General features: G+C 50.3%; 2 protein-coding genes across 4 annotated transcripts; both read right to left on the reverse strand.

Moving 5' to 3' along the window:
* Nucleotides 1-443: 443 nt before the first annotated feature.
* On the reverse strand, nt 444-4,941 carry LOC117051717 (zinc finger and BTB domain-containing protein 26-like). The gene is made up of 2 exons (XM_033158344.1): nt 4,892-4,941; nt 444-2,415 (listed from the first exon to the last, which is right to left on the reverse strand). Exon 2 carries the CDS (start codon nt 2,402-2,404, stop codon nt 1,223-1,225), a length of 1,182 nt encoding a protein of 393 aa, XP_033014235.1. The 5' UTR covers nt 2,405-2,415; nt 4,892-4,941; the 3' UTR covers nt 444-1,222.
* A 4,547-nt stretch (nt 4,942-9,488) lies between these two features.
* Nucleotides 9,489-36,369, reverse strand: LIPE (lipase E, hormone sensitive type). 3 transcript variants are annotated; one of them, XM_033158347.1, is made up of 11 exons: nt 36,243-36,325; nt 26,794-26,876; nt 26,107-26,639; nt 22,979-23,069; nt 21,974-22,119; nt 21,022-21,207; nt 18,605-18,899; nt 16,618-16,845; nt 15,368-15,538; nt 11,620-11,993; nt 9,489-10,460 (listed from the first exon to the last, which is right to left on the reverse strand). In XM_033158347.1, exons 2-11 carry the CDS (start codon nt 26,849-26,851, stop codon nt 9,933-9,935), a joined length of 2,610 nt encoding a protein of 869 aa, XP_033014238.1. In that variant the 5' UTR covers nt 26,852-26,876; nt 36,243-36,325; the 3' UTR covers nt 9,489-9,932. The 3 variants fall into 3 exon arrangements, with proteins under 3 accessions (XP_033014238.1, XP_033014237.1, XP_033014236.1); XM_033158346.1 differs by lacking the exon at nt 36,243-36,325 and adding an exon at nt 27,912-28,100; XM_033158345.1 differs by lacking the exon at nt 26,794-26,876 and having other exon boundaries at nt 36,243-36,369.
* Nucleotides 36,370-53,216: the final 16,847 nt, after the last annotated feature.

The following is a 53,216-nucleotide window of genomic DNA, read 5'->3' on the forward strand; positions in this document are numbered from 1 at the left end:
TAGTCCTGTATCTATTTTCCATCAGCGACCAGCAAGATGCCTCCAAAAAGTCCACCAACACTGCCTTAAGCAAACAAAAAATTCCAATAGACTCCCTTGCTGTTACACCCCAGCAACTCGTACCCAGTGGCATACATCCTCTGAACAAGAAGAAATCTTCATATAGGCGTCAAGGCTGATAGCTTACATGGAGTTGCAGTCACTCTCAAAAGATCTAAAGAAGGCAGGTCAGGCAGGACTTCCCTTTGAAGAAGCCATGTTGATAGTAAGCAAGACTTACTTCTTCAGTGTGCTCCATACATCTATCATTAACAATGTATTACCTCAATTTACCAGAGGCAGATTTTAGGCTAAGTGGCTTGTTAATTTCTTGCTTGCCCCCTTTCGAAAAAAACAGCAGCAAAATGTTGACCACTTTCCAATCGTCTTGGTAAGGAGACCTATTTTAGTGACATGTGGTATATTTTATTATGAGATTAGCAATCATTTCAAGAATTCTTGGGTGTCTGCCACCCAAACCCAATGACGTTAATTTTAATTCATCAATCAACTGTAAACTTCCATCTCCTGCCATCCCTATTTGATTAAGTTCTTCTGGTGTTGAGTCAGATGGCTGATTCTGCAGCGGCCCCAACAGGGCCAGAGCAAACACTGACACACGTGAGGTAGGAAATCTAAATCGCAATCCCATTACACACTAATTCGCCATGATGGTCTTCTGCGCGCGCGCGCACACACACACACACACACTGAAAGGGAGCTATACCAAAGCACCATCACATTCTTGCAGGGCTCCCCTTCATTTCACTGGGGCTTGCCCAGTGGATTGTGCCCCATGAGCCAGCTCTCTCATTTCCCCACTGCTGCCGTTAAGGGCACCAAAAACCCACTGTCTGAGGCAGTGGCTTCACCTCACATGAACCCATTTACAAAATGGGCCTAGACATCCTCAGGCAGCATCCTCACTCAACAGCCTCTCCTTGCTGTGGGGCGATTTTGTCTCCTATCCAGATGACGGTTGAGTCCTTGTCCTCTGTGCTCTTCTACAGTAAACACTCTATAGCCACAGCACTTCCCTTACTACTTGAAAAGCAATGAGTGTGGCCTGTGGCACAGCCCATCTTTCGCTGAAAGGAATTTTGGACTGACTGAAGACTCTGCCTGGCCTCACGGAAGACTCTACCGCTCAGTTTGCAGCTGCCCCTCCCGCCCTCCTCTTGCATCAATCAAAGTCAATGGTGACCTCTTCGATCTCTTCGTGGCTGTTCTGGACGGTGCTCTTGCCGTGCATCTCCTTGAGGTGGCGCCGCAGGCCCGGTTTGTGGGTGAAGTGCATTTCGCAGTAGTTGCACTTGTGAGGCTTGATGCCGCTGTGGAGGTTGAGGTGGTCCTGCAGGGTGGCGTTCTGGGTGAAGCACTTGCGGCAGATGGGGCACTGGAAGGGCTTGAAGCCGGTGTGCACGCGGATGTGGCGCGTCAGGTTGCTCTTCTGCGAGAAGACTTTGCCGCAGCGGAGGCACAGGAAGAGCTTGTGCTCCTGCACGTGGCTCACAAAGTTCCCCAGCTGCTGAAACACACTGTTGCAACGGGGGCAACGGTATGGGCGCTCCAGCCCCGGCACCTTCCACGATGCCACCCCGCCACCCGCCCGCCAGTCCCTGCATGCCATGGCCGTGCCGTGCCGGTGACGATGCAGCGGGTAGTTCCTCCACTGAGGGGCAGGGGCAGGAGCTGCTGGAGGGAAAGTAAGTCCTTCGCTGCTTGCTTCGTCGTCATAGCAACCCTGCAAGTAGCTGCGCGTGATCTCCACAGCGGAGTTGATGAGGGAGAGGGAGATCGCAGGAGAAGAGGGGCCATGGGAGTCGCGGGGGGTGAACTCGGGCACCTCCACTTTGACATCCTCGGAATCTGTCTCCCCCGTGGGTGAAGGAGGTTGCTTCTCCTCCCCTTCTTCTTCCCCATCCTGCTGGGAATAGCTCCCCTCTGCCTGCTCCTCCCGCAGCAGGGTGTCTGCCTTGGGGACTAAGTAGTGGGAGACCGCCTGAGCACAACGCTCCACCACGTGACCCATCTGCAAGAAGGAAGCAGCTGTCAGGTAGTTGACCAGTTCCTTGATGGGCACCTCGAGGCACCCTGTGTAGCAAGAGAGAAGAAGCTGGCGCCCAATCTCCGGACTCTGGAAGAGCGAGACGGACACCTCCTGTGAATCATTGAGCAGGAACTGGTCGCGCAAGAAAGGGGAGCAAGCAGCAAAGACCACACGGTGCCCAGGAACCCGCAGATCGTTCACCTGCACTGTCACATCACAGAAGCGCCTTTGCTGCCGCAGCTGGTCCATGCGGTGCAGGACCCCATCACCGTAGCCAGGAAATCGAAACTGCAGCCGTTCGCAGGCTGGGGCCATTTTTGATGTGCCTGGGAAGGGGGAACAAGACATGGGAGGAGGGGACAAATGAATTATATGCAACACACTAAAGGGGAATCCAGACACCTGGATATCCATGTATGTGAACTTGCGAGGCACCTGATCCTTGTTTCAGACTAGGAGCGACTAGGGTGAAGAGAAGTTTCAGTTTGATTGGGTGGAGCGGAATAAAAACTTACCCATAAGAAAACTCACAAAGGCGCTATTTCCATGTTGAAAATAATGTCACTACAACTGCATCAAGCAGCTGTGCAATCACATCAAGTATTGAAGTAGTTATAAGATACTGTAACACCAAGGGTGAAATTTCATGTCTTCATTCACGTGCCCAAAGAGATTTTACATATTTAACAAATACCTTACTGCCTTGTAAAAAAGTTTAGCAAGTTTACAACTCTCTTTCTTTTGTTTTAAAATGGTCCAGAACACAACAGCAAGGCAGTTAACTAGGGTTCACAATGGGATCATATTTCTTTGCCGCTTTAAATGTTTCCAGGCGCAATTCAGAGTTAGTTCTAACTTAGAGCTCTAATCAACCTTCTCCTATATAAGGCTGTTCACCAGCTACAATCTTCATTGTAGTTCCTTCTCCGGAACTGCCCCTACCCCTGAGATTAAGCAGATGGCTGGGGGGCAGGCAGTATTCTTTCATGGCATCTGGTTTGTGGAATTCCTTTTACAGAATACTTGCCTGGAATAGTTTTTACTATTTTTTTACTAGGCTAAGGTGGTGATTAACCTGTGGCCCTCCAGATGATGCAGGACAAAATCTCCCATCATCCCTGGCACTGGCCCTGCCGGCTGTTGAGAGTTGGGTTCCTACAACACCAAGAGGTTAGCCCAGGCATAGGCAAACTTCGACCCTCCAGATGTTTTGGCTTACAACTCCCATGATCCCTAGCTAACAGGACCAGTGGTCAGGGATCATGGGAGTTGTAGGCCAAAACATCTGGAGGGCCGAAGTTTGCCTATGCCTGGGTAGCCACTTCCGCAAGTTGCATCAAACACACTGGGACTTAATTTTGTGTAAACATACAAAGGAGTGTACTGCAAGTTCATCCCGTTTACTGGAGCTTCTAATAAACTACAATAACCTTGATGGTTAACCACAGAGGGGCAGGAGAAGAAAATTGAGAGTAACCCACCCAGAATTTCTAAATATGTCCAAACTTGGAAAACTTTGGTTACTTTAAAATATGGTCTAACAATAAGGATTACAAACCATTACCTGATCCTGGTTTGTTTGAGCAAACCACTGTTTAAATTCACAACATGGAACTCTGGTTTATTTGAAACCAAACACAGATGGAAAAAGTCTCCAATCTTCTATTTCCAGTCTCCCAAATGGACAGCACACTACTACTGTACTGTGATCTGTTTTAACTGTTTTTAATTTTAAATCACTGTAACCTGTCCTGGGACCTGCTGGTAACGGGCAGGTAATAAATGTAATAATAGTAATAACAATGATGGGAGCATATAGTTTAATGTCACAAACAAATTGGCCCATTGTATTTAACTAGCCTTGTAAGCTGCCACAAGAGCTGCTTTAGCCAACTTTTAAAATAAACCTACAGAAGTGAGTAGCCTGCAAATGATGCTACTAGCCCACTCATTTACTTTCACACACTTTTTTGCTGCTCGTGGCTACGTAAGGATCGTTTACATAGGGCAGGCAAGGTAATAAATTACATAAACAGAAGAAATAATTTCAAGTTAATTAACAATAATATCTATAAAGCTGGATACTGTACCTGTAAGATCCGATTCAGCACAACCCCTCTTAGCTAACTGCACCCCCCAAAAAAAACCATTTACATCAAAATGGTAATATTTTGTGAACTTGGCAACTGAAGCACCACTATAACAGGCACAGACAGGAAATGATTGCCGAATAACATGTGATCCTTGCTTATGCCACCAGATCACCTCTTTGTGCATCGAATGTTCGTACCCTTTTATGAATGAAATTATTTATTTTCCCTCACTTGAGAGGGATATCGACTGGGAAAGGAATGTAAAAAAAGACTATTTATCCTAATGCTTAGAATGCATGGGAATGCTTGATTATTAGTTTTAAATGGGCATTTTACACATCGTTTGTTTAAGGCTTCTTTCTTTAAGAACACAATGAAAACCTCAGCGAAACATTGAGCCTCCCACCGGCGCGCATGTGCCTCCTTACTACTATTCTCGAAAGCGTTCTACTCCGCTTGCGTAAAGCGCCTCACTGCCCCCGCCCTCTCCCATTTGCGCCTTTTCGAACTCCGAAGCTGCGCGCGCAGCGACCCCTGCCGGACGCACTGATCTCGCCGCCGCGCTGTTCGCGGAGCTCCTCGCTCTCTCCCCATCCCAGCGAGCTATTCACAGACGCCTGCTACGCTCTTCCCGCACCTTGCGCCCCTGCGTTCCTGTTCGCAGACGGACGCAAGTTACGTGAGATGCGCCGCTCCTCACGCTACTCACCCGTAACCGCGGCCCGCTCGCTGGCGCCTTCTAGTCTCGCTTCGGGCGTGGGGAAAGGACCGCTGCCGCTTCTTAGGGCTTCAGAGGCGGTAGCTTCACATCGGCTCCGTCAAGGCCACTCGCAGCAACCTGGCCACGCCGCCATCTTGGAATCCGCCCTCTCGGAGGGTCCGGGACTTTTTCCCCCAGGCGGGCAAGGGCAGGGATTGCTCCGCGGAGCGACCCGCCGCTGGGGCTCGTTGCGAGGGGACAGGGGGGGAGTGAAGGGGTCGTGCGAGCAGAAGAGGAACCGTATCCCTCCGCCTGGAAAGAGTCCGATGCCTGAGGACAACGAGGCATCATCCCACCTCACACTGGACTCCACAGGAGCCTCTGGCCCGTTGGCATGAGCCTCCTGAAAGCAGCCAGCCCCACCTCCATGCCACCTTCCACACCACTGCTTCTTTCCACAAAAATTCCCTCATACTGTTATTTATGAAATTTCTATGCCGCCCTTCATCCGGGGGTCACAGGGCGGTTTAAAGTATAAAACACACAGCAAAAGCAGTGCCCCCAATGTGTCTTCTTCATCTCCCCATTTTGCACTTCTATTTCCCTTTTCTACAACCAGGGACAGACTTGGGTAATAGGGCATCCTGAGTGAGGACAATATTTGGCGCCCTTACTAACTTTTGAGTAGATATGCTTCAATAAGGTTACCAGACTTTTTTCAATGAATCCGGGGACACTTTAAATAAATAAATACTACACGTTTGGGACTTTGATGCTGCAGCGATGGCGGTGGCAGAGGGGTGGCCGCCGCCTTCACCTCGACCGCCATGTTCCCCCTTCCTCAGAGGGTTCAATCTCCTTTCTCCATGAGCCTGGGCAGCCCCTGAGTTGTTGGTTCTTCCGTGGTGGTGGTGGGGAAGCGGTGTGCGGTGGGTCAGGCATGGAAGGAGGAGCGCCGAGAGCGGTGGCAAGGCTCGGGCAGCGCGATGCGTTGCCTACCTGAGAGATCCCTGCCCCTCCTGCTTGCATGCAAGCTTTGATAGGCAGCATGAAGACTCCCTTCACGGCTTAGTTGCTGGGGTCAGGGAAGGTGGAGGCAGCCTGGAAGCTGCATCTTAGAGCCCCTGCACCACCATCATATGGCAGCTCTTGAAGCCAGCCAGAGCCAACTGCTCCAGGCTGCTGAGACTGCCACTGCTGCGTTTCCCGGGGACATTAGATGAAATCCAGGGACATTCCGGGGATGGAATTTGTCCGGGGACTTATTCGCAAATCTGGGGACTGTCCCCAGGAAATGGGGATGTCCGGTAACCCTAAATAGGTGGCATTACTACTACTACTACTATTTTGCACCTCCTCAGTTTGACGCCCTGTGTAGGGAACCGTCTGCACTGCCCTAAATCTGTTGCATCATGTTTTTGTTTTGTTTTTAAAGGGTATATACACACACACACACTTTGAAACAATTGAAGGACAGCAATGATGACATCAAATCAGATTTCTTTAAAGGAAAATGCGAAAGAATAAAACCGTAGAAGTTATGTGCTAAGAAATAGAACAGTTAATATATGGGAGACAAAAAGATCAAAAGTAGATCCTGTATCAGGAAAAGCAGGGCAACACATTATTTCCACACACGCACATCTGTGTGTCCAGGGGAAGACTTTGGTAATCTCTCCATCATATGGCGCCCTGCACAAGGCCAAAATTTGGTGCTCCCAAATGGATTTTCAATGTTATGGGTCTTCTCCATTTGGTGCCACCTCAGCTGGGCACCCTGTGCAGGGGGGAATCTGGCGCTGCTGTCAATGGTTCTTTGAAATGCCATTTCCTTGCCTTTCCCTTTGATACTTGTATGGGACAGCTGCATTTTCCTACATGGCAGGGGGTTGGACTAATAGATGATCCTCAGGATCCCTTCCAACTCTACAATTCTATGACTATTTAATTTAAGGGGGGGTATTAAAAACACTAATGAGGCTCTCAAGATGAAAAGCAGGTTGTCTGGGCGGGGAGAGTTTTGTAGAGAGGAAGGAAGGAAGGAAGGAAGGAAGGGAAGGACATTACAACACACCGATCTTGAGCTAACATGACCTCTGACAGGGAGGAGAGAATTAACCATCAGAGCCCAGTGTCCTTATGCCAACACATTGCTTATTATTTTAATCCTGGATTTGATACAACTAGGACAAAAGCAGTTCTGGACCCTCCAATCTATTTTTGTTGCAATGCAAGAAGGCGGACACCAGGCAAGCTGAGCAGAAATATATATATGGGTGCACAACATGTGCCAACACCAGTCAAATCCCTTACAGGGACTTCTGCACTTGTAAGATGTTTATAGACCCCTAACACATTTTGAGCTTTTTTATTCCAGGCGGTGGCTGCATTCCAGGAGAAAATAATGTGGCATTATTTGGGGCTAGGGCAAAAACGGTCTCCCCTCTTGACTAGAAGTCTGCCCATCATCAAATACTTAACTGCACTGCTGCACAGAATTGAGAGAATGACAGGTGATTGTGGGTGCATCATTAAGACTATTTCCCTAGGGCTTGAGAGATGAGGCTCAAATCACCACTCAGCTGCGAAGGTTGCTGGGGGACTTTTGGCCAATGACAACATTTCGAGTTAACCTACCTCACAGGTGGGTTGTACTGCAGTGGCAGCTGACCCTAGGATTTTATAGGCCTCCCTTCCCCCCCAGCCCCCCCTCCCATGCCGTCTCCCCACTGAGATCTCTTTCTAGCCTATCCTTGCAAGCGTTTGCAGGGCAGGTGTAAAACACAAGACTTGGGTCACATTCACACATACATCTAAAGCACATCGCTCCCCCCCGGGAATTCTGGGAACTGTTGTTTGTGAAGCGTTGCTCCCATGATTCTTTGGGGGCAGCCATGACAGCTGAAGTGCTATAATCTGTCTGATTCCCTGCAAAGGCTTGTGGTTAGGAGAGGCAAAAATGCCCTCTGGACCTCAGGTGGGGCTCAGCCGGCAGCACTCCAGCACAAATTATGAAGAAGTGGTCTGGCTTTTATAGAGGACTCAACCCAAGGGACCCAGAAGTTGCTGCAGACTTGAGCACACTATGCTCTGCGGTTGAGAACTGGCTCAATTCCGCAGTGCCTTGTGAAAACCCGTCCTGCACCTCCCCTTGCCCACAAAGCCTGTCAATTCCTCTCCCCCCACCGCCTCCCCTGCTCCAGTCGCTCTCACAGGCCACAATTGCAAAAGAAACCCTCGAATTGCCACATGCCATGCAGAGGTACGACGGTTGCAGCCCTTCTGCAAGGCAGAAGTCACTTGCGCAATTCCTTTGGGTTGCAAACCCTCCACTCTGTTCCAGTTGGGGGAAACGCATGTGGCAGATGCCAGCTTTGATCCCTGCCACATCCAGATAAAACATCTCCCTGGCCCTAGGGAAGACCTTTGCTTGAAATGCGAAGGAGAGCTTTAGCCTAGAAGGAATCATAGGCCTGACTCAGTCGGAAAGGGCCTTTTTACAGCCTATACCCCCCTTGTAAGTTGCATCACTGCTGGGTCAGTGATCCTTTCAGGCAACTAGGCATGGAAGCTTTATAAATCCAGTTCCTCCTCCTCCTCTTCTCCATCTTTCAGGCCACACAGATATGCCCAGACCCAAGGGGAAGGGTTGTAGCTCAGTGGTAGAGAATCCACTTTGCAAGCAGAACACCCCCCAAAATCTCCAAGTTGGACTGGGAACAACATCACCTGCCTGAAACCTTGCAGAGCTGCTGCTCGTTAGTGGAGACGAAACTGGGCTAGATGTGCCAACGGTCCGAGTATAAGGCAGCTTCCTTTGCTTCTAAACAAAATGTTATGGGCTAGTTGCTTTTTGTAGAAACGTAGAGTTAGGAGGTTCCCCCAAAGGTCATCTAGCTCAACCCACCCTCACAATGCAGGAATCCCAGGTGCGCAGAACTTTTGGCCCCTACAACTCCCAGTACCCCTGACCATGGGGGCCAACTCATTGGGGCTGATTGGAGTGACAGCAAGAGGGGCAAAGGTCCCCCACTCTTTGTATACACCACCTGTGCTACTGCTGCCTTGATTTGCACAATATTGCTGTGGCCAAACACAACGGGTGGGGTGGGAGGTTTATTCCGCCTGCAGGGTGCCTTTCTCAGCCTTACCGGGACTGCTTGAAGACACACACACACACACACACAGTCCTGGATCCAAAGGACAGAGGACGAGTCGTTCAAAATCGAACCAGCTTTTATTTACAAAAATAGTTCCCCTGCCGCATCCCTTGCAGGTGGGGAGGGAACACCACAGCCCTTTTTCAGGAGGGTAGAAGCACCCAGATCTCCCCCCCCCGGGTTGGTTTGTAGCAGCAGCAGCAGCAGCAACAACAACAGTGAAAGGCAAGGGGGGGAGTGTGTTGAGTTTGGAGGACAGGAAGGTCACAGTGTGATGGAATATGTCCCCCAAGAACAAAAGTGAATACTGAGAAGTGGCAGCCGGGACGCCCCATCGAGGGTTGGGACTGGGCAGTGGCTGATTTTATGCTTATTGTGCAAGGGAGGGGGGGGGGCTTGGCTGGGCAGCCCTGCAAGAACTGGAAAGCTGCCCTGCTCCCCCCCCCCGTTTCCTCCCAAGAAGGAGAAGGGAGGTCAATGCTTGTGCTCATCTGTGCCAAGTCGCACCCCCAACACAGATCGTCCTTGGAGGTGCTCGGGCAGCAGTGGGGTGTTCTGTGCATAGAAAGGCATGTGGGGTGGGGTGGGGGCTGCTGGTGTGCAAAAAAGGAGCAGGATTGTGGAAGGGGCCGTGTGCGAGAAGGAGGTGCACAGACTCCAGGACTGCCAGGACCCATCGACAGCAGTTAAAAACACTCCAACATGTATAAAAACGGAGAATACGGGGCAACCGGCCCCCAGGTTTTGGTAGCAACAGGACATTTGACTCCCGCAACCCATCAATGGCAGGAGTGGGCAGAGAGAAAAAAAGCACCAAGAGGGAATTCCACTGCAAAACGAAGCCACGCCACACCTCCTCAAACAGAGCGGTTCCAGTGATGCAGGAGGGCTCAGGCCCCCACCCCCCTGCCCACCGTGCCGTCGGAGGGGCCGGGACCCGAGGCGGGTGTGGACCTGTCTGTGGCCCCACTTTGCTGGCCTTCGGGGGACCTGCTGCCCTCCTGGTGCTCCTGGGCTGTTCCGGCCTGGGCGTCGGGTGTTGCACCGCTTCCTACTGCCACGCCGTTTGGCCCCTCCTGTTCAGCAGCCGCCGTGCTGTTCTCCTGGGCGGGGGTGTGGTTGGCGGCTCGGCTGGTGGCAGCCCCGGTGCTGTGGGAGGTCCTCTCCAGCTTCCGGTGCTTCCGGTGGGAGGCAGCGGCCGCGGGCTGCTGCGTGGCCGGATCCGGGGGGACCAGGATGTCCCGGATGAGCTCCGTGCATAGGGCAGAGGCCTGGCGCGTTTCGCGGCACAGCTGGGAGAGGCTCAGGAAGCCGTGGGGGAGGTCCTGCACCACCCGCAGAGTCACCGGCTGCCCCAGCGCTCGAAGCCGCCGGGCAAACATCACCGAGTCGTCCAGCATGGGGTCGAGGGCGCAAGCCTAGGAAAGGGAGGCAGGGAAGAGAGGCAGAGTGAACGCAGGGCTCTGGGCTGCCACCTGTAAACCAGGGGGTGGAGAACCTGAGACAACCCTGCCCAATTGCCGTGTGGGTGGGGTGGGGGGTAGCGGGAGATGTGGGGTTCCAGAGAAAGGTGGGGCAAAGGAAAGCCAAAAGGACAGGATGAGAGATAGGAGACTCCTGCAGAGGGTTTGCCTGGCCATCTGATGAATGGAAGGATATTCCCATCATGCCAAGGGAAGACTCTCCCCCTGAGGCATCCAGTCGGCTATTTTCTGGAGAAGGGATGCTGAAATGCCCAACATAGCTGCTCCCTTGCTTCTCTCCATGCCACCCCAGAGAACTACCTAGCACCTCAGCCTCTGTTGTTTTGGACTCCAACTCCCACCAGCCCCTAGCCTGGACTGGGGCCGATGGGAGTTCCTTAACACGTGCTGCTGAAACCTGTTCCCCCACAGCCTGCCAACCAACTGCACAGTTCTGTGAAGCCTGAAGGAGGTCAGTTTGCTAACTTTTGTATCCTGTTGTCCTGGACTGGCTGGAGGCAGAAGAGTGGTGAGAGGCATCACTTGGGGAACCCCCAAGGGCACCCCCAGGGGAAGAAGATTCAGAGCCCAGGGATTGGTGGTGGGATGATAATGAGTGGTCAGAGGGGGAAGAAGGAGAAGAGTGGTAGAAGCTGGAGAGGTAACAGGGTTTAGTGAGCAGGGAGAGGCTGTGGCAGAGAGCAGTCCAGAATCAGAGGCAGGAGAGGAAGGGGCCCAGGAGGCAGAGATGAGACTGGCTGCTGAAGAATCCAAGGAGTCCCCCACTCCTGCTGCGACCAGCTCCCCAATCCCTCCAGATTGCAAGGGAAGGACCTGAGGGAGGAGGAGACTTACGAGAGCGGTGCAAAGTCTTTGCAAATGCCTCACTGGGACAAGACCTACTAGGAAGCATTACTGGGCTCACTAGGCCTGAGCTGGTTCGTTTCTTTGAATAAAGCCTGAACTTCGCTGACACCTTGTGAGTTATTGCTGACTTGACCCTAGCAACCCGCCTCTGAAACCTGTTGACACCCCGAATCCTGTGAGCCCCAAACCAGCCCAGCCACTGGCCAGGGGGCCAAGATGGGCACTGTTACCCCGCAGCCTCACTCACCACGATGTGGATGGGCGGCAGCCCCTTCAGCATCGTGTCTGGCGCCAGCAGCGGCGACATGAACGGGTTCTTGACGATGGGCGACAGCTCCAGGGGCATGCAGGTGGCCGGCTGGTCGGAGCGCAGAGGCTGGAAACCGTCGGGGAAGGTCAGGGTGCCATCGTAGCTTGGGGGCACCGCCTCGCGCTCGCCGTCGCTCATGAAGAAGCTGGCCGCTGGAGGGTCCGGGTCTGGGTCCGGGGTGGGGCTTGGGGCCGGAGAGGCATCCGAGGCACAGGAAAGGTTCTGGTAGGTCTGGCTCTTGCGGGAATCTTTGCTGCTGGCAAGCGACTTGGATTTGAGGCCCACCTCGGAGATGCTCTTCCTCACAGGCTCTGCGTGCCGGGTGGGGAGCGACTGGTTAATGAGTGCCTCACAGTGCCCCCTCCCCAGTTTCGACCCAGCGTTCACTGTTTCCCTAGAGCCAATGTTCACTCAATAACTCTCTGTGTGGGCACAGACATCCCTCTCTGTGCCCACACAGTTGCAGCTTCCGGGTTTGGGGAGAGGTGGTTATTGGGTTGTTGATTATATATTTTGTGGTTTTATGTTCTGATTTTGTTCTGTGAACCTCCCTGAGACCTCCAGGTATAGGGCGGTATAGAAATTCAATAATAATAATAATAATAATAATAATAATAATAATAATAGGGTGAATGAGGATAAACCTGCTCCCTTCCCCTCAGTGGTCACAGCCCATTGCTGCTTTCGTTTCCCGTTTCTTGTTGCAAAACCCGATACCGAGGAGAGAAGGCGACACCTGATCTAGGAAGCACCCCTGGGGACTGCGGTAAAATGCTCCAGTTTACAAAGGGGGCAGAATGTCCTCTTGTTGCAGGGAGCACACTGGCCTACCTGTCCACGCCACACATCTCCCCACACCTTCCCTGGCTAGGACCCCCACCCAAATGCTCCCCCCACTGCCTCCTCCTTGCTATCACATGGTTCTTTGCAGTTTTGTAAACAAACCGCAATACCTCAAGGACCGCCTCTCCCCATACAAACCAACCCAGACTTTGCGATCATCATCTGAGGCCCTTCTTTGTGTCCATGAGAGGTCCCAGAGGGTGGCAACATGAGAAAGGGCCTTTTCTGTGGTGGCTCCCCGTTTGTGAAATGCTCTTCCAAGGGAGTCTCACCTGGTGCCTTGATTGCATATCTTTAGGCGCCAGGCAAAAACATTCCTCTTCTCCTAAGTCTTTGTTTAATTAGCCAATCCATGTCCTTTTAAATGTGTTTGTGGGAGGAGAATTTGTTTTATTTTGTAATAAAATAATAATAATAATAATAATAATAATAATAATAATAATAATAATAAGCTGCCCATCTGACTGGGTTGCCCCAGCCACTCTGGCTGGCTTGCAGCAAGTTATAAAACCATTATAATAAATGATAACATTTATTATCTGCTTTGTGGTTTTATTCTGCATTTCATGCTGTGAACAGCCCTGAGATCTTCGCATGAAAGGCTAATATACAAATTTAAATCATCATCATCTACCACCTCAAAAAATCCAGAATAAAGCACAAAAGTGGGAGTCTCTGTGCAAAATAAGGGCACAGCTTGCTTTGTGGGTAGAAGAACAGAAGAGCCAATCTGGTCCAGCTCCCTATTCTAACAGGGACTGGCAAGGTGCCCATGGGAAGCCTACAAGCATAACCTGAGAGCAACATCCCTCTCTCCTTGCCTGTGATTCCCAGCGATCGTCAGAGATACACTGCCTCTGAAAGTGGAACCGGAGACACCTTTGCATGGAACGTGGAAAGCTGAATTTGGCCAAAACAGACGAACCATCAACCCAGCCCAGTTCCCCAGCTGTCACTCTGCAGAGCCTCAGGCAAGTGCCTTTCCCAGGTCTGTTAGAAAAGATCTTTTCACCCTGTGATCCTAAGAGTTGAAGCTGGGACCTTCTGCACAAAGAAGCACAGGCTCTACCTCTTCCCTGTGAGCAGGGGCGGAGGAAGGCTCCGCGCTACCCGGGGCAGTGAAAGAAGACGCTCTTGGGGGCGGGGCGTCGTGACGTCACAATGTGCACCTGCGCGAAATGTCACGCAGGCGCACTCCATTGGTGGGCCGCTGCTGCTTCCACAGCCCCCTTTTAAGCCGCAGAGTGAAAAGGCAGCTCGTGGGGCTGACGAGCGCTATCGGCAGCTCCCCGCCGATCGTGCATGGCAGCCCCACGAGCCGCCTTTTCACTCTGCGGCTCAAAAGGTGGCCGCGGAAGCGGCGGTCTGACGACGGAGTACGCCTGCGTGAAATGTCGCATAGCCGCACTCCATCATCGGGCCGTGCGCTGCTGCTCCCGGGGTGACGGAGGGAGCGGCGGCACGTGGGAGTGGCGGGAGGGGCTGCCGCTTGTCACCCCCATGCGCCGCTGTTCGCTCCGTCGCCCCGGGAGCAGCAGCGCTGCACAGGCAGGGTGCCGGGCGGCGAGGCTCCCCTTGGGGAGTGGCGGGAGGGGCCTCCGCTTGTCACCCCCCTTCCCCTGGCACACGGGGCGTACCGCCCCCACCCACCCCCTAGTGACGCCCCTGCCTGTGAGGAGGCAAACATAATCCCCCTTCTCCCCTTCCGTGAGCAGCTGCCAAGCAATGCCAGGCTGTTTTGCACAGGGATTGTGCTGCATGCGATGCTGGCCCAGTGTAACAGGCCATAACTCTGTCAGTTTGCTCAGGCAAGACTTCCCAAGCAGCAGCTGCCTTAAGGAATGAGGCCTAAAAATGAAGGACTGAGCAACCCCTGCAGCATTCTGAGAATCTCGGTTCTTGCCTGAAGGGACGGCCAAAAGAATGGCAGAAAGAAAGGAAACAAGGTTCTAGCCTTCTATAGTGCAGCAGGTGAGGCGGCAGCTGGGGGGATGGAGAGGAGAGAGAGAAACAATGGTCCAATTTGGCTCAGGTCAAAACCGGAAATCTGGGGACTAACCTACACTGCTCAGTTAAAACGTTTAAAATTGTGTTATAAAAACATGACACCAGAGGGCACTGTAGAGCAGCGATCTGTCGTCTATGGAAATTTGCATTGAGAGCTGTATTACTTTTTTAAAAGCGTTTTTACAGATCAGTGTAGATCCAGCCTGAGTGAACAAACTCTTTTTCCTTCCCCTCTCAACCTAGCGATTCTTGGAACCGATAAAAGAGCGAAATGCAGAGAGTAAAGCTGAGGTTTCTGCATGCAAGCATGCCAGAATCAACATTGCAGAATGAGAATAGAGCAGTGCAAAATCTCAGGTTCCCTGTCTCCAAAGCCTTATCTAGCTCTTTCCCACAAATGCCGTGCCAAGCCAGCAGCAGCAGCAGCAACAACAACAACATCCCAAGCCAGCCAGCTCTGTACCCTGTTCAGACGATGCCAATGCACATGCCACCCCTGTGCCAGCCGCAGGACCCTCACTTGGCGCTGGCCAGCAAGGGTTTCGATGCAGCCCTGTCCCCTTCTCCTCGCCTCAAGCAGCGCTGCATGCCGTTAGGGGCAGGAGGTGGCTCCTACCAGCTGCCGGGTTAGTAAGAGTCGAGCCCTGCGATCGGAAGAGCCGCGCCAGGGACAGCATCGCCAGCAGCTGGGCCAGGGGGCACCGGCAGGAGCCCCACAGGCCCCAGGAGAAGGGGCAGCGCCCTGCAGAGACAAGGTGGGTCAGAGGACGGCGGGGAATGAGGAGCAAGAAAAGATGGCGAGGCAGAGGAGCGATGTGGGAGGGCTGCTTCTTACCTGTCGGGGCGTCAGCCCCGTTGATCTTGCCCGTGTTCTCCAGCAAGGAACCAAACAAGGAGGAGGCTCCCAGGCGCAAGTCTCGTAAGAGCATGGTGGTGTCTCGGCGCACCATGTTCACGGGGCTCAGTTTCTCCAGGGCGGGAGACTCACACTGTTCCGGCTCCATCCCTTGGAATGGAAAGGGGGGAAAGAAACCCAGACAGTCAGGCCAAGACGTGTTCCCCAAAACTGTACAAACACACCCCAATTTTTGCCATGCCCTTATAACAGGGATCAGCAACCTTTGTCAGCCTTGGGCTGGTCCACCTTCCCTCAGACCATGTGGTGGGCCAGACTATATTTTTTGGGGGGGAAATGAACGAATTCTTATGCCCCATAAATAACCCAGAGATGCATTTTAAATAAAAGAACACATTCTACTCATGTAAAAACACCAGGCATGCCCCACAAATAACCCAGAGATGCATTTTAAATAAAAGACCACATTCTATTCATGTAAAAACACACTGATTCCTGGACCATCCGCGGGCCAGATTGAGAAGGCGATTGAGCCACATCCAGCCCCCAGGCCTTAGGTTGCATACCCCTGCCTTATAACCTTCCGGCTCCCTTTCCTACACCTCTCACGGTCCTCCTCACCACCTCTTTCATTTTCTGGTTTTATTCAGGGTACGAGTCTTATACAAGGATTGACAGCTGCCTTCTAGGGCTCCACTTAAATAAAGAGAAAATAGCTTTGCGTTTCAAAGCAGCAGCAGAAACGCCACGCGTGGTGCGTCTGAAGCAGCACAGCCAGACGACTTCAACTCTGCATTTCGAAGATGTCTGCAAATGAGACAGGAAGGCTGGCAATGTCAACTCCGCCACATGGGAATGCCTTGCAGACGTGCCTGGAGACAAGCAGTCAGGTCGTGCATCCACAGTAGTGACCAGAGCAGAAATGACCGCTGGGAGGAGCGCAGTGAGAATAAGCATGCAGCCACACAACCGGACGCCTTCCTCTGCCCCAGCTGCAACAAAACATGTCTCTCCCTTATCAGTCTCGACAGCCACAGCAGGTGGTGTAACTCTCCAACGGTTTGACTTCACCCCCAAAGGCACACTCCTCCATGGTCTCCCGAGACAGACCAACCAACCACACAGCCAAGCTTAACCAACCCTAGGACCTTCAACCGCTGCTTCCCTTTGCCCACCACGAGTGATAACCCCTCTTGCCCCCCCCCCCCCCGAGCATCCCCTGCCCTCACCGGCATAGGCACTGAGGCACTTGCACAGCACGCTCAGAGGCAGGAGCGGGTCGAGCAAGGTGAGGAGGCGGGAGGGCGAGGCCGAGACCTGCATGAGGGTGGCCGGGTACGCCGCCATGATCCCGTCTGGCATCTTGATCCCGAAGGCGGCCGCCCGCATGGAGACCGTGATGCACAGGTTTCCGCCAGCGCTGTCTCCCGCGAGGCACACGGTCTGGGCTGTGGAACCTGCCAAGCCGGGGGGAAAGAGAGAAGAGAGAGAGAGAAGAGGTCAGAACCACTCAGGGCAAGCAGGGCAGAAAGCTCTTTTTTCAAAACCCAGCAGCAGAACCCTCTCCAAATGCCAGACACGGCGGGCAGTGGCAGTGCCCACACTTCCATGTATCACCTCATGTTTCACCACATGAGAGCCAGTGTGGTGTAGTGGTTAAGAGTGATAGACTCGTAATCTGGGGAACCGGGTTCGTGTCTCCGCTCCTCCACATGCAGCTGCTGGGTGACCTTGGGCTAGTCACACTTCTCTGAAGTCTCTCAGCCCCACTCACCTCACAGAGTGTTTGTTGTGGGGGAGGAAGGGAAAGGAGAATGTTAGCCGCTTTGAGACTCCTTCGGGTAGTGAAAAGCGGGATATCAAATCCAAACTCTTCTTCTTCTTCTTCTACTTCAGAACTCCCTGCATATCGACACCAGGCAGGCATCTTCACTGTACAGTGGTGCCCCGCTAGACGAATGCCTCGCTAGACGAAAAACTCGCTAGACGAACGGTATTCGTCTAGCGGAAGCTGCCCCGCAAGACGAAAAAGTCTATGGGGCTGCTTCGCAAGACGAAAAATTTTCGTCTTTTTTTTCCTGTTTAGCGGAGCGCGGCTGTCATTGCCGCTTCGCTAGACGAAAAAACCGCTAGACGAAAAAATTCGTAGAACAAATTATTTTCGTCTAGCGGGGCACCACTGTATTCTTTTCAGCAACTTCTAAAAACCTTTTTCTTTAGGCCCATGTAGACCAGTGGTTCCCAAATGGTGGTCTGTGGACCCCAGGGGTTCCGTGGGACATAACTAAAAACTACCATAGAGGTATCAACATTTTTCAAAAGCAGGGGTGGCCCCTGGCTTGGTTTTTGAAAAAAAGAGGAGGTTACAGTACTTAGCTAATTAGGAACCACTGGTGTAGGCTGTTGATATGTGTTTTAATCTCTTTCTCGTTGATCGTGATTTTAAATTATTCTTATTTTTCAAAAATGCTTTAATTAGCAGCTTTCGACTGCTCGCAACAGTAATTTGATTGTTTCCTTCTTTCTGTAAACAGCTTTGAGGTTTAATTTTTACTTTTACAGCCCGGTGGTGCAAAAATTTCATAGCTCTGCATGCGAAACGTCCCTCTACCATCTCTGGAAGGACACCTGGGAAACCGAGCTCCGCCTGAGATTTGGGCACAGGGCAAGGATGGGGGTAACCTGGGCCCCTTTGTTCCCAGCCAGTATGGCCAATGGTCACGGTCATTCCTGGGAAAGCTCGGTTGGCAGAGCGTGAGACAGTTAATCTCAGGGTCATGGGTGCGAGTCCCACATTGGGGGAAAAGATTCCTGCATTGCAGGGACTAGATGACTGATGTGGTCCCTTCCAACTCTACCATTCTATGATTCTAAGATGCTAGGGTTGCCATATCTTGAAGAGCAAAAAAGAGGACAGTCCAAAAACCCGAACACTTCCTTTTAAATTTAAAAAAGCATTTTGGCCCCGCAAAAGAGGACATGTCCTGGTTTTTCCAGATGTATAGCAACCCTAAAGATGGAAGCTGTGGTCCAACAAGCTCCCCATGCCTGGCATAGGGACACACTGATCTAGGCAGACAGACGGCCAGAGCCAGTATAACGCAGCTTCATGTGATCTTCCGAGGAGGATCTTAGCAGCTGGTTCCTCTCAGGCCACTGTGGCCAAAGCCCAGTTCTGGCCCCCACCTCCTTCCTCCCCAGCCCTCCTTTTCTCACCCAACAGGTGGCAGTTCTTGATGGCCCAGCAGTAGGCATAGAAACACTCTTCCAAGGCCCGAGGAAAGGGAGCCTCCGGCGCCAGCGAGTAGTCGATGGAGAGGATGGGGGCGCCCAGTTCCTGAGCCCAGGATTTCAGGTAGGGCTCATGCGACTTGGAGGTCTGGGCCACGAAGCCGCCACCGTGGAAATGCACCACCAGGTAAGGCGAGCGAGGCAGCGGCTTGGTCCTCCAGCGCAGTTCCAGGGCGAGGGGGCCCTCGGGGCGCATGAGGTTGCAGAGCTCCTCGCTGTCCTAGAAACGGGGAAAGCAAGTGGTTGAGGGTGCAGTGCCAGGCTCTGAGAGGCAAGAGGCGCCCAGCTGGCATCCACCTGCCGCCGCCCAGCGGTGCCAGTCCCCGGGGCCGTCAAAATCTCAAAGGGCTCTCTTGACAAACAAGATTGCTGTGATGCATTCCTGGAATCTGTTGCTCCAGACTGCAAGCAGGGAATCGGATGGCTCAATGATCCTCCGTTTAAAAAAAAAAATGAATTTTGCATTTGGGTAACCCTCAGCCGTTGTGGAACATGGAACTTGCCCTCTCCCCCCTCCCTCATGCACGGCAGGTTCCTGATTTGAGGCAAACTGCAGTTCTCCTAGTTGTCTGTGGCAAAACCTGGTTTGCTCTTGTCCTGCAAGCCAGGATCAAACCCCGGAGAAAGGTAACAGGCACTGAAAACAAGACGCTTATTTTAAATGTGTATAGTGGTACTTTGGTAGTCGAACAGCTTGGCTCCTGAACAAATCAGCTCCCGAATGCCGCAAACCCAGAATTGAGTTTGCAAACGTTTTTCAGAAGCCAAACGTCTAGTGTGGCTTCTGTTTGAGTGCAGGAAGTTCCCGCAGCCAATCGGAAGCCACACCTTGTTTTTCAAACCATTTCAGGAGTCGAACGGATTCCTGGAATGGATTGAATTTGAGAACCAAGGTGTATGTGCTGCCTTTTCTGCTGAAAAGGGCCTCAAGCAGCTAACAATGAAAGCCATACAATTAAACACACTGCCCACAACAAAGACAATGACAAAACGACGTTTGCTGGAAACCACAGTGTTTGGGCCCTGCTTGAGGGCTTCTCGCAGGCATCTGGTTGGCCACTGTGAGAACAGGATGCTGACAGGATGGGCTGCTGGCCTGATCCGGCAGTCTCCTATGTTCTTAACGGCAGCAGAGTGGTTAAAAAGCTGTACGTCAGAGAGAAGGACAGACCAACTCCCTTGTCCTTGACTCCTTGTCCTTGACTGACATGTGGGACGGCATCCAATTACAGAGCAGTCCCGCTCAGCTGGGGTCCTGTCTGGGAATGGTTGGCCACATGTTGAGACCATACGCCTGGAGAAGCTTTTTCAGCCTACGGAACAAGTTCCCTTGCAGGCAATCTTCTCGGGGCACAGCAGTGCTGTCAAGTATCCCATTTTCCCCGGGAATCTCCCCTATTTCAAGCAGTTTCCCGCTGCTATCCCTTATTTTTTATATCCCTTTAATTTCCTGTTTTTTCAAAGGAAGCAGCTCCTCTCCCTCCCCCTGCTGGCCAGTTTGGTGTAGTGGTTAGGAGCGGCAGACTCGTAATCTGGGGAACCGGGTTCGTGTCTGCACTCCTCCACATGCAGCTGCTGGGTGACCTTGGGCTAGTCACACTTCTCTGAAGTCTCTCAGCCCCACTCACCTCACAGAGTGTTTGTTGTGGGGGAGGAAGGGAAAGGAGAATGTTAGCCGCTTTGAGACTCCTTCGGGTAGTAAAAAGCGGGATATCAAATCCAAACTCTTCTTCTTCTTCTTCTTCTTCCTTGCAGCCTCAAAGCAAGCAGGAGCCATTTCCTGCGCTTACAGGCATCGTAGCCCACGGGCAGCGTTTCCAAAATACAGTAAGCCTACTGCGCGCGTTCACACCAGTGCCGCCCACTTTTGCTTCTGGCTCCGCCCACCACTGCCATGTGAATGTCCCCGGGATAGGTGAGGCTGCTGATCCCTTATTTTCAAATCCGGAACTTGACAGCTATGGGGCACAGACTAGCGGTGGCTGCGATCGGATGCAAGAGCGGCCTGTGTGGTTGCTTGTGCAATGGATGTGACGATACATTCCAGCCATACAAAATGACAGACCCCCCAACCCTCCCCACTGCTTTCCATCCAGGCATGCGAGAGGCATCGGTGCTGTTGAAGGACAAATTCCAGCAAGGCAAAAGCCCTTGAGGGGGCGGGGCACGGCTGGTGAAGGGCGTGGCCTAGGGAGAGCCCCAAGGGCCAGGGAGAGAGGCCCGAGGGGCCGCATCCAGAGGCTAAATAAAGCCCAGGATTCCACATGCCTCGAAGCTACGAGGTCTGACCCTGCGCATCCACCCTAGCTCGAGCCAACCCTCGGCTGTTCCCAGCTGCTTACCTGTCCCTCCCGCAGCTCGTGGGAGATGAGTCTCATCTGCACGGCTCCTGGTCCGGTGTGGGCAACTGGGGGAGTGATGGTGACCGTCAGCTGGGGGTCAGCAACCAGAGGCAGGTCGAAGGAGTGTGGTGGCACCAGCAGCGCCCGGGATAAGCGGACCTGGGAGGAGGCCATGCTGGCGAGGGACTGCGGAGAGGGCAGAAGTTGTGTGAGCGCTCTAGGAGTGAACACCCAAAGAGCAGTTCCCCATGCGAATAACTAGGGCAGAGTGAGCCCGCAAGGGACCAGGCACGCAGCATGCATGGCACGAACAGTGCTGCATCACTCACACACAAAATAAATATATTATTATTATTATTATTATTATTATTATTATTATTATTATTAATTCATACCCCGTCCATCTGGATGGGATTCCCCAGCCACTCTGGGCAGCTTCCAACAGAATATTAAAAACACGACAGAACATCAAACATTATAAACTTCCCTAAACAGCACTGCCTTTCAGATGTCTTGTAAAAGTCAGATAGTTGTTTATTTCATTGACATCTGATGGGAAGGCGTTCCACAGGGTGGGCGCCACCACTGAGAAGGCCCTCTGCCTGGTTCCCTGTAACCTCACTTCTCGCAGGGAGGGAACCGCCAGAAGGCTCTCGGAGCTGGACCTCATTGTCCAGGCGGAGTGATGGGGGTGGAGACGCTCCTTCAGGTATACATACAATTTGGACAGCCCACTGGTTGCTATAGGTGCCCCCCCCCGCTAAACCTGTCCCTCCGTCCATCTTTCGCAGTTACCACAACTTCTTTGCCTCACCTCACGCTCCCTGCCATCTGATCATGCCTCTTCCAAGCCTCTCCCCCCCCCCCGACCCAGGCAGGGTCTCTCTCCCATCCAAGGTCCCTTCTCCCCCCCCAGTAGGTCCGACCTCCTGTCGTCTGAGGCAGGACTCACAGCCAGCAGCTCCATCTCGGTGAGGTTCCAGAAACTCTTCCAAAAGTGCACGTCCAGGTTCTGAGTGATGCGCTCAAACTCTGTCCCACGGAGCTCAGGGTCAATAGCAAACTTCCCGCTGGTGAAGAGAGAGCTGGCGGCCACGCCTGCGCACGGGGGTGGGCACGAGAGAGAGAAAGAGGAAGAAGAGAGAGAGGGAGGGAGATCAAAGGGGTCGCGTGACGGCTCAGGGGAAAGCCTCTGCTTCGAATTTCGAGAAAGGGGCTGCCCACATTATTATATCCCCCTGTGTGTCTAGTGCAGGAGAGAGAAAAATAAAAATATGTGGTACCATGAAGCTCATTGCTAGTAGCAGAGAGCGAGGTCAAGCAGCCACCTGCGCTGACACATTTTTCAGAGACACTGAACTTCCTATGCATAGCGGGAATGCGCCTGTGGTGCTTATGCGCTGCAAAAATGCGCTTGTTTCACTGCTTCTACAGCGATTGGAGTCCTTCCTGAGAGCCAGTGTGGTGTAGTGGTTAAGAGTGGTAGACTCGTAATCTGGTGAACCGGGTTCGCGTCTCCGCTCCTCCACATGCAGCTGCTGGGTGACCTTGGGCAAGTCAAGGTGCTCAAGGCAGTATACATGGATCTCTCCCCGCCCCACCCTCATTTAATCCCAACAACAACCTTGTGAGGCAGGTTAGGCTGAGAGGCAGTGACTGGCCCAAGGTCACCCAGTGAACTTCACCCATGAGCTAGGCGGGATTTGAACCCCGGTCTCTCCCAGGTCCTAGTCCAACATGACACCACGTGGTCAAAATAATACAAATAACGTGAGAGGAACAGCATTTTGACCCACTGGCCAGTAATGCATCCTGGGGAAAGGAGGCAGCTATGCATTACAGGGAGGGGAAAACAAGCGTTTTGGTGTTTAGGGGGAACACATTGGGGAGAGGAACACAGTTCCCATGTTGTTGATGTGCCAAGACAGGCCTGCCATTCCCCCCCACTGCCACTCACCAATGCCAGACACATTGCGCTTGTAATTTTCCCCAAAGGAGACGAGGCCGATGGCAATGGTCTGCAGGAAAGGCCGGATCGAGGGAGCGTACTGGGAAGGAAAAGGTCAACATCAAGGCTGGGCAGAAACTCTTAATGAATTAAATAATCACATTTGTTTGTTGCTTTTTTCTTGCCCAGGGGAACCCAAAATGGAGTGGGGGAGGGGAAATACCCTAAAAACACCCCACCCACTTCTAAAAGGCTATAGATAGTTTAATAAGCAAAAGGCTTATTATATGGTTGTAGAGGAATGTTTTTGACGGGCGCCTAAAGCTATATGATGATTGTGACAGGCGAGCCTCCTTGGGGAGAGCATTCCACAAACGGGGAGCCACCACAGAAATGGCCCTGTTCTCAAGTTGCCACCCTCTGGACCTCAAAGAAGGGCCTCAGATGATGATCACAGGATCCAGGCAGGCTCATATGGAGAGAGGCAGTCCTTGAGGCACTGTGGTCCTGAGCTCTTTAAGGCTTTATAGGTTATAACCAGCACTTTGAATTGGGCCCAGAAACTAATCAGCAGCCAATAGAGTCGAGCCAGGATTGGTGCAATGTGCTTAAACCGTCTTGCCCCAAGTAAGCAGCCTGCCTGCTAAATACTGCACGAACCGTTTTCAGAGGCAGCCCCACGTAGAACGCATTGTACTATCCTAGAGGTTACCAGAACATAGGCGGCAGAATTTAGGTTATCCCTGTCCAGAATGGGGCAGAGCTGGGCCACCAGCCAAAGCTGATGGAAGGCACTCTGCACCACCAAAGGCCACCTGAGCCTCAAGCAACATCAATGGAGCAGGTAACCCCCCATCCATCCAGTCTAGCGAACCACCCACTAACAGCCTTGTCTGGATTGAGCTTCGGTTTGTTGACCCTAATCCAGTTCATTACCGAATCCAATCCGGCACATCCACGGCCACACCATGCTTCCCAAACACAGCTGCTGGATCCAAGCGCGAGAGGGGCAAGTTGAGAAATCTATATAGCCAGAGGACCGAACCGTGGAAGACGGGGAACAGGATGTGCCGTTTGGGGAACTGGTTGCTCACAGGCAGAGAGGCCTGGCCGGGCCTGGTTCTCATAGGCTGAGCCAAACATGCGAGAAAAGGATGAGGCAGAAGAAGAAGAAGAAGGACTGCTGGATCCCCCTTGCCAAGTCCTGCCAGGGTTCCTGGCTGCATGGACCCTCTGGGTGAAGTCAGAGAGTCAGAGAAGCTCCGCAATCCAAACTCAGCTGAGATCCAAACTCAGCTGGGAAACTTCCGTCTCCTGTGAGACAGGACGATGACTGGCAAGTGTGTCGAGGTGGAGGAGGGAGAGAGCCAGAGGGACTTGCATGACACATGGCTCAGGGCCACACAGCCAAGGCCGTCGCCTGCGTGGAAAATAAGAGAGGAGGGAAGGGGAAGGCCAGAGCTGTCTTTCTGTGATGGAAAGGCCCTGACTCTGGTGTGTGGCAGCTCTCGCCACAGAGGCTCCTTCAGGACAAACACGGAGGGCTCTATGTTGGGAAAATCAGATAAGGGAGCTGATGGGGACCGGCGTGAGCTCTGCAGAGAACAAGGTGAACTTCTTGGGAGGAGTTCAGAGGTCTCGTGAGGAAAGGGTGCCAGCTTCTCCTGCGATGAAGCAGGCACTCCTGGCAATTATTATTACTACTGCAGTATGAGACGGCCGCTACGTAAAAATCAATAACAAAAAACACAGAGCAAACAAGGCGGGGGGGGGGACACAACAGGTCCCTGCCCCCAGGAGAATACAGCTGAACGCAGCCAGTGGTGGAGGAACAACAACAACAGAGGGAGAAGCCAGGCCGGGCCAACAAGGGATGAATGCAAGCAAACACAGCTGTGGCAAATTCAGCTAAGCTGCAGATGGGTTTGGAGAGGGCAGTCGGCAACTTCACAGGGTTTGGGCTGAGGGGAAGGAGGCGGAGGGCTGAGGCTCCACTGCTTTACATGCTGAAGGTCTCAGGATAAGTCTCTGGCACCTCTAGGTGGGGCTGAGAACGTCCCCCCGCCCTCCTCTGAAACCCTGGAGAGCTGCTGCCAGTCAGTGAGGGCCTTCTGGTGGTTCCCTCACTGTGAGAAATGAAGTTACAGGGAACCAGACAAAGGGCCTTCTCGGTACTGGCACACTCCCTGTGGAATGTCCTCCCGTCAGATGTCAAATAGATAAACAACTATGAGAAGACATCTGAAGGCAGCACTGTATGGGGAAGTTTTTAATGCCCGGCGTTTGGCTGTGTTTTTTTATATTGTTTTGGAAGCCACCCAGAGTGGCCGAGACAACCCATTCAGACGGGCGGAATTTAAGTAATTAATTGTAATTACAATTTTTATTATGATGGACCAACCGTCTGACTCAGTCTAAAGCAGCTCGTGCCCCCTAGGCCAGTGTTTTTCAACCTTTTTTGGGCAAAGGCACACTTGTTTCATGAAAAAAATCACGAGGCACACCACCATTAGAAAATGTTAAAAAAATTAACTCTGTGCCTATATTGACTATATATAAAGTACAGTGGTGCCCCGCTAGACGAAAATAATTCGTTCTGCGAAAAGTTTCGTCTAGCGGATTTTTCGTCTTGCGGAGCGGCAATGACAGCCGCGCTCCGCAAAACGAAAAAAAAAAAGACGAAAATTTTTCGTCTTGCGAGGCAGCCCCATAGACTTTTTCGTCTTGCGGGGCATTCGTCTAGCGGGGCACCACTGTAATTCTCTTGAATTTTTCAATTTTTCCCACGGCACACCAGGCAACATCTTGCGGCACACTAGTTGAAAAACACTGCCCTAGGCACTGTGCCATAGCTGTCAACTTTTCCCTTTTCTTGCGAGGAATCCTATTCGGAATAAGGGAATTTCCCTTAAAAAAAGGAAAAAGTTGGCGGCTATGCACTGTGCAGATAGATGTCCCACTAAGGGGCTGCAAGGACACCAAAGGGGGAAAGACCAAGCTCCTTTTAGAGCAGGAGACCACAGAAAAAAGATGCCAGGTAGGAACGTGGGGGTTCACTGATGCCTGCAACGGGTCAACGGCCACCTCCCCAAAGCCTAGCACCTCCATGCAGGCTGAGCGTCTCCCCTCCACCTCACCTGGAAGCCCATGCAGCGCCCGTAGAAGCAGCCCTTGTGCATGGTGATGTACTCCTGCAGGAACTGCTCCGAGAGCCCTCGGTCCTCGTGGTTGAAGAGGTGGCCAGGCCGGTTCTGGGTGAGGAGGCGCTGGGCCAGGTAGACGAGGGCTCGCAGCTGCGTCAGGGCGGTGCAGTAGGCCTCCAGCTCGGCGCAGTTGTGGCTGGTGCGGAAGAAGATGCTGCGCCGGTTGGTAGCCACGTACCGGCTCTTGTGGACGATGTGGGCCAGGCAGCAGCGCACCGTCTGCGCCAGGCTCCGGTAGCCGTTGGCCGGCGTGTGCTCGTCCAGGTCAAAGATGTGGTAGATGGTGGCGAAGTGGCTCAGCACCGGCTCCAAGCACCGGGCGTGCTCCCGGATGGTGGTGAAGGCGGCCACAAAGCGCCGGCCCGTCTCGCTGGTGCTCTCCTGGAAGAAGTTGACGTTGTCCTCCGCCAGCGCATGCAGGGTCTGGAACAGGGGCCGAGGATCCATGTTGTCGTTGACGGGGGGGCCTGGAAGAGGGAAAGGAGAGCCATGAGGGGGTCCCCCCCAGAGAGAGGCGGGTACGAAGGGAGCCGGGCGAAGTTATGCTGCTGCGACTGAGCGCAAGGAGCCTCTCGCCAAGAGAAGAGCGCGCCTTCGCCGGACGTCCTGCCCCTTACTTACACTCCCCCGTCACTGCCTCAGCTACGTATTCCACACTCCCTGATTCCTCGGCCTCCATGTCTCCTCCGCGCAGGCTGGAAGCCCTGTGAGCAGAGCGGGCATTGCTTACTAAGACAATATCAATGCACGGAAGGGCCCGTTACCGGCGGGCTCCACCCCACTCTCTCTCAACGGTTCTGTCACCCAGGAAATACGCCTGAGCCTGACCGGGGGGCTCTCCTGATGAAGCTGTGCAGGTGAGAATCAAGCCCACTCCACGTAAACATGTAAAAAAAAAATGCCAGCAGGATTTGAACGAAGAGCAGCAGTTGAGTATTTGTTGGGAGCACAGTGCGGAATATTTATAATACGCAGCAAATTTAGAAATTACGGGGGAACTACGGTGGGGTGAAGCTATATGTGAAATGGATGTCTGCTTGGGAGCATGTATCAATTTGTAAACTTTGGAAATTAGGAAATAAAACTTAAAAAACAACAACTCAAAAGAGAATCAAGCCTACTCCTAATGGATAGAGCAGGCAGATGTTGCCCACATCTCAGTGAGCTCCCCCCCCTCCCGCCACTGGTTGCAGCTCACTTCTAAGAGCAGGTAGGGCTTAAGGTGAGTGCACAACTTAAGCTGTTGACCCTGGTGAGGTACAGGCAAAAACCTGCTCCCTTTCAGGTGGAGCGATGAGACATACCTCTGGTTTGAGCCCGCCCAGAGATGGCTGTGTATTGCAGGGAGTTGGACCAGGTGACCCGGGGGGGGGGGTCCCTTCCAAAACTATAATTCTGTGACTGGCAAGCCCCCGACCCAAAGCACTCCCCACAGGCACAGCCCACCCACATTTAATAAATAATCATCATCCTATCAACAGCCCTTCCAAATAGTTAGGAGCAGCCTCCAGCATTGACGCAATCCACTTCAAAGACACCCAAAGCTCTTTGCATCCTCAAAAATCCTTACAACAGCCCTGCCAGGGAGGCCAGCGGTGGCGGCAGCAGCAGAGGTCTTGGATCGCTGAGGAGGCAGAGCCTGGTCTCAGGCTACCAGGGGACAGGAGGCGGCTGACACCCCAGCCGGTTCTTGGAGATGCTGGAGCACAGGAAGAGGGGCTTGTGTCGAGGGTACTCACCCACCGCTGCCCACCAAGGACCGGGGGGCTTCCTGATGCCGCCTGGAGTTGCCTTTCGGCCACTGGCTGCCTGCCCAGCCAGCCGGCTTAAAAGGGGACTGGGGAAGTCAACAGGCTGGCTCCGCCTCAGAGGAGGGGACGAGGGAGGGAGAGTTTGGGATTGACTGGGAAGGGGAAGGAGGGTCAAGCTGCCGTCTCAGCTCATCTCTCTGTTTCCCCCTCCTCGGCGTTCTGGAATGCTCAGGCGCTGGATCAAAATTCCAACATTCCGGTTCCGCTGCCAGTTCCCTCTCCGTAAACCCATGGCTGGAATAAACTAGGTACAGAGTGTTTGGTGGTGTGCATGAATTGTTTTCTTCACCAGATATATTTGGTGCCCACAGCAAAGCTGCGGGGAGGGTGGAAGGTGCTGGCTTTGGGTTATTATTATTATTATTATTATTATTATTATTATTATTATTATTATTATTTACTGTTTTCTGAGAGTGTAAAGGACCCCAATGGGGCAGATGCTTTGCGAGGGAAGCTGGGCCAGGAAAACTGGGGGGAGAGCAACAGGTGGGAGTAGTAGGGAGACAAGAGGAAAACGAGGAGCACGAGGCAGAAATTTAGGGGTTGTGGGGAATGGAGGTCTCAGTCCTTGGATGCATGCCCCTCCAGCTGGAATTACCTATGTATACTTTCGAGGTTTAAAATACGGCTGCTCCCTCACCCCACCCCACTTTTCAAGTCACACTTGCATGTTGTTGTACACACCGGAGAGCAGGGGGAGATATTTTCACCCAAAGTGCATTGCCTGTCGGGTTTTCCTGTGGTTGCAAGAACCCCTCCAGCTGTGGGCATAGGCGGGTGAGGGGGGCAGCTAAAAGGGTAAAGGTAAAAGACCCCTGGCAGTTAAGTCCAGTCGCAGACGACTCTGGGGTTGCGCCGCTCATCTCGCTTTACAGGCCAAGGGAGCCGGCATTTGTCCAACAGTTTTTAAGGGTCATGTGGCCAGCATGACTAAGCCGCTTCTGGCGCCATGGAACACCGAAACCAGAGCAGCACATGGAAACGCTGTTTACCTTCCCACCTGAGTGGTACCTATTTATCTACTTGCACTTTTTTGCGTGCTTTCGAACTGCTAGGTTGACAGGAGCTGGGACTGAGCAACGGGAGCTCACCCTGTCATGGGGATTCGAACCGCCAACCTTCTGATCAGCAAGCCCAGGAGGCCCAGTGGTTTAGACCACAGCACCACCCGTGTCCCAGCTGCCCCCCTAAATCAAGTAAATAAATAAAAATACTTAACCAACTGACCAATTGCGTTGCAGAAAGCTCTGTTCTCCCTCCCCCTAACAAAAGTCCTGCTCCCCCTAACATAATTGCTAGTTATGCCCATGCCTCCAACTCCTATTTCTGAAGCTGTCATCTGAGCATGTGCAGTGGCTGCCTCAAATGTACACACCTCAGCTTAACTGCGAAGGGAACATGGCATATATTTCTGAACTGGGTGGAAGCTGGTTCGAGGGGAAACACAACAAACAGCGTCATTTCCCAAGAAACTACAGGACAGATATGTATTGCGGCTAATGCCATGCACACTACAGCTTCAATAATAAGCAGCACTGTGTACACAGCCGTTGCCTGTTTCTTCCTCTGCAATCAATGAGGACTAGAAACCTAGTGCTTCCCCCCCTAAAAGGGAGCGGAGAGTCTAGCAGTTCTTATTACTATACTCTTTACACCACACGATATATTTCTGCACTGTAGGGCAGACCCGAACCAATGGATTCAAGTTGCAATAAAGGAGATTCCAGCTAAACACCAGGAAGAACTTTCTGAGAGTAAGAGCTGTTTGACTGTTGGAACAGACTCCCTCGGGAGGCTGTGGGCTCTCCTTCACTGGAGGTTTTTAAGCAGAGGTTGGACGACCATCTGTCTTGAAGCTGAGATTCCTGCATTGCAGGGGGCTGGACTAGATGACCCCCAGGGTCCCTTCCAACCCTGTGAAATAGTGCGGCAACAAAAGATTCCAAAACCCTGGTCCTCAGCAACCACAGACCTATTATATTCGTTTGCATTTAATACTGTAGGAACTGAGTTGGTTGATTCCGTAACAGAAGAACGAAGCTATTTGCACCAGAAGAACAGAACAGACCCCCTGCTCTTCCTCACACAGGGCAGGGAGCCAGGGCTGTTTATGGGGCTCCCGTGACCATGTTTTCAAGAGCGGTGCCAATTAGACCAACTATTTCCAGGAGGGCCACATTCTCCCCATGCGCAGACAGGTCCCAAGGGGCTCCTTGAAGCTCATCTGAGCTTGGGCTGCTGTAGAGCAACAGCCTTTGTGCAGAGCGCTAAGGGGCATTGCACTCGTTGAGCCAGATCAGAAAAAAACTAATAGGGATCACACACTCGCCAGCAAATGGTCCTATGACTTCTATTTAAATCAGACAAGGTGGGGCCCAATTTGAAATGGTCAGACTTCAGCTAGTAGGCTGATGTGTGCCATGCCCCATTTTTAAAGCGGGCCGTGCCAACTTTTCATGCAGGGGCTGGAACGTCTTTATTTATTCGAAATACCAAATGGAATATTGCTCCTCGCTACAGCGTACCTGTCATTTCTGCCCTGGTCAGAAAGAACAGCTCAGAGGAGGTTTCTTTCCCTTCCGATTAGCAGGAATTTGCAATTCCGCTCCGTTTCTGACCTTTGTTATGCCTTCCCCACAAACACACTTTCCCAATTCCTTCCTCCCGCCTTCCTCCTTCCTCCACTGATTCCACAAAAAACAATTCCAGATTCAGCATAAGCACACATAGTGCAGGCAAATGAAACAACCTCTACAAAAGTTTTTACGCACTTTTCTCTGAGCCTATCCTGCCCCCACTCTTTTGACACTCTGTCAGAGGGATAGGCCTATCACCAATCTGAATGCCAACTGAATTATCTCACCTTGCCCATTCCACAACGCCTTTTTAATTAATTTATTCTTTTCCTAGGGTTTGGCTGCTGAGTTATTCATGCTGGCACCTGTCATCGCTTCCAATATTGCCTTTTTAAACATTAAAGGTGGTGGAACCTCCCAGGTGTGGAATTGTAACGTCACGGACACTAGCCAAACAGCACTGTGCACAGTCAGCTTCTGTGGCAGAGCCAGTTTTCATCATCCTGGATCTTGGAGAGGAATAATTATCTTTCTATACAGTGCAGCAGGGGCACCTCAACCACTGAAGTTCACTTATTTATTCGCTCTTAGCAGCCAAAATCTTGCGGCAGCTATCAGTTCCTCCTTCATTCTCCCATGTTCCAACCACCAGTCTGCAGCTGGTTCTCCCGGCCTGGATCTCGCTTTCAAAGCCACCAGATGTTGTTGATGTCATCATTCCTATTACGAATTACTGAATTTATACCCCACCCTTCTTCCCGAAGAAGCCCAGGGTGGCAAACAAATACACATTTTTTAAAAAGCATTTTAAGTCAGCCAAAACATTCTAAAATCAGTTGAAAGCATTATTTCATCCATTGATCTCAGGATTGCCAGGAACAGCACCCCTTCATCCACCAAATGCCAAACAGGAATGTTCTCAAATGCATCCTGAAAGTTAATCATGATGGAGATACACGTACCTCACTAGGAAGGTCATTCCATGAATGAGGAACCACCACAAAAAAGGCCCCGTCACAGGTGAGCCGCCAATGGTGCCACTACCAATAAGGCTCTACCTGCCGAGACGGTTGATACTGGGGAAGGGGCTCACTTAAGTACTTGGGTCCCAAGGAATTTAGCAACCCACAAGCCAGGGCCTCCGCACTGCCCTGTCACTGCTGTCTTCCCAGCCCCTGGTGGCTGATGCAGGACAACCAGGAGCAGCAAAGGTGTTACAAGTCTCCCACATCCTCAGTATTCAGGTTTATAGTGGGCCTCACCCTAAGAGACACGCAGCATCCTTTTAAACAACAAAGGGTCAAATCCTTTTTATCATTAACTTGAGTTTTCTTCCTAGGAGAGAACGGAAACCACCCCTTCTGTCTTAAGTGCACCAGCTGCACGAGAGTCGAGTGGCCCTCCAGATGTGGCCGTAGTCCAGCTCCCATCAGTCCCCAGTTGGGATGGTGGGAGTTGCAGTCCCGCAACATCTGGAGGGCCACAGACTCCCCATCCGTGTTCTACAGTGGCATGGAGTTCCAAAGATGGGATATTTGAAAAGACAAGATGCGGAAGGCAAAACTTAATTTCAAGCAGGATCTAAAAGATCTGCAGTGCCGGGAGATGCCCAGGCTTTCACCATTCCCTCCCAGGACATGGAGCTTGAGACTTGCCCAGCTGAGTCACCGCTTTGGCATCTGTGAAATGTGTGGTTTCTGGGTAAACTAGAAAACACAGCAATTGCAGCTGGAGCCATGGGGACAGGATGAGGGCAAGCGGCACAGGCAGCAAAGGGGGCACACGTCAAATGCCAAAAACATGGAAAACAGGGGACTGGGAGAGAGAGCAGGGAAGGGCCTCGAGGCTGGAACTACCCAGGGAGTGGGAAGGGAGGGAGGAAGTCAACTGTCTCCCTCCTCTTTCCTCCTCTCGGCAGGGTGTGAAACCTTTGCCCTTTGACCTCTGCTGCACAGGGGGAGAGAAGGGGGGCTAGCTTAAGGAATGACTGACCCGAGGTGAAAGCTGCGCCTCCATGTCACACCATGTCCACGTGGCTCTGGGATTGGCGGACGACAGACCCGCACCCATTTCCCTCCCCACCTCCTCACCCCAGGTGCTCCACTGCCGCAGTTTCTAGCAAAAAAACACAGACCAGCTAGAAACAGCATCTCACGCGGCTCTGCCAGAGCTAATGCCCACATCAGTTAAGATCATCAGGTGACCTCTGGGGCACAGGCGCTAGCTGTGCCAGGCGCGCTTGACACAAATCTCCCTTTGTGGCCGCCAGCTGAGCTGCCAGCCTCCTCCCTGCCCCTTGGCATGAGCGCGAGGGCAGAGAAAAGGCTGGTCAGAGATTCTGCCAGGAGCAAAAGGATGCCCGGTTCTGCAACGCTCGTAGATTGGGAATGTGGCGCCTTAGGCGACGCGTTCGCAGGCCTCAACAAGTTCTGCAAACCAATTGCGCTGCCATTACCGAGGAAGAAGTACTGTACTGTAATAACTCTGGTACCAACACAACTCAGCATGACATGTTACAAGATAATTCACTGACAAGTCCTATGAGAAAAGTGACAAAACGAGTTCTGTGAAACTGCTGTAGGTTGCTCAGGGCCTGCAGGGTAGGGTGCCAGGGAAACATGCAAAAACATTACTAAACCTTGAAACTAATCCTTGCAATTAAGGGCAGGCATTGGTTCGAGAAACCAATTTTGCAGGTATATCTTTCTTTAAAGATCAAGCTTCCAGTCCATAAGATGGTTGGCTGGCTCCTTGTATGCCTCCTTCTGGCAACTCCTGCAGCCAAACATGTTACTCTGCTTTCCTTTGGACCACATCAGCGAAGCCGAGAGGGAGCTCTTGTCGTCTGGGCAGCCCAGGACCTCCATACATACTGCCCAGGTTTGCGCCCCGGAGAGGTCACTTTGGGGCTATTTAACGCAACAGAAACAACATGGACTGACTTCGCCCCCAGAGGTGCACTCCATTGTCTCTCGAGACAGACAGAGGCCAACGATGTTTATGGGGCAGGGGGTCTCCAGGGCAGTAAGAAATCACCAGAACTCCTGGCTAAGATGAATGTAATATTCTGTGAACTTTGAAGCGATCTGAACATATACTCAGTCACTCAATGTGCAACTTTAAAAATAAAAGAAACCTTGTTAGAATTGCCATTTTATCAAGGCTCTTAGGGATGTGGCAAGGTGGTTCATTAAAAAGTAATTGGAAGACACAGCCAAGAGAGGGAACAAGATGGAATCTCAAGGTACAGTAACAGAAGAGAATGTGGCACAGTCCAGTCATTCTTGGGCCTTTACTGACAGAAGGAACCAATCTTGACAACTTCTACAACAATTTGAGAAAGAAGCTGTCATTCAAAATTCATCCCAGCAAGGGAACGGTGCAAAAACATTTGGTATTTAAGAGCAGAGATGTGTGACATTTGCAGTGCAATTCTACGCACGTCTACCCAGAAGTAAGTCCTATTGGTTATACAGGACTTATTCCCAGGTAACAGTGTCAGGATGGCAGACTAAGAGTTCAGAAATTACTTTGGGCAGGACTCTGAAACTAGTGCTTATCATCCAGACTGCCAAACACAGATGGCCAGCAGCTTAAATCTATATCGGAACCTGAAAGCTTACATAATTCTTCTTAAAGCCCCAATATCAAATTTTTAATTCACCTCCATCTCATTGAATTTTCAGATATACACAGCTGGTATCTGAGAATCTCACTGAGAATTTCCACAGGCAAACATAACATGCACAGACACAACATTCTTACTCAGAAACCCAAGTGCCACCCAATTATGGGGCACAGAGCAGAATACACACACACACAAAAAAAAACCACACTTGGAAGGTATGCTAAGAAATTCCCTCCCCACATCTTGGCAGCAGGGTTGCAAAGATTTCACTATTGATCAATGACATATATGAACTCCTAAAAGCAGAAGATCTAGTACACATACTCTGCTTATTATGCCAAATAGAAAAGCCACAGTTTAGTAAACATTTTAATCAAAGTATATATGACACTCTCTTACACTGTATTCAAAAGGACCCAACAACCATTAAGCTCCAGAGCTCACTCACATATTCTCAAGAATCACCACAGCCAATCACAGCTAGTTAATTTCTAGCAGATGTCACTGAGGGACAATGTGATATAGTAGCTAGAATTGGGGAGACCTGAGTTCAAATCCCAACTCAGTCACTAAGGTCACTGGATGACCTTGGTCAGCCACTATCTCCCAGCCTAATCCCTCTCACAAGGATGTTGTGATGATAAAATGGTAAGAGAACCGTGTACATTGCCTTCAGGTCCTTAAGATATAATATAATAAATACAAATCCTGTCAAGATATCATGGATCATACTTTGAGCAACATAAGCCCCATAAAGGACTTGATTGCAATAATTTCCAGAGGGTGTACCTATGTTAGCCTGCCACAGCAAAAAAACAAAACAAAACACACACCAAAATTATTATGGCACCTTAAAAACTAACATTTTAAAATTTACTTAACAAAATTTATTTACTGATTTTTTAAAAAACTTCTAAGCAGTTAGCAAGTCTTTTATTATGGCATAAGATTCCACAGTCTACAAGTGACTTCATCAGATGCATGTTAAGTAATCCTGCATATACCCATAACTCAGAATGTTTTATTCATGTCGACGAAGTTGGGACTGCAGTCTACAAAAGCTTAAACCAAATTGAAGGTGTTAATCTTTATAGTGCCACAAGAACCTGCTGGGCATTCCCCCCAGAAATAGTTTGGGACCACCCCCTTGCTATTTTCAGTTGGGCCTCAAGCTCTGCACGGATGAATCACCACAGATCCCTCAGAAGTCTTGAGGCACCCCTGATGATCATCCCTGGAGAAAAGGGTCCATCAGTTGGGGTTTTCACAGGATCTACTAACCTAGCCATGTGTGAGAAAATATAAGTCTAACTCTATTCTATTACCCTTGGATTCCTTCACATACACACTCTAACATTACCAAGCTGACTGTTTGATCTCCTACCGCTGCTCCTTATTTGTGTTATTATTGTTTTTTACTGCAAAGGGGTCTGTCATAACAGGTCAAAGCGTTAATTTCTGCATGCATTCCTGCTCCAGCCGAACTACGTACCTCCACTTGCGATTCTTGCATGCGATTTTCCTCTGACAACCCACCCCTTGCAACCCCTATATGTGTGTGTGTAGATATGCCTCCAGGGGGGATAGCACCCCATGCTCCTGACCTGCAGAGGTTAAGGGCGCCAGACTAACTGGGAGACCTGGGTTCAAATCCTCCCACGCCCTCATTAAGTGACTTTGGGCTGCAGCCACCCGCTCCGCCTTAAACAATCACACAACACGGTCCATGGAACTGTCACAAACGCCACCATAAAGTGAGCCGGCCTTTAAGGGACAACATTATTTGAAAACCTCCCCACCCCATAACAGTCTACCGCCTAATGTACCCACCGCCTCCCAGCTTAGCCCCACGGTTGCTACCTCTACCTGACATTTCGGGAGGTATAGGACTAGTCCTCCTCCCCCCCCCCTTCCCTAATGGAAGCGCCCCCCCACAGAACGAGGAAGAGCGGACTGAGACCCCACCATTACAACTTTGAGGGGGGGGAGACCGCGGCGGGACGTGCCAACGCCTCAAAAGCAACCCCTCCTCCCCTTGATTGGCCCTTTACTTACCCAACGGGGTTCCGTCTCCTGCCCCCGCCGGCCCCCTGTGAGCCCCCTTCCAGACCGGCTTCCGCCTCGGAGCGAACGTTCGGAAGCGCCACATGACGGGCGCTCTCCAATGAGCCGTGGGCGGGGACGGAGGGGCGGGCGGTTGTGACATCACCCGAGCCGGTTGCCACGGCAACGGCGTCCCGGCTCCTTGCTTCCGCATTCCAGCAGCCCGCCCGGCCTTAAAGGGTCTGGGCGCGCCGAAGTGCGGACGCCAAGGGATCGATACGGATTAAGCTCGGGACGCTTTCTAATGTCCCGTGCCGCCTAATATAATTAATATACCTTTGCCGGGTTCCCCCCCCCCCCCGCAAATGCACGATTTTTTGTTGTTGCTTGCTTACTGTATTTGCACTGCAATCCTACGCGTAAATTACAGTACTCTAAATCAGTGTTTTTCAACCTTTTTTGGGCAAAGGCACACTTGTTTCATGAAAAAAATCATGAGGCACACCACCATTAGAAAATGTTAAAAAAATTAACTCTGTGCCTATATTGACTATATATAAAGTAATTTCCCCACGGCACACCAGTCAACATCTCGCAGCACACTAGTGTGCCGCGGAACAGTGGTTGAAAAACACTGCTCTAAATTAAGTCTCCATTGGATTCAATGGGGCTCCCTGCCAACAATAAGTGCGGGCGGATCCACGGCGCGTGAATCATCATCATCATTATTTATTAAATTTACATACCACCCTTCATCCGAAAAACATAGGGCAGTTTGCAAAGAATCCTGGGAACTGTGGTTCTCCGCTCACAGAGCTATAATTTTCAGCATCCTTAACAAATTACAGTCCTCCGGGATTCTTTGCGGGGAAAGTCATGTGCTTTACATGTGCTGCCCTGATTCCTCGTGAGCCACAATCCAGGGAACACTGCACATTAAAAATAATAATAAAGAGTTACAAATGCAAAAAAATAAGTGAACAAGATCCCCACTAGCAGCTGCTAAAGTTTTTTTTTTTTTCCTTTTTGTGCACAGGCAGACTTGGAAGAAATGCGTAGGGATGGCTGGATCTGTTGGTTTTGGTTCTCTTGGTTTCTCACCTTTGCAATCTTAAATTCAGTTACACGCATTTCTGCAGCAATTCATGTTTTTCTTAAAATCGCATCCAGCATTTTTTTCCTTCAATTTTGCCTAATGCGCATATTTTGTCTAATGTAAATTAGTGCCTGGAAATGACTGTGCAGAACACGTGTCATACAATCTTTGCACCAAACACAGGTTCCACTTTCATTTTACGAACCCTCTTCAAGGGCAGCCCCATGTAGAGCACATTGCAGTAATCTAATTTGGGCATAGGGACCCAGGTGGCGCTGTGGGTTAAACCACTGAGCCTAGGGCTTGCTGATCAGAAGGTCGGCAGTTCGAATCCCTGCCATGGGGTGAGCTCCCGTTGCTTGGTCCCAGCTCCTGCCCACCTTGCAGTTCGAAAGCATGTCAAAGTGCAAGTAGATAAATAGGGACCACTCCAGCGGGAAGGTAAACGGCGTTTCTGTGCGCTGCCCTGGTTTGCCAGAAGCAGCTTTGTCATGCTGGCCACATGACCCGGAAGCTGTCTGCGGACAAACGCCGGCTCCCTCGGCCTATAGAGCGAGATGAGCGCCGCAACCCCAGAGTCGGACACGACTGGACCTGATGGTCAGGGGTCCCTTTACCTTTACCTTAAGTTGGGCATAATCAATGCCATCTTTTGGTAGGGCCGAAGCTGCTGAAGCAGCCTAAGCTGGTGAAAAGCAACAGATGTCAACATTCTCTTCACAGACAGTGCCCAGCCTGGGATCATTCCTAGTCTGTGTACCTGGCCCTTCAGAAGGGGTGTGATCCCATCAAGGATCTGGCCTAAACTTTTATCCTTAGCAGATTCCCCGAACTATAGCACTTCCCTTTTATTGGGATTAAGTCCCCCTGCAACACACAGCCAAGGAAGGAGAAGAATTAGCCTCTGATTGTTCCCTAAAAGATAAATTAGTGATCCAAAAACAAATTGCCCACCACATTTTTATCAAATCTCTTCCTCTTCCTCAACTTTTAAAAGATGCTTCCTTAGAATTCTAGGCTCTAGAGTAGGATGTTGCAGGATCCCCAAGTCCCTTCAGCTCCGGCTGTCATGACCAATACATAGGGATGATGAGAGTTGTAGCCTGTGAACATCCAGAGGTTTCCATGTCCCCCACACCTGAGTTTGACGTTTGCCTCTTTTTGCCCACCATTCTGTTAATCAACCAACAAAATCACCTAAAGCTTGCAGCTTCAGTTTTACGACTTCACAATTTCCTGTGGTTAAGTCAGGTGGTTGTGGTTTGCAAACCTAAGTCGTAACCTTTGCTTTTTTTGTGGGTCGAGGACAACTTTTAATCATTTGTGAGCTGTCCTTAAACGGAGGCAAAATGCTTTGCTGCCAGATTTTTTCATGCTGCCCCTCGAATGACACACGTCTGCCACGCAGCATGTAAGGGAAACCTTTCTGGGTCAGAGTAAAAGGTACTTGCTCTTTGCATTTAGAGAATGCCTGATGAACATTGGGATAGGGCAGGGGTCAGCCAACCTTTTCAGCAGGGGGCTGGTCCACTGTCCCTCAGACCTTGTGGGGGGGGCAGACTATATTTTTTGGGGGGGAATGAACGAATTCTTATGCCCCACAAATAACCCAGAGATGCATTTTAAACAAAAGCACACATTCTACTCATGTAAAAACACCAGGCAGGCCCCACAAATAACCCAGAGACGCATTTTAAATCAAAGGACATATTCTACTCATGTAAAAACACGCTGATTCCTGGACCACCCGTGGGCCTGATTGAGAAGTCGATTGGGCCGCATTTGGCCCACGGGCCTTAGGTTGCCTACCCCTGGCGTAGAGAGAGGTGCTGTGCTCAGGCCCCGCTTTGGGGCTTCTTGCGAACACTGGCACCAACTCCAGGGAGCCCTGGGGGCATGAACAGTCACAAAAAATTTTTTGCTACGGGTGCACGGCCTCTGCCTTCCGCCACCGTGCCGCTGGCTGCCGCCGGCTGCCACCTTACCTCTGCTGCTCTGGCACGGCAGTGGTGATTGGGCCTCTCTGTTCCTTCATTTGGTGCAGGTATTTTATTTTCAGTATAAACAGGACTCTGTTTTTGTGCCTTCATATGCCCACGCACACACGAACACACACACAGCAAAGACTCTTGCTTCTGAAAGGGACAGGAGGGAGTGGTCTGATCTTTCTGCCACTTCAAATTGCTCTCCAAGATGTGGAGGAGAGGAAAATGGAAAAACCAGGGCATTCTGGAATTGGGATGGCTTCTGTAATTCAGGAACCCGTCCCTGGGGAATTAGGATACTTGGAGGTTATGGTAGTGGTTGGTGTGTTGGATTAGGACCTGCGAGACCAAGGTTCAGTCCCCCGCTCGGCCATGAAGCTCCCTGGGTAAACATAGGCCGGTCGCTGCCTCTCAGCTTCACCTACCTCGCAGGGCCGTTGTGGGGAAACAAACGAAGTAAAGACAGCAGATACCGAAGAGGGATTTGTTTTATGGTTAACACAAAGAATTAAGCCCTGCGCTTGGAGGCAGAGAAAGCTACAAGGGTATGTCGACCCGCATCATGTGGCACTTATTCACAAATGCCTGGCACCGATGCCTTCTCTGGTGCAAATGCCGCTTGGCCATGCCACGGGGGTGGTGATGGAGCTGTCCTGCAAAAAAAAAGGGGGGGAGGACAGTTTATATCTTCCCTTCTGATGCTCTTGATTAGTGATCAAGCATCTGCTTTGCATAATTCAGCTGTTTGGTTCAACCCCTGGCATCTCCAAGGAGGGTTGGGAATGGCCCCCTCTGGAATACCTGGACAGCTGTAGTTTCTGGACTACAATTCCCATAATCCCTGACTACTTGTCCTGCTAGCTAGGGATGATGGGAGTTGTAGTCCCCCCCCAAAAAACAGCTGGAAACCCAAGTTTGAGAAACACTGAGCTAGATAGACCAGTGGTCAGACTCGGTATATTCCTATGTTCCTGCCCCTTTTACACAGGTTACCCCAATTCAACTGCTATGACCTCTGTGTGGGGCTTCCCTTGCATTTGATTTGGATGCTGCAGCTAGCGCAGAATTCTGTTGGCAGGAGCGAGACCCTGGGTTTATCCAAACTTCCTCTTGTCCCGCGCTTTCCTCCAGAGGAAACCACTCTTTAGTGCTCAACAGGAGGAAATGGCAATTCGGGTTTTCTCCAAATTGACGTTTGCTCCGATCTAGCTGCAAAGAGCAGGTTTTCCCTGGGAAAGGAGCCAGTCAAGGGGAAAACCATTCGGACACTTGTCTTATAGGCAAGTGGAACAAGTGGAAGTGTGTATGAGCCCCCCACCCCACCCCCACACATAAAACACCTCTGCTCGGAGATCTGAATTGCTGAATTGCTACTAGGCAAAAATCAAGGTGTTACTATTAGTATATTAATCCCTTAACAATTAGGGAGCAGTTGACTTGTGAGATCACCTTACCTGATGCAGTGCTGTAGCTAGGGGAGGGGGCTAGCTGGTCCCATCCCCCCCCGGGAAGTCTCCAGAGGGGCCCCCTTGAGGCTCCCAGCCTCTGTGTGTGTTTGTGTGTGTGTTTACACAAATGCGCTTGGGGTCAGTGTGCCAAACTGGGTCTTTGACCCAGATGAAATAAAGCTAGTTTTACCCCTGCCCAATGTATGCTTTCATTCGCTTTGATCTGTAGAACAAACACTTTTTACAGGAGTCACATAAAGCTCGTTCACAAGATCCCTCCCAGCCCTGGATTGAACCTGGGACCTTCTGCATTCAAAACAGATGCTCTAACTTGGAGCTACAACCAGGGGCGTAGCAAGGGGTGGGCGGGTCGCCCCGGGTTCCATAATGAAGGGGGTGACAAATTATCAAGGAATATATATTTTTTTTAATGCCTGCTCCGAAGGTCTTATCTTACTATACTAGGGATTATATAGCTATATATGAAATTTCATGCATATCGGTTAATATCTTGACCCTCCTCCACCAAAATAGCTGTTCACTTGACTGTTTTCCTATGTCATGAAGGCTGAAATTTCAGTTCAGAGAACACTTAATGTTCCCAACCCTAACCCTGTGGAAAGCCATCTAATTAGACTTTAATTTGATTTTGAGTTGTTTTTAGGAGGTTAATTTAATTATTGTTTGATTTTATAGCAATGTTATTTATCTGATGTTAGCCACACTGAACCCGACTTCAGCTGGGGAGGGTGGGATATAAATAAAAGTTTTTTTTATTATTACTTGTTATTATTCCTTTGTAAGAAAGTATGAAATAACGTAAAACCATTTTTGCGGGGGGGGGGGGATCAATGGGGGGGTTGACAAGAAATTTTCCTCACTGGGTACCACCTGACCTTCCCATGTCTGGGGGGGGGGTGACAAACAATTTTTTGCCCCTGGGCACCAATTTACCCTGCTACGCCCCCGGCTACAACCCTTTCCCAATGGTTAGGCACAGCTGATTTAAGCTCACAGGGCCACAAATGGGAGACACTGTACAAGCACAAACCATACAGAGTTGAGACTGATCTGGTTAGGGGACCCAGGTGTTGACTACAACTCTCTCCCTCCCATCAATAAGATTCTAGTTGCCTAAGATACACAATAAATTATCTCTCCCCTTTAAGGTCTTTTGGGGGGGGGGAGGATAAATGTTTCCCATTCATCTTATCTCCACCAGCAGCCCTGTCTAAAGGTATTTTGTTACCTGGAAGAGACAAACCGGTAAGGATGCCATCACAAGGACACAGCCGTCCGTGTTTCTTTGGATTCCGGGGCCCATGCAGGTCTGAAACAACATAAGCCAACAAAGGATGAGGAATTAGGTATGGTAACTGGCAGCGGGAAGAGGCAAGTGCAAGATTTGGGATGGAGGAGTGCTTTTATGGTCCTCCCCACCTCCCACCCCATAACCAGAAAGGGTTAGGGCACGCAAGCAGAATATTGCAGAGCGCTCCTAACCTTAGAACTTGTGGACATCCAAAGAAACTGTATGCACATAGTTAAACTGCGGAACTCCTTGCCACATGATGCAATCATAGCCACCAACTTAAAAGGTAAAGGTAAAGGGAACCCTGACAATTAAGTTCAGTTGCGAATGTCTCTGGGGTTGCGGCGCTCATCTCACTTTACAGGCCGAGGGAGAGCTGGCGTTTGTCCGCTTCCGCAGACAGTTTTTCCGGGTCATGTGGCCAGCATGACTAAGCCGCTACTGGCAAAACCAGAGCAGCGCACGGAAACACTGTTTACCTTCCCACCAGAGTGGTACCTATTTATCTAATTGCATTGTGTGCTTTCGAACTGCTAGGTTGGCAGGAGCTGGGACCGAACAACGGGAGCTCACCCCGTCGCGGGGATTCGAACCGCCGACCTTTCGATTGGCAAGCCCAAGCGGCACAGTGGTTTAACCCACAGTGCCACCTGCGTCCCTGAGCCACCAACTTAGATGGCTTTAAAGGAGGACTGGACAAATTCAGGGAGAGGGCAGACAATGGCTACTGGTTCTTCCACGGTTGGAGCCAGCAACACTTCTGAATACCAGTTGCCGGAAACCACGAGAGGGGAGGGTGCTCTTGTGCTCAGGTCCCGATAGAGGGTTTCTCACATAGGCCTCTGGGCGTGAGAAGAAGGATGTTGGACTAAATAGGCCATTGGCTCTTCTTGGGTTCCTATGTTAGGGGTGTTGACTGCAGAGATGTCTCGTGAAAGCGAGCCAAACCACATGCAAATCCTCCTCCGCTGCCCCATCCTCTTCCAATTCTCCACTGTGGGAGTGAACCAGGGGTGGTTCTCCAGATGTTCTGCAACTCCCATCAGCTCCAGCCAGCATGGCCATTGGCCGGGGATGATAGGAGCTGGAGGGCCATAAATGACATCTGGAGGGCCATAGATTAGTCACACAAAGGAGAGCTTTCCCCATTCTCCATAGATGAGGTTCCATTGTTATGTTCTGAGTTAATCCATAGTAGACCATGCCGAGTCCCGGCCTCACCTCACTCACTAATGGCTGACATATCAGGACTTATTGGAGGAAAAGAATAATAAATTAGAACTAAAATCATATGAGAGTCTAAAAGGCACAGTAAATGATTGGTTTACATATTACCAACTTTTTGAAAGGTATAAAATGGATAGTAAATTAGGTTTTGAAAAAGGGCCATCTAAATTTCAAATAGAAGTAGTAAATTCTAAAACTAAAACCCTTTCAAAAGCATATAAGCTATTATTGGACTGGACAGTAATGGACGAGCAAATTAAGTCCACTATGACGCATTGGGCTCAGGATGTAGGCCACAATATAATGATGGTAAGATGGGAAAATCTATGGAGATCTAGTTGGAGCTTCACAACATGCAATTCGATTAGAGAGAATATGATAAAGATGTTTTATAGATGGCATTTCACTCCCTATAAGCTCTCAAAAATGTTTAAAAATGTGAGTAATATCTGTTGGAGGTGTAAGGAAGTTGGAAACTGGTACCATGTCTGGTGGGAGTGTGGCAAAATAGCAAATTTCTGGAATGAAATACATTCAGAAATGGAAGAAATTTTTGGAACCAAATTCCCTAAAACACCAGAGGCTTACCTCATAGGTATAACTATACCAGACATACCAAGAAAAATGAGGAATTTTTTCTTATATGCCTCAACAGCGGCAAAAATCTTAATTGGATCTAAGTGGAAAAGTGCAATAATACCAACCAGGAGGGAATGGTTATACAAAACTTTAGAATATATAGAGCTTGCATATTTCTCAGAAAAAATAAAAGACAATCCGAGAGAAAAGTTCATTGAAGAATGGAGCAGCTTTTTGCAATACCTAAAAAAAAATATGCAGCATTAACACAGTACTAGCTTTGGAATAACCCCTGTTATTTGGAAAACGACATAGGAATAAAAAAGCACACAAGATTAAACCATCAAGAAATATAAGAAATAAAGTAAAAGAGGTCGGTGTTATAATTTTATTTATGGTGAACAATTTTCTTACATATTTTAATGAAGAGATGGACAGGGAAGTCGAAGATGGACATTATTTAACAATTTAGTCATACCGTGGTAAGCGGAAGGCTAGAAAGAACAAGTTTATATTTTTAAAAATAATCTATGTAATAAAAATATAATTGGTCTAAAATGAGTTTGGAAGATATAAAAGTATTTGGATATATGTATATGTATTGGTATAAGGTATTGTAACTATTATAATTGTATTATTGTAATTGTAATTGTATGAATGTAATTGGATGTGTGTTATATGTGTATGTGTGAGTTATGAGTAAATGGAATTATATAATGTATCACAATAATAAATAAATAAATAAATAAATACACCGGCTTTCCCTACTTTAATTACTGCATCGGTTTGCTTCGTTGCATATTTTAACTACGGATGCTCACATTTTAATTGCTAATGGGATTGTCTGTGCATTTTAATTATGGGTGCTTTATATTTAAATGCTTGCGTAATTGGTTGGTGTTTTTTTTTAATAAGACCACTCCGAAGCCTAATTTGGCGTTAGGCGGCGTATTGCTGCATTATTAATCCTCAACATTAATTGTTCTAATCAGGCATGTCCAACAGGTAGATCCTGATCTACCGGTAGATCACTGGACGTCTGTGGTAGATCACTGGTAGATCATTGGCTCCCCCCAAAGAAGCTGAACAACTGTGGCTCCCCTAAAAAAGCTCAACCTTTTACCTCCTTCCTGAAAAAACTCAACAACTTTGACCCGAACCCCCCCCCCCCCCAAATGGGCCTTCCTCCTTCTTTAAAAAAGCTCAAAAAGGGGGTAGATCACTGCCAGTTTTTAACTCTGTGAGTAGATCGCAGTCTCTTGGGAGTTGGCCACCCCTGTTCTAAATGAACGGACGATGACCATCATCCATCTCCGTTTTTCACACTGGGAAATTTCAGAGTCAGGTTGCAGTGGGGGGGACTCGGGTTTGGTTTGTGGCACTCTCAAACCAAGCGATGAGCCAGACTGATTTGTGCAAGAGGTTACTGGCCACATCTTGTTTTGAATGCCGCACCTCAGCAACAAACAGGCCGGGCCAGCTGCTGCAGAGGAAACCGAAAGCGGAAAGCGGAACTGGGGGGGGGGAGAGTTTCCATATTCTCAACTGTCGGGGTTGGTGGTGCAAGAAAGAGACTCACCGGAACAACTGCAGGGACGGTGGCCTCCTTGGGCTGGCTCTCCCTCCTTGTGGCCTGAACGGAATCTTCTACCTGGCAGAGAAAAAGGGAACGATGGTCAATTGGGTAAACTCCGAACAGCAAGACAGCTACTCTGAGAACGAGGGCGGGTTATTTAAACGGAGCAAGTTAGATTTCGAGACACAGAAGGATAAGTTTCCGCCTTCTCCTTCACACTGTGCCCTCTGCAAAGCCACTTGGGAGACTCTTCTGAACAATGCTGGAGGAAAGAAGATGGTGGATTTTTTGCTGCCATGAACTTCCTTACGCCCCAAGACCTATTCTGGGTGACTCTTCCCTCTCGCAGCCGTCTCTGCCCGCTCCTGCTGCATTCCTCATTGAGAAGGAGCCCACCACCCTCTGGAAAGGTTTTGGGAGGGGCGCAGGTGTCTGGAGAGGGGAGAAGAACCATAGAATCGGAAAGGGTGCCTGGGGGCCATCTAGTCCAACCCTCTGCAATGCAGGAATCTCAGCTAAAGCATCCACCACAGATGGCCATCCAAGGATGGTCCTGGGGGAGAAAGGGACGGGAGACTTGTTTCTTATCTTACCACCTCCTATATCATGGGGGGGGGGCCTTGGCAGCTTAATGCGGCCCCCAGACATCTCTGTCTGGCCCCCAGGATTCTCCTTGGTCATTACATTTCGCCAGACCATGCCCCTTACCGGTCCTGCTCAGTGCCTTCCTTGACTGTTTTTGCTTAGCTGATATGTGCGTTTCAGTCAGTGTGGTGTAATAGTTGGAATGTCAGACTAGGATCTGGGTTCGAATCCCCACTCACCCATGAAGTGGAAACTCTGTGATTCTATATGAAGAGTCCTAGACTAGGGAAGGCTAGCTTATTCCAGCAGCGTTTCTCCAGCATCTCATGCAGCGGCAAACCTCAAGCCCTCCCAACCCAGGACCACCCTGAGCTGGGAAGGGCAAGGGATTGAGCCTGGCACCTGTGGCTGGCAAAGCAGGATGTTCTGTGCCATGCTGACCCCTTTCCATGAGAACCAAGAAGCAACCTCTCTAGACAATGGAATGACTCTTCTTTTCTTATCTCTGCGGCTGCAATCTCTTTTGTGACACGGAGGCTGTTAGGCAACTGAATGCATGTGTGTACTCCATCCATTTCCCTCCCTCCACGCGGCCCAGGGCACTGGCAACCCATGCTATGCCACTGGGACCTGCAAGATCAGGCCAATAGCCCACCTAGTCCAGCATCCTGTTCCCACAGGGGCCAACCAGATGCCTGTGGGAATCCGGCAAGCAGGATCCAAACACAAAAATACTCTCCCCCTGCTGTGCCTCCCAGCAACTGGCATTCAGGAGCATTACTACAGAGGTGGATTTACGGCAGCGCAAACGGTGCCATCACACTGGGCGTGCAGCCAAGGAAGGTGCCTTCTCAAAGCCCAGTGAGGGCTCCTGCCTCCTTCCCAAAGCTGGGCAAGCAAAGCCCTTACTGGGCTTGGGGAAAGAGGTAGGAGGGCTCTAGGACCTTGCCAGAACCTCATGCCTCCTTCCCAAAGCCTTGGCCTCACACAGGGCAGCCTATTACCAGGGTCCGCCCCTGCATTACTGCCTCCAGCCATGGAAGCAGAGCACAGCCATCATGGCTAGTAGCCACCAGCAGACGTCTCCTCCACAAATCTGTCCAATCCTTTTCCGAAACCATCCAAATTGGTGGCCGTTGCTGCGTCCTGCGGCAGCGGGTTCCGCAGTTCAACTGCGCCCACCAAAGGGGGAAGAATTGACGTACCGATTCCTCCTCCTCCCAGTTTCCATCCTTCCCTCTCACCTTTATCCTTGGCCGTGCAGCAAAGGATGCTGAGCGACAGGAGCAGGAGAGTCAAAGCTAGGAATCGGCCCATGGCAAAGAGCGGCGTCCGCGGAGGTCTGCAAGGCACAAATTTGTAGCGGCGAGGGATCTCTCCTCTTGCGCTGCTGTTTGAGTCGACTGCCTTTATGCTTGATGTCATTTACGGGAAGAGTTGGGGAAGAAAGGGATTATTTCGGGGCAGGCCCTGGATCACTGGAGCAGAAATGCTCTCCTGTAACATGTTTGTTTATTTGGAGAGAGCTGCTTTCAAAAGCTCCTAGAAGTTTCGAAATGCATATTTTGTGATATGGGAAATCTCCTCTCGATCCGTATACACATAAAGCTTTTGTACCTGGCAGAAGGAGTTGGCAAATAGCGTGGCTTGCCAAATTCAGATCAGAGCGACAGACACAAAAGGTGTCTGCCAAACAAGAAAGAGTGGATCATATTACTTCCCGGACCATTGGGCTTCGAGTTTCAGCTTGGGGAATTTTTTGAATGAAAGCAAAGCTATCAGAGGATAAAAATACAAAAGAAGAGGGGAGGGTCCCTCCCTCCCCCCCCCCAGTCCAAGGCCAACCCTCACCCTCACCTGGGGCCAAGAGGTGGGGCCAAAAGTGGACGGGACAACAAATGTGAGTATTGGCTTTGTACAAGAGACTATACTTCAGGAACAAAGAGGTTTCCAAACATACACACACCCCATTCCACCGAAGCAGGCAAGAGGCATTCAAGGACATATTCCAGCCAGGCAAAAAGCACTTGAGGCGGATGCCCTGGAGCAAGTCCCAAGTATGGATGGGGGAGCCATTCGATTCAGTCTGCATTGAAAGGCCAAGTTACCTAATTTGCACTTTCGGTGCACAAAGAGGAGCTCAGCCACCCTTCAAAATTCACCCTTCAACGATGGAGCTTTAGTTTATAAGAGTGGATGGGCTGGTTTGACAAGATGGATAGAAACTAATTGCATACCCTCCAACATTTCTCCAATGGAAATAGGGAGGTCCTGTTCCATAATGATAATTTTTACTATTTATACCCCACACATCTCACTGGGTTGCCCCAGCCACTCTGGGTAGCCTCTGACACATTCAAAAACACAATAAAACATTTAAAAAACTTCAGATGGCTCAGGGGTTGGAAAACTCCATACCCTCCAACATTTCTCCGATGAAAATAGGGACGCCCTAAGGAAAAGCGGGACATTCCAGGATCAATTCAGAAACTGGGACGGCTTCTCTAAATCAGGGACGTCCCTGAAAAATAGGGACACTTGGAGGGTCTGCAGTTGGAGAGTGATGTTTCTATATGGAAGCGAAATGAAGGGCAGATGGCAGTGTGGGGGCACAGAATTCTCCCAGGGTGGGGCCACAGTCAGCCATAATGTGCAATCTCCACTGAGTCTATGATTTTATGAGGTGATATTCTGGTTGATGGGACATTGAGGAGAACAAAGACTCCATGTGAGGACCCTCCAGTGGTGTAGCAGGGGTTGCTGGTGCCCGGGGCAGAGCAAGTGTTACACCCCCCCTGGTGGACTGGGCAGCTGGGGTGGAGGCACGTGCCAGGGGTTTGGCAGCGCCACCACCTCCCAGCTTGGCCCGTCCAAGGGTGGGGCACATACCGGTAGCTGTTGTACCTAGTTGCACCCCTTCAGAATTTAGAGCCCGGGGCCACTGCCACTCTGCCCCTCCTCGCTATGCCCCTGGGCCCCTCCTCTAGCTTGCAGTTAGTTAAAAGGACGAAGCAGAGTTTAGAGTTTGCCGGTGACAGGAAAAGGAGCAAGCTGGAGAGAGTCAGAGCAGTGCGTGACAGCAACATTTTGGTTTCTGCTTGAATCCAAGGCTGCAGTTATAGGAGAAACAAAGACCCTTTTGGGGTGTTGATGCTATGAACCCCTCCAACGCAGGCTCAGGTGGTACATACGGATGGGTAAATAAACCATATATCCTAAAGACACCACAGTCTCCTCTGTGCCTTATTCTGAAAAGGAACCACAAACCCTGGCCTGGAACCCTTGGGATCTCGCACCACTCAGAGACTGGGCTGGCATGTAACAATAGTATAACAATATAGTATAACAGATTATTGTTTTGAAGAAAATAATAAAGAGGAGGAGGAGGCGGCTGGGACAGACAACTTTGTGTGCTGCTGCTGGTACAAGCAGTTGTGTAGTTTTTTCGCAAGATGCTGATGGTGGCTTCCTCACTTGCTATCCTGGTCCTTTCATTCTCCTCCTCCTCCTCCCCACTTGGGCAGCCTATCTAGAAATCCTGCTATAGCAAAGAGGGAGGGGGTAGACAAAAAGAGTGGAGAGGGAGGACAGGCAGGGAAGTGGTTGCTGCCATATCTCACCACAGCTGGAAATGTAAAGGGCACAGGTGGGAGCGGTCAGGTTGCAAGTTGGCAACCCAATAGTCTGAGCCAAGTTGTTTTGCTGCCTGAGGCAGAGGGCAAGATGGTGCCCCCTTCCAGGGCAAGAAGCTGATTGGGTAGTTAAGAACATATGAAGTTCTTGGCTGATGGATCCGGTTAGTGCCCCATCTAGTCCAGCATCCTGTTCTCACAGCAGCCAACCAAATGCTTGGAAGCAGGACCTGACTGGATCTCAGCTGCAGATCCGTCCCCTGCCTGGGACACCACATATTCCCCCCTCCCTTTTGGTGCCCATCTGGCAAACCAGCCAAGCACGATGCTCCACCAGTGTCAACAAGACTTTGATGGCATTCACCCCAGGGCCAGTTTCCTGGTATGGGGATTATTATTTCGTTAGTGTTGCCGAGATCCTCTTTGAGGACAAAACATCCTGTTTCATGGGAGAGAAGTTTCGGCCAAACAGGCAAAAGAATGGCGTGATTGTTACTTTTGACATGCTATAGAATTTTGAGGCTTATAATGATGGAATCTGATGCTTGCTTCTTTCCTTAACTAAAAGAGCACCCAGGTGCTCCTAGGATATCTCTTCATCTTGCCACCTTTGCTATAGAATCCAGTTGTACTCTCTTTATTTTCCCATGAAGGAGAGAAGGGGTGGGGAAGTTCTGCCCCCCCCCGATGTTGTCTGATTTCAACTCCCATCAGCCAGCATGGCCAATGGTCAGGGATGATGTGAGTTGTAGTTCGACAATGTTCCTGCATTGTAGGGGGTTGGGCTAGATGGTCCTTGGGGTCCCTTCTAATTCTACGATTCTATGGTTCTTGGACTCCATCTCCCATCAGCCCCAGCCAGCATGGCCAATGGTCGGGGTGATGAAGGGTCCTCCAGACAACCGATTAATTGGACACATTCATATGGATTTGCTTGCACAAAACTTACATGAAGTTTAGATTATGGGCTTTCCCATAGTTTCACTTGACCCATATTTCGATTGTATTGCGTACCAATCAATTCCTCTGCATCTGAGAGCTTTTCTCATCATTCTGCAGCTGTGCCTGACGAAAATCCGATACCCCCACTGAGTCGGATCTTATCAGATGTGCATACTATCTAATTTCCCCCCTCCCAAAGAATCCTGGGATCTGTAGTTTACCCCTCCCAGAGCCACAAGCCCCAGCATCCTTAGCAAACTACAGTTCCCGGGATTCTTTTTTTTGGGGGGGGGAGGGAGAAGTGGTATAATGTATAATCAGATTTAAACTTGCTTTAAATCTACGGTGTGCACTCAGCCTTAGAAACGCACTGTGGGTATTTCCTGGCCTGTTGCCCAAAAGTTCATGACCTTTCTTATAATCTATACATGATTCAGCCCAACACTCCTGTTTACTTTGAAGCAATTTCCCTGAAGCTTCTTTCCAAGTAATTGTGTGTGACATGACAGTTTTAATTTTAAATATTTCCTCTTCCTGGTGCCTTGGAATCCTGTTCCTTTGCTATGGAAACAAAACATCAGGTTTCGCAACATTCAAAGATGCAATAATCTAATGCAAGGTGATTTTGGAGGCTGCAGTTCCAAATGTAGCCACTTTGTGGCAACCTAACATCAAAGGCAATACATAGGAAACGTCTTCGCTTGTCCCATTGTTTTCAACCTTACCCAGAAATATTTTTTCTGCTATTCATAGAGTTATAGTTCTAGAATGGACTTGAAAACTATGTGTAGATGGATCAGTGTTTTTGCCATGACCAGAAACCAGGAATTAGCAAAACCACAACTATGCTTTGCCTATTTCTATTAGGTATACTGAAATGATTGTCCCCAACAGATAGCTCATTATGCACCTGACTCTTAATCTCAGGATTGTGGGTTTGAGCCCCATGTTGGGTGAAACATTCCTGCATTGCAGGGGGTTGGACTAGATGACCCTCGTGGTCCCTTCCAACTCTCCCAGGTACTTTTATTGTTCTAGGCCTTTGTCATCTATGTATCAATGACGTCTAGGAACGTGCTCTTTATTAATCACAAAAAATCCAAGATTATCACAGTTCTACGCAGCCACCAGATTCTGAGCAGTGGTGTAGCTGGGCAGGGACAAAGAGTGACAGCACCTATTTCACAGAAGAGGTAATGCCATCATCTCCTGGTCTGCTGTTTTCCAATCCTCTGCATGCTAAATAAATCAGGTTTTCTCAAAGAAGAACCCACCTAATACACCAAGCCAAGGAAGGAAGAATTCTTGGGATTCCTGCATTGCAGGAATGAGCCCTGGGTCCCTTCCAAGTACGATTCCAAGTCGTGAATTAAACTGGCACGCATGGCAAAGGGTAAAACGCCCACCCTTAATTTGAAAGAGACCAGGAGTTTTTGAGACCAACAGAACTTCATCAGACCGGACATTTGGCAAAGAAGCAGGAGGAAACTGCCTTGGTATTGAAGCCATGACGTTTACACGGGTCAAAAGTTCTTTATTTTTGCATTATAGCCAAAGGTCCCAGCCACACCACCCACATGACACCCCACACCCAAGAATCTTGAGGACCGTGGTTCACCCCTTGCTGAGCTACAATTCCCCCACGCCCTTAACAAACTATTTGGAGGGACACAAATGTGCTTAAAATGCAAGGTGTGTCTGCGACATTAGGAAGGGCATGGCTACAAAGTCTTGGGTTGCCTTGCCGCACTTTGAAGTTGCCTCCTTGCTTCTGCGGTCAGATTTCATGGTGCCATTTCACTGACAATCGCCACCTCTCTCTCCGAGGAACCGCGAGTGCGTCACCCCTGCAATATTGGCAAGAAGGAGTGGCAGCTTTCTAGCCATTCTTCAAAAGGTCATAAAATGCTCCGAGCAGTTAATGAAAAGCTAGTAAGCAACGTTGGGATTGGGTAAGGCAATACCCTGTTCTGTGCCAACTTCCAAGGAAACGATCGCCTTACTTGGCCTGTGTCCCCCGCTCTCTCTACGGGGGACTCACCGAGCAGCAACATTCTATACCAGCCTAGTAAAAAATACCTGCCACGCCGAGTTCAGATTCCACCAGTCTAGACACACCGTTTCAGAGATACAGGATGGTTGACAGATCTAATGAGAAACAGTTAGGGAGAGAGAGGAGAGCTTAGTGATCAGTTTCCTTCATCTGGCTTGCAGCCCACAGCAGTTGTCATCAACTTTTTTTCAGGCAAAGACACTTCACTTTCACACCAACCAAGCAACAGATGCAAAGCCCAGTTTTTTGTTTTTTTTAAAAATCTAAACATATTCATGCCCAATATTCTTGCACTGTGTGTCCAATATTCTTGCTTTGCATTGCACCCCGACATTTTTATGATTCTGTGCATCTATATCTGCACCCTCTAACCGCCCTGTAATGTTTTAAGATTAAGTGGATTTCTGTGGTGAGCTACTTTGAGCAAAGCTCACTGTGGAGAGGTGGGGCATTTGTAGCAGTGACCAGAGGAGGAATGACCAGTGGAAGGAGCGCAGAGAAGAAGAAACACCATGGTGCATCTGCAGCAACACAACTGGATGCCTTCCTCT

The sequence above is a fragment of the Lacerta agilis genome, chromosome 8 (assembly GCF_009819535.1).
Source record: "Lacerta agilis isolate rLacAgi1 chromosome 8, rLacAgi1.pri, whole genome shotgun sequence".
Taxonomy (NCBI): domain Eukaryota; kingdom Metazoa; phylum Chordata; class Lepidosauria; order Squamata; family Lacertidae; genus Lacerta; species Lacerta agilis.

Bases quoted from the DNA above. Each gene is read 5' to 3' on its own strand.
- LOC117051717 (XM_033158344.1), bottom strand. From the start codon at position 2,404: ATGGCCCCAGCCTGCGAACGGCTGCAGTTTCGATTTCCTGGCTACGGT.
- LIPE (XM_033158345.1), bottom strand. From the start codon at position 36,336: ATGTGGCGCTTCCGAACGTTCGCTCCGAGGCGGAAGCCGGTCTGGAAG. The intron at 26,640-36,242 runs GTAAGTAAAGGG...TCCCTCTTCCAG, and splicing joins AGGAGACGGAACCCCGTTGG to GCCCCCCCGTCAACGACAAC. The intron at 22,120-22,978 runs GTGAGTGGCAGT...CCCCGTGCGCAG, and splicing joins GCGCAATGTGTCTGGCATTG to GCGTGGCCGCCAGCTCTCTC.